The sequence below is a fragment of the Hordeum vulgare genome, chromosome 7H (genome assembly GCF_904849725.1).
Source record: "Hordeum vulgare subsp. vulgare chromosome 7H, MorexV3_pseudomolecules_assembly, whole genome shotgun sequence".
NCBI lineage: Eukaryota > Viridiplantae > Streptophyta > Magnoliopsida > Poales > Poaceae > Hordeum > Hordeum vulgare.
The window spans coordinates 43,273,894-43,345,646 of NC_058524.1; the positions used below are offsets into that span (position 1 = coordinate 43,273,894).

General features: G+C 43.4%; 4 protein-coding genes and 1 pseudogene across 5 annotated transcripts in view; all 5 read right to left on the reverse strand.

Moving 5' to 3' along the window:
- Window positions 1-13,253: 13,253 nt before the first annotated feature.
- On the reverse strand, window positions 13,254-16,923 carry LOC123412705 (subtilisin-like protease SBT3.9). The gene is made up of 10 exons (XM_045105644.1): window positions 16,813-16,923; window positions 16,611-16,702; window positions 16,417-16,514; window positions 16,098-16,262; window positions 15,390-16,003; window positions 14,864-14,931; window positions 14,510-14,776; window positions 14,302-14,419; window positions 14,018-14,189; window positions 13,254-13,931 (listed from the first exon to the last, which is right to left on the reverse strand). The coding sequence occupies exons 1-10, from the start codon at window positions 16,888-16,890 to the stop codon at window positions 13,393-13,395; spliced, it is 2,211 nt and encodes a 736-aa protein (XP_044961579.1). The 5' UTR covers window positions 16,891-16,923; the 3' UTR covers window positions 13,254-13,392.
- Window positions 16,924-20,865: 3,942 nt separating this feature from the next.
- Window positions 20,866-24,268, reverse strand: LOC123412706 (annotated as a pseudogene).
- An 11,600-nt stretch (window positions 24,269-35,868) lies between these two features.
- On the reverse strand, window positions 35,869-39,176 carry LOC123412707 (subtilisin-like protease SBT3.9). The gene is made up of 10 exons (XM_045105645.1): window positions 39,077-39,176; window positions 38,872-38,963; window positions 38,656-38,753; window positions 38,413-38,577; window positions 37,706-38,319; window positions 37,421-37,488; window positions 37,025-37,297; window positions 36,822-36,939; window positions 36,516-36,687; window positions 35,869-36,429 (listed from the first exon to the last, which is right to left on the reverse strand). Exons 1-10 carry the CDS (start codon window positions 39,155-39,157, stop codon window positions 35,891-35,893), a joined length of 2,220 nt encoding a protein of 739 aa, XP_044961580.1. The 5' UTR covers window positions 39,158-39,176; the 3' UTR covers window positions 35,869-35,890.
- Window positions 39,177-43,174: 3,998 nt separating this feature from the next.
- On the reverse strand, window positions 43,175-46,871 carry LOC123407178 (subtilisin-like protease SBT3.8). The gene is made up of 10 exons (XM_045100256.1): window positions 46,771-46,871; window positions 46,584-46,675; window positions 46,388-46,485; window positions 46,024-46,188; window positions 45,316-45,929; window positions 44,744-44,811; window positions 44,377-44,643; window positions 44,152-44,269; window positions 43,842-44,013; window positions 43,175-43,755 (listed from the first exon to the last, which is right to left on the reverse strand). The coding sequence occupies exons 1-10, from the start codon at window positions 46,852-46,854 to the stop codon at window positions 43,217-43,219; spliced, it is 2,217 nt and encodes a 738-aa protein (XP_044956191.1). The 5' UTR covers window positions 46,855-46,871; the 3' UTR covers window positions 43,175-43,216.
- Window positions 46,872-65,214: 18,343 nt separating this feature from the next.
- The window catches only part of LOC123407179 (ABC transporter C family member 10-like), a 6,779-nt gene continuing 240 nt past the window's right edge, over window positions 65,215-71,753 (reverse strand). Inside the window, exons 2-12 of one of the 2 annotated variants that reach the window (XM_045100257.1) lie at window positions 69,642-71,677; window positions 68,835-69,155; window positions 68,670-68,756; window positions 67,972-68,568; window positions 67,686-67,850; window positions 67,222-67,516; window positions 66,904-67,118; window positions 66,486-66,791; window positions 66,249-66,312; window positions 65,809-66,048; window positions 65,215-65,732 (exon numbers count right to left, since the gene is read on the reverse strand). In XM_045100257.1, coding sequence (XP_044956192.1) covers window positions 65,623-65,732; window positions 65,809-66,048; window positions 66,249-66,312; window positions 66,486-66,791; window positions 66,904-67,118; window positions 67,222-67,516; window positions 67,686-67,850; window positions 67,972-68,568; window positions 68,670-68,756; window positions 68,835-69,155; window positions 69,642-71,677 — 4,436 coding nt within the window. In that variant the 3' untranslated portion in view covers window positions 65,215-65,622. The remainder of the gene's footprint in view (window positions 65,733-65,808; window positions 66,049-66,248; window positions 66,313-66,485; window positions 66,792-66,903; window positions 67,119-67,221; window positions 67,517-67,685; window positions 67,851-67,971; window positions 68,569-68,669; window positions 68,757-68,834; window positions 69,156-69,641; window positions 71,678-71,753) is intronic. The other variant, XM_045100258.1, reaches the window with a different exon arrangement.

Sequence of the window (71,753 nt, forward strand, 5' to 3'; positions counted from 1 at the left end):
CCAGCCCAGCCCACCTAGTTTGGTTTCAAAATCATGACATTTGTTTCGGAACAGAGGCACTATAAATCAAATGACACTACGGGAAGCAAAAACTGAATATGGCAGCGAGTTTTCCAGATTGCATGCTCTGGAAAACTAGTTAACAAGACATGGGTGAAAGTCTACGGATGGCAGAATTTACTGATAACGATTGTACATGCCTACAGGTAATAATCTGTGCTCATCTATGGCTCATCTATGGCTCGGTCAAGCTTGAGCATTGGTGTATTCTGTGCTACTTCAAAGCTATCGCTATGCAACCTCGACTCTTTGGTAGCTCCAGCCAAGCTGAACATTTTTTGATAGTCTTACATGCATTTAACACTACACGTTAAGAACATTATTTAAGAGAGATAAGTAAATAATGTTGAATCAGTTTCTCTAACTGACATCTTGGGTTGGGTCAGTTTGACTTATCAATACTGTTGTATGGATTATCAAAACTACATTAGCATCCAAAAAACAACAGCCTACTGGTAATAATCATATAAACAAGGGTGGCCATACTTTCCTAAAGCAGAAGTAAAGGCTCACCTGCGCTTGGCGGGAGGGGAGGAGCCCGAGGACGGCGAGCCCGAGCGGCCGCGGCGGGGGGAGGAGCCCGAGGACGGCGAGCCCGAGCGGCCGCGGCGAGCGGAGGAGCCCGAAGACGGCGAGCCCGACCGGCCACGGCGGGACGAGGACGAGGACGCGGACGCGGAGCGGGAGGAGGAGCCCGAGGACGAGGACGCGGAGCGGCCGCGGTGAGGCTTCGCCATCGTGCGGGCGTCTCCTCGCGGTGGCGGCGGCGGCGGGCGTGCGTGCGTGCGGGCTAGGGTTTCTCTCCGGGCGAGGGCTAGGGTAACTGGCCACCGAACGCAGGCACCGAACGGTGAAGGAGCCCACCCGCAGGGACCCTATGCGCTGCGCCCGCGTGCACACGCTGACCTGTGGGACATGCCCGTGCCTCTGCTTCTCGGGGGCCCGCGTGTTAGCCGGACCAAGTGTCTGTGTGTGTGTGTGATCTTGCGTTGCTGCCTCTGGTTCTAAGGAGAGGAGCGACAAATAGTTTTGCCTAAATTTCCAAATTTGACTTGCTAAACGTGTGAAATTTCCACAAGAAAAATACGTTCAAACCAAGCTAGGGATGCAAATCACCGGTATTTTAAAGGCCATGCCAATGCAAAAAATGACCAAGCAGGCCTATATTTCTGGTGTGAAATATGCTCTAACAAGAACGTGAAGCACTATTATGAACACTAATGATAAAAACCAGTCTTTTAATCGGTGAAGAGTAGACCACACCATCACAACTTATCTCCTCCCAAATCGGTGACCATGGCGAAGACTGCAAGGACAGGAGCGATGCATCTGCACTACCATGGCGGTGGCCTTCCAGAGGAGATCATTGTTTGGGAGATCCTCGTCCGTCTATCCCCGAAATCCCTCCTCCGCTGCCGCACCGTCTGCCGCACCTGGCGACGCGTCACCACCTCCCGTGACTTCCTCCTTGCCCACCACGCCCACTGGCCCTCACTTCCAATTGTCAACAGCCATAAATACCCCAGGGGGGCATACGATCACATACACACCTTCGATCACCGGGCCGTCGCGGACGCCCAGATCCAACCCATTGCCCGGCTTGACAAGTCCTTCCGTCTCACGGCCTCTTGCGACGGCCTAGTCATCCAGGTAACAACGACAACGACAACAACAACAACAACAACAACAACAACCACCACCACAACCACAACAACAACCACCACAACAACCACAACCACCACCACCACAACAACAACAACAACCATAATAACAACAACCACAACCACAACCACGACCACGACCACGACCACGACCACCACCACAACCACAACCACAACCACGACAATGACAACGACAACGACAACGACAACGACAACGACAACGACAACAACAACCACAACAACAACAACAACAACAACAACAACAACAACAACAACAACAACAACAACTACCACAACAACAATCACAACCACAACCACGACCACGACAACGACAACAACAAAAACCACAACAACCAGAACCACCACCACCACCACAACAACAACAACAACAACCACAACCACGACCACGACCACGACCACAACCACAACCACACGACCACGACCACGACCACAACAACGACCACGACCACAACAATAACCACCACCACCACCACCACAGCAACAACCACAACCAGAACAACAACAACAATAACAACCACAACAACAACAACCACCACAACCACGACCACGACCACGACCACGACCACGACCACGACCACGACAACGACAACGACAACCAACAAAAACGACAACGACAACAACAACAACAACAACAACAACAACGACAACGACGACGACAACAACAACAACTACTTGTAGACGCAAAAATCATTGCTTCCAGCCCCTGTTTCAATATAATGTATGCACTCGAAGGCGATAATGGAATTACCAGAGATCAATCTTCAACTGTGGTGTCGAGTAGGCAACGAACCCCGCGAGCAACTTGCTCGTGAATCAGGATGTTTATTAGCACCTACGGGCAATGAGTCGTACGCTGAATGCCATGGTCTCTGGCGTCTAGCATGTGGCCCGCGTGACCGGCTGACGTGGCAAAGGGCCAGACGCCAGGCACCATGATATTTGATCTTGGTAAGTGACCAAATGCCAGTGAGTTTGGTGTCTGGCCCCAGCAGATCACACAAACATTGCATAATGAGATAGGTCGGAAATCCTTCAGGGAGGAGGGGTGCTGGACTTTGGGAATCAACACGATGGAGGTGTCATTAACCCCTTCCGGCATCAACCCCGTTGTAAAGAACAGTTGCACCACCTTCACGGGGGACTTCATCGGTCCAATTTGAAAAAGGGCATCCGAGATATCTTTCTCTGAGTAGGGAGCGAGCAGGCTATCATTGATAGCATTCGTAACCTTGGGCATTCATAGCAAACTGTGGATTTCTTAATACAATGGTTTCTTTGAATAAATACCACAATTTTAAAAATACCACGTCTAAAATTACTATGGATTTAAATTACTAAGGTTTTAAATTACTATGGATTTCAAAATACTACATTACCAAACTAGCACTAAACCTTTTTTCACAATATTTAAGATTGTAATATTTTACATAAAAATAACACGGAAAAATTCCCTCCAATTCTTGTCAAAAAGGGGAAAATTTCCCTTCCCACGCGCCAAACCCCATTCCATGCGCCAAACCCCTCCCGGCCAAACCCCGCACCCGAAAAAAACACCAAATCGGATCTTGGTCGGCTGTCTGCTTCTCCCCCCTCCCACCCCGTCTCCCCCAAATCGAAAGCCTAGGGTTTCCCCCGCCGACGAGGCCCTCACCGCCATCGGCCGCCTCCTCACCCTTCCTCCAAGCCCTCCCCCGTCGCCCGCCATATCAACCGCTCGCCCTCTCCCCTCCCCCGCCTCGGCAACCGGCCGACCGACCCCATCACCGCGGCCAAACCCGCGGCCAAACTCCATTCCCCTCTCCACCCGCGGCCAAACCCTTATCCACTTTCCCCAAACGGCTCGCGACGACGCCCGACGACGGCGACGACGCGCAGAGCGGCTACTGACGACGGCGACGGCTCGCGACTTTGCAGGGAGACGACGCGGGGCGGCTACTGACGACGGCGACGACGCGCGGAGTGGAGCGGCTCTCGTCTGGGATCGTCCTTCTCCTTCCTCGGTGGTGAGCATCCCGATCCGTTCCACCTTCCCTGCTTCGATTTGTTGTCCGTGGTCTCGAATAGCTACAGATCTGCGTGCTTGCTTGCGTGTAGTACCCATGCTCTGCTAGTAGATCGAGTTTTAGGCTCTTTTTGCGGTGATGCATGTCGATTCCGTCCGCGGTTTGAAGGATTTTCTCAGCTGAGCACCGCGTTCTATTTTGCGCGGGTGCCTCTGCTTAGTAGCGTTAAATCTGCGAGTAGATCTAGCCGCAGGTTCATATATGCGCGGATGCATGTCTTTTTTTCGTCTTTAATTTTGATTAGTAGAGGAGTTACCCTGATAGCAGTCCCTATTCAGTCAAGTGCTCGAGCAGTAGCACGGTGGTATGCTGTTGTGTGTAGTTTCCAGGGGGTCTTGGGATCGATTCCCCCCCCAAGCCTTTTATTTTTTTGCCTAATTCCTTTGCTGTTTGTATTTTATTGCTATGTTAGTTGATGTAGGTGATGCTAGTGTTTGTGTGAGCAAGCCACTAGGTGCATGTGTGCTCGTGTGGTGCAAACACCCCCAAGCCTTTTATTTTTTCCTAATTCCTTTGTTGTTTGTATTTTATTGCTATGTTAGTTGATGTAGGTGATGCTAGTGTTTGTGTGAGCAAGCCACTAGGTGCATGTGTGCTTGTGTGGTGCAAACACCCCAAGGCTTGAGTAGAGGTAGATCACCATGTGTGAGTGTGTGTGAGAGTGTGTGCAATGTGTGTGAATCACTCACACATGCTTGTGCAATTGCACAAGCACATGAGAGCCATGAGAGTGCTCATGCTAGTAGGCATGTTGGTGTGTGTGTGTGTGTGTGTGTGTTTAGTTAGCTATTAGCTATAGCATATAAGGGGTACTACTGCTGAACGTGAGAATCGTGTTACCAGAAGTAGTAAGTTGGCCTGGTTAGTGTCCTGCCCAGTGCTACCTTCAGGCCCTTTAGTAGTTTGCTGGAAAGCTGTTGTAATTATGCTTATGTGACGTGACATCATACATATCGTGTTCTTGCAAAATTTCGATTGTTTTGTGTCGTCAATATGGATGTTCGTTTGCTGGAAAGCTGTTGTAATTATGGCACGCATTCAACTTTGCCAAAAGTAATGCACCATCCATTCTGCATGCGTAAAACACTTTGATCAATTAGATTAAAAGGTCAACAATATTAGTTTTCGGTAACTCCACAAAATTACTTATTGATACTTACAAATGGTAGACACAGCTCTCTGATACAGTAATGTCAGTGGTTGCTATACTTCCAATTAAACCATAATCATTCCTCTGTTTCTGTATATACAACCTGAATGCAGTCATTCATCTTATCTGGATGTTTATCATATTTTTACTCTAAGTCTATGAGAGCAAAATATGGGCACACTAATTTTTACTCCCTCTGTCCCACAATATAAGAGCATTTTTGCAAGTTATGTTGGCTTGCAAAATGCTCTTATATTATGGGACGGAGGGAGTAGCATGTAAGCTATGGACCAGACTTGTTTCTTTTTTAATTTTCTACAGTACTATGATCCTGGTATGCTTATTTACTAGTTTAATGGTACTTATTGGCTCTTGCCATCAGAAAATGTGCGTAGATGCTGTAGGATCAAGGTGGTGATCAGGTCATGTGGAAACAGGGTGCAATTCGATGTATCTTAACACAGGAACGCGATCATTAAACATATAGCGCGATCTTCTTTCACATGCTTTTTTTCAGGTAGCTCATTGTATATGCTAAGTAATATTTCTTATTCCATTGTAGGTGCCAAGTTTTGGAGTCAAGCTGCTGTGACCGTGTGATATTGTGGTTATCTCGCTTCCCTAATTTCTGTTAGTTGTGATTCTGTAAAATTTATGGTGTGGAACACTTATGTAAAGTTGTGAACTTATATGGTAGTCTATGCTGTATACGGTAGTGCTCATTGCCAGTGCTCATCACCTTGTAAATAAAATCCTGGGAGTAATTTGTTTGTTGAAGGTTTTGATTTGTGCATCTACTAATTCTTGTCGATCTGAACACAATTGTGGATCTGAAGCAAGTGGTCATGTGGCTGGTAGGCTGGTAGTTTTAGTTAATCTAAAGAAAGTATATATGGTTGTTGGTTTGTTATTAACTATTAATGTAAATAGTCTATTGTTAGTAACTCATCTTTTACTTTAATCTATATTTTGTACGGCATCACTAGCCTGTTATTACATCAAGCTTGATTGGTCCTGTTGTATAAGCTTGTTATACAAGTGCTTCTTCCTAGATATTAATTGAATCTATTGAGTTCTTGGCCCTGTTTATGGTGGTTTTGTTCCTGAAATTGATTGATAAAATATTAGTTCATTGGAGGATCATTCTACTTTATCCCCATTGTATCTCATTCGTGTTCATTCTGTTTTGCAAGCTATTAGGGCAACTTGATACCATCAGCACAATCAGCACATATACAGCCCCTTGAGATCAGCCTACAGCCCCTCGAGATCAGCCATGACAAGGACGAAGCAGCCGTCGGCTGGTATAAAACTTGCTACTTATTGTACCGCTTGTTTTATCAGCCATGTTAAGCTACCAGGATGCATGGGACATTGGGTGCAATACTGTTTGTTTGTAAGTTTCACACAAAATATAGTATGTGGCGCCTGGGTGTGTCTATGTACTAACTATAGAAATGTGCCTAGCTCATGCTTGTAATCTGGTAATTGAAATGTATTGTTTTAGTCCAAACAATTGGTTTATATTTTGCTTGTGCCATTAATGTACTAGGATTAAATAAAACTAAGATCTTATAGGATACCTTAGTTGTTTGAGTTGTCTTGCTTCCCTATGCATTTCAACCATTCATCTAATGGCTATGTTTTCTTATTCATGTAAAGAAGAACCCCTGACTGAGATCGAGAAGATTAGGGCTAGAACTATGATGAGGAACAACTGCATGTTCCAATCGCTAGGTCTTGGTGCGATAGTATCAATGATTAGGAAGTCAAATGCACGTGAAGACGGTAGTGCACCTACTTGTGATGAATCGGCATCTGCCATAACACAAGATGGAAGCTCAGACTACAACCCTAAAGATGATGAAGTTATTGATGGAGAGGAAGTTGATGACAAATTAGTGAAGAAGAAAGGAAAGGTGCAAACTCTATCTTGTTTAGGGTGGGAGTTGTATGTTGTGTGCTTTCTTTTTTCGTACATTGCAGAATTTTCTTGTGATCTAATTCTGCCGTCCTTGCCTTTTATACGACACCCTGCAGGTTTCTAGGAAGAAGAAGTGTGCTAACAGAAACAGGAGGAAAGTTTCAGAAACATCTAGTCCAATGGCTCCAGGAAGGGTGTTAGCTCTATCTCCAGAAGGAGCAAAGAGGCTTCTGACACCTGATGATGAACCAGTTGTGGCTAAACTCACAGAAGGATCAAAGAGGCTTCTGACACCTGATGATGAACCAGTTGTGGCTAGACTCACTAGGCAGAAAGTAAGGGAGGATGTTGACAAGAGCCTGCTGCACAAGGGTAAAGGACCACTGCGAACTGATGATGAGTTGGCCTCCATGGAAGAAGGAAGCAGGATGTGCATGGACCTCAGCCCCGTTGCACCTTCTGTGGTCAGCAATCATGGCCATGAGTTGAACTTGACAGTCCTTTCTACACAACCTGAGCAGCCAATGGGTGATGAAGGCATGTTCATCTAGTTTTCTTTTCTTACTAGTTCATTTTCTAAATGTAAGCAATGCATGTATGGGTGACTACTAGTCTTAACTAATGTTTGAATGTATCCTTTTCAGGCGCTGTTGATGTGGTCAAGAGTTCTAGGAATGGCAAAGGGCTAGAAAAGTTGACACGTGCAATGGGAGCAAAGGTGAGAATTGAAATCGCTGAAGGGATGAGGCGTACGGAGAAGCCCGTGCAGGCTGCGAAGCTAGCATCTGAGGGTGGCCTCATTGCGAGAGCTCATATGCCGCCGCTTCCTCACTTCAAGGAGTATAAAAAGAACCCAAGTCTTGTGCAGAATTATATAGGAAAAGTATCTGTAAGCTAACTATCTTGTTGTTGATTGTGTTCTTTATTCCCTGTTATTATACATCTCATATGATGGTTAATCTTGGTACTCATCTTGTTTGCTGCCTTTGTAGGCAAATTTTGAGATGGACACGGAATCAAGTGTCATTGAGTATCCATGCACTGATATCTTGAAGAATTCGTTGAGGAACAGACGCCATCATGTCAAGAAGGAGTACTTTGACAATGTCGAAGCAAGCAAGGTTAGCATCAAGTCCCCTGTTTCTGACATAACGGATACTGAATGGCAAAGGATGGTCGAGCTGTGGTCAACTCCAAGACACAAGGTATGTAAATGCTTGACTGTTGCTTTACCTTGCCCATGCAAACTGTGTGATTTGCTTTATTGGATGGAAGTGATGATCTGATGTGCACATATGTAGGAGATATGTGCCAATAACAAGGTTAATCGAACAAAAGTCAAGTTTGCGCAGAAAACTGGTTCAAGATGCTATGTTGCTCATGTGCATGCAACTGTAAGATCCAACACTGTTGTTCCTTTAGTTGTTATCCTTTAGACATAAGCATCAATTTGTTGCAAAAGCTAATGGTTGGGTTGTTGTTGAAAAAAATTTCAGCAAGAGCAAAGAAAGGGTGAAGTGTTATCTGCATTGGACATTTTCAAGGCGACACACAATAGCACCAAACATGGATTCTCAGAGGATGTTCAAGTTGCTATAGTAAGTAATATTTCTTGGATTTGTTTCTGGCCTCATGTGCTATACCGTTGTATGCTCTAGGAGTGAAAAACATGGATTTGTTTCTGGATGAGCCACTATAAGTAGTATGGGCGTGTTTGGTTGCCTGGGTGCATTGCATGAAGGAGCTTGGGTGGGTCTGGCCTGGTTGAGGCGATGCAAAATAGAGATGAGAAGTGTGTTTGGTGTACTGCATGGTACGAGCCGGGTTCAGCTCAGATTTTGTTTGGTATGTTGCATCTTGGGTTGTATGAGAGATGCAACATACAACAAACTTGGTCACAGAATTTTAGAACAATGAACATAATTATTAAACCTGGTCACAGAATACATAATACATAGTACATCTTAGAACACATATTACTATTAAATCACTAATGGCAAACATAGTACATCATTTTCTATGTCAATAACACCATCAGAGGCTGGATTCCCAGTCCAAGTATGCTCCGGCGGTAAAAATATATGCACATATTATTAATACTATTTACACCATTTGCATAACTATTTTGTCTACCTACTGAGCATCTTCAGAAGCTAGCAAAGTGTTATAGTTCATGCCATGGCTGCTTGTTTGTCTACCTACTAACCAACAAAACAGCAGCCGACAGGGTGCGGTCTTTGGCCATGGATTGCCTGCACATAGCCATGCTAATGACCAGCCTGGCATAATACAAAACTACCCAGCCATCTCTAATCCATAGGGGAAGAGTAGAGGGCAGCCAAACATTGAGAGTATTGCACCGTGGATGCGAGCCAGGTGCGACGCAAGGAACCAAACACGCCCTATATGCATCAGCTCCTTTTGTGTCCAACATTTTATTGTAACAACCAGTAAAATGCCTGTTTGCCTTTGTATTATTATCCTGCTATGTGCTGATACATGCTTATACATGTAGTTTGCTGAGTCTAAAATAACAACCAGTAAAATAGTAGTTTCTGTATAAATTTCTGTATAAGTAGTTTCTGTATATAGTTTCTGTATAAGTAGTTTCTGTATTCTTCATTATTCTTCATTAATTTCTGTATAAGTAGTTTCTGTATGTAGTTTCATTATTTCATTAGTTTCTGGTTTTATGTAGTTTCTGGTTTCATTAGTTTCTGTATGTAATTTCTGTATAAGTAGTTTCCTCTCCCTGGTTCTATTAACATGAAACCAGAAACTTATTGCTATCTTATTGGGAGATGGTACTGCCAAACTCTACTGGTTCTATTAACATGAAACAGAAATCTGGTTTCATTATGTCTGCTTTCCTCATTATTGGGCGCTTATTTTGCTTTCTTTCTCATGGATTTAAACTGTTTCTCAATGCATTCATTATCTTTCAGTCTGAGATGGAAGAGAAGATGACTGCTCCTGTACAAGAAGGCGAAGAGCGAAAGTCTTCTGTTTCAGTTGTTGCGGAAGTTCTGACCAAGCATCGCCCATCAAGCAAATTTTTGAAGAATGTTGGTCTGCAGCCAAACTCTACTGACAAGTCCAACAAGTCAAATGCTACTGTCAATAATCGTGTGCTGGATCTACAAGAGCATCTCAAGATGTCGCGTCAAAGAAGTGAAGTTATGCGTGAAGAGATGGATGCTATGAAGAGGAAGGCAGCAGAAGCTGAAGCTGCACAAGCTGAACGCGACAAGTCCTATGAGTTGTTGCTCAAGAAGGCGGAAGAAAATGATGCGAAGTATGCTCAGCTGATGGTGTTGCTTGGAGCCAAAACAGGAAACTAGTTGGTTTTAGAATTAGATTTTGATAGCAGTTCTTGTGCACTTGATAACTATGGTCTGCGCTGAAATTTATTTTGGTTGTGCTCAGATTTTGGTAGCAGTTCTTGTGCTACAGATTTAGGATCTGTATGGGCTCAGATTTAGGATCTGTATGTGCTATGCTATTTTTGGTGTGGGCTGAAATTTTTGGTTCTGCTACATACTTTAGTGATGTGGGTTATATAATATCAGATTTTGGTTATGCTTCATACTTTGTGATGTGGGCTGACTTTGTGATGTGGGCTGAGATGTTTTAGAATCTGTGTATGGGATTCAAAGTTCCATGGGCTTAGATTTATGCGTATGGGCTTCGAATCTGTATGGGCTCAGATTTATTTGGACATAAAAGAAAAAAAAGGTTGCTGAATTCAAAAATGAAAAAAGGCCAAAACTGAAAATGGATCAAATGTATTTGGGCATGAAAAGGCCAAGGCCCAAAAGAAGCCCAAATTAGAATGATAAAAAAATTTGAAACAAAAACTAAAGTGGCTGAAAATAGGCCAATGCCCAAAAAGAAGCCCAATAAGAAAAGCCAAAAAAAATAAAACGAGCCCATGTGATCAATTGAAATGGGTTGGGCTGATTTCAGCCATGACGTTTTGATTTCGTCGTAATATTGCCACGTAGGACAGGCACGTAGGACTGGGTTGGATTGCCAACGACGATTTAGGATCGTCGTAAAGGTTACGACGATCCAGGAATCGTCGTAAAGGTTACGACGATTTTGGTCAAAACATCGCTGCTGTTCATTTGTGACGCTCCGTTTTCGACGCTTGGTTTTTCATCATGAGATCGGCGTAAACTAAAAATTGTGACGATGTAGCGACGAAAATATAGCGTCGTGTACTAGCATATTCCTTGTAGTGAGTATGATATGGTAGCTTAGGAGGGCTATAAGCGATGGTATATCAGATTTTTGCTTAGTTAGAGGAGAGATGATATGAGAGAGAGAAGAGAAGAGAAGTGAGATGTGGATTTACAATTGTTGTAGCACGGGCTTCAACATCTTCTGTGAGAGGAAAAGATGTACCACATATTAGTGGTGTACTCCCTCCTTCTCAAGATAACTGTCTCAAGCTTAATACAAATTTGTACTAGAGCTAGTACAAAGTTAAGACACTTATTTTGAAACGGAGGGAGTATAATATAAATATATAGTGAGCTATTATTTGGCTATAGGTGACCTGACAATTCCATATAGTCGATTGTTGGCAATACTATTAGCCTTGCTTTAGCAATTAAGGAAATTCTGCAAACTTAGATAACAATGTAAACACAATTTAAATTTTGTGTACCAACGTGAGCATTTTGGACATTAGAAGCCATCCATGAATTCCAATTTAGAAACCTTTTCATCAAGAAAGAAATAATTGAGAGCAGTGGCGGCGTCAGGAAATGAAGGCTGGGTATTCGACCTATTTTCTTTTGCTCTAAATGTAATATATGAACCAAACAACACGTGATGTAACTAGCAATTTTAATATATGAACAAAACAACAGTAGCATAATGGCAATAGTAATATTTCATTGTATCAGACTATAACGACATGAATATGTAAGTACCTTTTGATTGATAAAATGATGATATCCTTCTTACAATATAACTCCGCGGTCACTTTTTTGGAAAACGTTGATGACATCTTCATCCTTCACTTGATTGAAAAATTCTCTCTCAACAAGTGTAACCAAACAATTGTTCAAATATTCATTACCATTTTGTCCCTTAGCTTATTCTTCACATAGCTCATTGAAGAGAATACCCTTTCAACGCTAGAAGTAGCTACTGCCAAATCATAGGCTAACATCCCTCTTCTTCATCTACATCACATAAATGAAGTAAAAATTAATGGCTTCTACTCCTTATACCAATCATAGGCAATGGCATATATAAGAAATCTTCATATTTCTAAAATAAAAGGGCAAAAGAAGAAACCTTATTGAAAAATTCTGGACCTGGAGGCGGACTGGAGCAGTGGAGAGGTGCTCCGCCAGTCGATGTGCTGCACTGGTGCCTGGTGGAGCAGGGCCAGCTGGACATGGATCAGGTGACATGCACATTTGCATGTCACCGTGTGCCTTGCGGTCTAAATTTAAATTTAAACATTGCGGAAATTTTGGAAAAACAATTATGCATGTTCACAACACATATTAAGATAACCCCTAAAAAATTCAGATCAAAATTCAATACAGACATCGAGAAATAAAAAAGAGAAACTCAGATGTGAATAGTCTACAAAGAACCATTCGCGACTATTCATGACAGATTTCTCTTTTTTGTTTCTCGATGTATGTTTCGAATTTTGATATGAATTTTTTAGGGATTATCTTAATATGTGTTATGCATGATTTTTTTCAGATTTTTTCGTAATGTTTAAATTTGAATTTAGACCGCAAGGCACATGGTGACATGCAAATGTGCATGTCACCTGATCCGTGTCCGGGCCAACTGCCCAGGACCAGCCGACAGGCCATCGCCCAGCGGCAGCAGGCAGCAGGCATCACCGCAGCAGAGTGCAGAATTGGTAGGGGAGTGCCGGAGCGTGGGAGCGGCCGCCGGCCGGCCGGTGGTCACTGCCTCGCTGGACGATGGTCGCGGGGTCGTCGGAGGGGCGGGAAGGACAGCCGGAGATGGTCGGGCGCCGGCCGTCCGGCTGGATTGAGGAGAGGGTGAGGGCCGTCAGCAGCGGCGGGCAGGTTAGGGATAGAGGGGAGGGGAGCAATGAGCAGGGGAGATGGGATCGAGGGGAGGAGAGCAGGGGCGGGCTGTCGGGCTGGCTAGTTTAGAGTTAGTCTGTTAGTGGCTTGATTAGGATGCCTATTAAAAAAATTACCCCAAATCTTGGGTATTCCATGGAAGTCCCATGAATACCCCCGCGCCGCCGATGCTTGGAGCTTTAGATCATTTGTTCTGCCCTAGTCTAGCCCGTGTTAATAATCTATATGACCCAAGATTTTTTCATTAATTGCAATTCTTGTACATGTTTGAGAAGGAGCCACTTCACAAAGAATTGTATTATTCCAGTATAAAATTTCCTGTGATGATGTACAAATTTTGATATTCAGTGTTTCTCCTACATTTTCGTATGGAAACTATACATGGATACATCAAGAAGGTGTACAATAACTTGATTCGACTTTAAGCTGTATCAGCAACAAAGTCTTGTATCACTGTGCGTATCGCAACAGGAATTCTTACTGAGTGGGTACTTCCATCTGACCAAGTCAAGCTCCCAAAAGTGTATCCGCCTTGAACTCTCTGCCTTGTCTTAAATGTCACTGTAAATGTCGCTCTTCTACTGCCGCCTTGAGTGAAATTGATCACTGATGGTTCCACAGACACATCTATCCCCGCCGGAGCTTCAGTCACTAAATGATAAGTTGCTTCCGCTGGCCCAACGTTAGTTACAGTGCGTTGAAGAATGACATGGTCCATGAGGTCTGGCACAGTGATCGACGGGAGGTTGAGGTTCAGGTTGTACGACTTGCAACCATCTGATAATTCAAGTGTGCAGTTGAAGAGCTTGTTGTACTCCCTTGCATCCAGGTCGTAAACAAGGCCAGGGTCAACAGCTCTCTCCGGGTCCATGTGGCCACCACCAAAGTCAAATGGGTCGGCTAGTTTCCTCGGTACTCCGTTTGCTTGGATGGGCATACCAAACCGATCGGTTACGTATGCTGCAACCAATGCCAAAGAAAAATAAGTTAGTCATATATCATGACGAGTTGTTGTATAGGAGTATTTGGTATTTCTATGTTCGTACCCGTGGTGACGATGGCAGACTTGATCATGGCAGGTGACCAGTCACGGTGAACTGACTTGAGCATTGCGGTCACCGCAGAGACATGTGGGCATGCCATGGATGTCCCAGATTTGAAAACATAGGAGTCGCGCTCCGCTGCCAAAATGCTGACGCCGGGTGCAGTAACGTCGGGCTGTTGTAACATGTACATTGAAATTAGGTATGCAAGTCTTGAGTTCAAAATGAAGGGAGGCTAGGTAAAAATTTAACTACTTGTCCCAACTAAGTAGCCGATAATGATATACCTTGAGTATGCCGGGGAAAGCAGGGCTTGGGCCTCTCGACGAGAACATGGCAACAATTGGTGACAACACCCCATTTCCAACAATGCTTTCGGCTGGCGATATCTTCACCACCGGATTCCTAGTATAGCACACATGATGGCGGGACTTGAATTAGCCATTGGACAAGGGGAAGGCACATATATTTTCAAACAATAAGACAAATTCTCACTCAGTCATTTCCCAGTAGGAGGCGATTCTTTGCGCGATCTCGAAATCCACCACCGCGCAAGGCATAAATCCTTCACAGCTGGTCAGGATTTCAAGAAGGTTGACGGTGTACTGTGCGAAGATGAGGCCCTTCGCACCGGCCTCGATGGTCCGGTTGATGAAACGAGAGAGTACTGCTCTTGGTGGTGTGGTGGCCGCCTGGGCTGGTGCATAACAGAGGACAGTTTTGCCGGTGACGTTGCTCAATGCTAGTGATTCTGTGTCGCATCTGCGTAAAAGGTTTAAAATTGAACTTCGTTGTATAAAGCGTGCCACATGAATCAAATGTCGTCAAACCACTAGTTTCTTTCTTTACCTCCCCGCATGAACGAGGTCCTGAAAGCCGCTGTTGTTCATGGCTGCATTGTAGTTTAGAGATTGCCCCTGCGTTTGAACTTTGAAGTCAGTCACAGATTACAGAGCAAGTTAATTTAGGAGATACAGAATACACGATAGCTGGTGGAGCTATACTATATTGAATGAATCAAGGAAAGCTTCAATGAGCAGCCAAACATTTTTCTTTTGTTAGTTTGGACGTCCCTTTCATGTGCTTATGGATCAGAGTCAAACGTTAATTTATCATACTATATGGGCTTGTAAGTTTGAGCACGCTAGAGGGCAACACCAACAGGGCCAGTCATATTGATGCTACTATTTCGGTTTTGGAGTACGTCTATTATATCTAACAATAACAATTTTCATTTGTATTTTCCACAGGGTCTTTCTATCCCTTGAGAATGGGCATGCCGATAATACTTTGCTATAACATTTTTAGGATATGGCACAATATGGAAAAATAGTGATTCACATATACTTTTCAGAAAGGAGAGAGCTGTACGTACCACCAGTTTTTCTTTGTTCCCGAGTGATATCAAGGTCGGGAAAGACCGGTCAATTGTGCTAGCGGCCACCGTCGTAACCCATGGCACGGCGTTCGTCACCGTCTGTGGCACAGGACCATCGTTACCTCCAGCAAAGACGACAGAGATCCCTCTTTGCACAGCATGCAACGACCCGGAGAACTCATGACCAGCGAGTCCAACAGAGAGCGACAAGACGTCCACCCCATCATGTATGGCGTCGTCTATGGCAGCTAGGACCGCCGCGTCAGGGCAACCCTGATCCACCCAGCACACTTTGTAGATACCGAGCCGCGCACGTGGTGCCCCGCCGCGTGCCACACCCTTGCCTAGGCCTCGGTAGCTCACGCCCTGCACTTCCCCGCCGGCTATAGTTGAGGCGACGTGTGTGCCATGGCCGTCCATGTCCCTTGGCGACTTATAGTCTCTCTTTAGCGACTCAGCACTGATGCCACGACCATACCAACGCGCACCGATGATCTTTCTGTTGCAACCAGTGGCGTTGTACTTCTGGCCACTCTGACATTTTCCTTTCCACCGTGCCGGCACGGGTCCATAGCCATTGTCATCAAAACTTCGTGACTCAGGCCATATTCCTATAAATAAGCAAGCGAATGCATTGAGTTAACTCATTACCTGTCTTAGGATTTCTCATGTTTTGGATTTAAGCTTATAGGTGGGATGGCGAACCTGAATCGATCACTCCAACGATGATATCTTCACCGTACTTTGCTTTTTTTAGTAGTCCAAGTTGATGTGCTGGCTGATTATGGTCAAGGCCAAGGAAGTCCCAGCTCCGAGTTGTGTGTGTTTGGTGAAAAGTGTTAGGCTTTACAGAGACAACTTCAGGAAATTCTGCATTTAAAATCTATTAATTAGCTTATGTCGATCATACAAGTAGATATAAGATAGCACCTTTTTTTTCAAAAAGGAGGATAGCGCCCCAGCCTATGCATCAATCGATTTGCAGTCATATGTATAAAGATAGCTAAGACTAACAATTACTTACTTGCTATTGCCTCGGCTTGAGATTTGGTGAGCATAGCCGCGAACCCAGAAAATCCATGCTTGTAACTGTAAACTATGGACATCAAGGCTTCATCCTTGCTGTTGCAAGTAAGACAAAAGGTGAGCACAAATCACGACAGTTTCCTGCTAATAATACGTCTAGTATGATGCAACATGAACAGATGCAGCGAGTACCTCCCAAAAACAGATGTTAGCATATCATGGTGAGACGCCATGACCACGGACGGATCATCATGCTTCTTCTCCCCCATATACACGATATAGAGCTGAAATTCATTTTGTCGCAAAGTTTTCAGCAAACGTTAATATATATCAATCAGGCAGAGCTGATCCGGAAAGAAAATAAAATGAAAGAGGGCTCGGGTATGCATCTTACTTTGCTCGACGCGTTAGCTGAAAGAGGCAGCAGCGTCGCCAGTAGCAGAGCAGCGCAGAATGCTGTTCTGGAATCCATGTCTGATTTTGAGAATGTCGTTGTGTTCCCTCGTTTGGTTTCCACGTATATATAGCACATCCAGGAGAAATTATTCTTGGGTGCAAGAACAGTTCAAACCAATATGCTTGCGTACGTGTTCCCTTTTTCCATTAAGACCAGATCAAAACAATTATTTTTCCGCGTTGTTAGGTGACATAAACACGTGAGAAAGAAAGACCATATCCTCGCCTATATAGGAAGCACCCGTGCTGTTGCTAATGAGGAAGGTGCGAAACCAGATACAAACAACTAGTAGTACCAAACCGGATATAGATAGATATAGATATTAATTATATATATGCTCTCTCTCTCTCTGTGTGTGATCTAATGATCTGATCAACTTTGAAATATTTTCTTTCTTAGTCCTGAAAACGCGGCGGTAGGTACGTAACAAAGTTTGAGAAACGTGAGGGGATTGGTAGACTTGGGACACATCCAAATATCCCATGGGTAAAGAAAAGTTTTGTTGATTCGTTTCTCTAGCTGCTAAAATTATATAAACTAGCGGTGCTACACACGGCTAGATATCGTAAAACATGAAAAAGATTACAATTTCATATGTTAGAGGCCATATTTTACCAGTATATATATTTTTGCATTTTCAAATAAACATCATATATTATAATAAATTACTCAATTATTTATTGAGCTAATTTAGGTTAGAAATTATATAGCACTGCCGTATTGTCTTTTCATTCCCTTCACTAGGAAGAAGAACGCCTTCCCGTATATGGAACCCTTCCACGGGTGTCCCTGTGCTAGGTCTTTCCGGGCGTCAAGGACCAGGTGAGGGCAATTCGTCGCCACTGTCAAGCTTTTACTTACTTGGTCCTGGGCACCCTGGTTCCGTTGGACCGACACTTTTAATCTCCTAAAGTAAACATAGCATGGTGGAGAAAAATCCATGAACATGTATGCTAGCTACTGATGTGCATAATTAGTTTTATTCAATACTAGTGACATTACCCTTGAGATAAATAAGTAGAGAAGCTTAAAACTTGCTGAAATTTCAAATCTTCCTTTGTGTCCGGTTGAAACATATTTTTTCTCAAAAGTTTATCCCGAGTGCTAGCTAATTATGCAAAGAATATAATATAGTTGAGCACGTGATATTTGTTGATTAAAAACACTAACATGGACCCTTCTGAAAAAATAACTGGAATGCAATTTTTAAATGGCTCAGAACATGGTTTTATATAATCAAGAAACTTTTATATGTTCAACTTTTGCATGTAAATGGTATCATGACCTCCTCATAAGAGGTTCTATAAGAAAGGATTGTTGTTTAGTATGTTAGATAATGAAAGTAAATAATGATGCTGTTATTTCGGTATTATTTTGTACCGACTCCTCACTCAATAAACTTGTGGTCATATTTACCAAGCTCGGTTTTCGTGTCGGGAGAAGCGATGGATAAGCTTTGGGGAATTGATACATCCAATTTGTATCACTATTTTTTTAATTATAATTTCCTATTTCTTATTATAATTTGCTTTTTTCATTTATATTTTGCACAATAAAACTCAATTATAATGTCTTTTCTCTTCAATTTGCATGAAACACATGGAGACGAAATTTATCGAAACACTAGCAAACATGAAGACCAATACGGATGTGAAGAAAGCAATTTTCCGTATCTCAATAAATCAGCAAAAAATTCAAAAAACCATTACGAGAAAAAACCCATGGAGGTAGAAGATGGGGTCGGAAGATCCCAGTGGGGCCCATGCACAACCCTTTGCCACGTGGTGGACCAACGTGGGGCCATATGGACCGCCTCCCAATGCCCTTTGTCCTATATTTTTTCCTTCGGTTTCAAACACGTAAAGGGTTTCCACAAGATTTTTTCGCCGCCGTCTATGAGGGGAAGAGAGGTGGAGCACCTTTGCCCTCTGGTAGTTTGTTTCTGTCAGAGATCCATCCCACTAGGAGGGGTAATTCAAAGCAATCATCGTCACCAAGACACCAACTAACATTGGGGTCGCCATCTACATCAACATCTTCATCTCCATTAATCCCCTCCACCCTAAATTTTTGATATCTATGAACATTAAGCTCGTATCCTCTACTAAGTATAGTTTCTAGTGTTTATACTCTAAATTTTTCATGCTTAGAAGTTTTATAGGTGAAAAATCATATATGTAGATTGTTATTCATATATTCATCTACATTTATCATTATCCATATGATGTGTTTTAAGTAGTCCTTTACGTTCTTGAGGACATGCGATAAACTTTGTTGTTTTTATTCTTGTGAGGTTGAATATTGTTCAGTGTTTTGATAATATGTTATGATGTGCGAACATCGACTCCATAACACTCCACCTTCATTGGCCTAAATGAGAGCATTGTGTGACCTGGTTGTTCGTGATGAGTGGTTGGAATGGCATATATAAATTACCAAACCCTAAGTTTATGAACTATTGCATGAGGGGTAGTTGGAACCCCAAAGTTTATGGCTGTGGTTAGATGTTATCTTAATTATTCTCTTGTATTTGCGGATGTTTGGATAGAGGGTATAATCACAAGTATGTTGTTGTCCAAGTAAGATCAACACATTATCATAGGCATCACCAAACAACAAATTATAAAAGCAATGAATATTAACTCAATGAACCTTAATGAAAGCAACTTGGTGAAATCCATCGTGTCCTCGAGAGTGCGTTGATCCCTATAAGTAAAACAACGGCCTTGTTCTTAGCACAATTAAGATTAATCTACTTGTTGCACCCTTACACTTATGTTACTTCCTACGTTCTTGAAATTTAGCTTATGATCAGACAAACTGCCAAACAATCTTTGCAACTTTTAAGTGATTTCATACTAGTTTTCATCAACCAATTTCTTCTGCTCCTCATTGGATACGACACTCTTAATTATCAAAAATATTACGATAGTTCCCTTGCACTTGTAGGTTATCATGGCACCGTCTCAGTCGATGAAGTGGTGTGCCTCATTCCAGCCAACCCCTCTCTCACCTTCTAGCTCCTCCCATCCCCGCCTGACCCAAAACCTTCCGCCTAACAATTCAAGCAAGCCCTCTATCGCCTTTAAGCCTCAACTTATCTATCTCACCCTGCACAAAATGATCCATCCGCTAGTGCCTCATGTTACAGCCCCACCGTATAATGCCAATGGGTGTTGTTTTCACTGCATCCATCTATAGCCGAGTGGAGGAGATGGTTCTCGGTAGGAATGGGGAAAGGTACGAGGTATATATGAATGGAGATGGTCAATTATCTACTATGTTGATTCGTAGCATACGTGTGCTATTGGATGGATGCCAGGATCACACACAGGAATGACTGGGTGTGCACACTAAAATGTTGCTTTTCCCAACATAGTTTTATTGTAGTAAATGTCATGTGTTTCATTTTCTCACCCGGCTAAGAACCATGTGTGCAACAGTACAATCATAAAAGAACTTTGGTTCTCGGAACTGAAACAATGAACGACAACTGCGAAAATAAGGATCTGGAAGTCTGGACCAAACATCAAGGAATAAGGGCACAAGGACAATTCAACAAACTTTGATAACGAGGAAAACATGAATGTACTATCACGAGTATTTTGGACATTAAGAGGCGTCCATGAATCCAATTGTATTTGCCCACTTAAAAATCGATTGTGTTGGTTCATTTTCATTTCCACGTTAGAACATTTTCGTCAAGAAAGAAAGGGTTGGGGGTTGGGGCCCTTAGATAGCTTGTTGTCACTTAGTCTATTTCATGTCGATGAACTCTATTATATGATATTTTTCTCAGCAGTGTTCTCATAAAATGCATTTTTTTGTACAATCTTGTGAATAGAACTATCCCATTTGCAAAGAAAAATCATTATGTATCCGTATAAAATTTTCAGTTATGACGTACAAATTTGACATGCATGTTTGTACTATATTTTTATGTGGCGTGCATGAATACACAAAGGAGGTGTACACAAACTAGTTATGAGCTTAAGATGTATCCGCAAGGAAGTCTTGTATCACAGTCCATATGGCGAGAGGAATTCTCACTGAGTGGGTACTTTCGTCTGACCATGTCAAGCCCCCAAAAGTGTATCCTCCCTGCACTCTCTGCCTTGTTGTGAACTTCACCACAAACGTCATGCTGCTACTGCTGCTTTGGGTGAAACTAATCACAGATGGTTCCACAGTCACATCTACCACTGCCGGAGATTTAAAAACTAAGTGATATGTCGCATCCGCTGGCCCAACGTTAGTCACTGTGCGGCAAAGAATGACATGGTCCTTGAGGTTTGGCACAGTGATTGACGGGAGGTTGAGATTGAGCTTGTAGGACTCACAACCAAGGGTGCAGTTAAAAAACTTGTTGTATTCCCTTGCATCCACATTGTAAACTAAGCCAGGGTTAACGGCTCTATATGGGTCCATGTGGCCACCACCAAAGTCGAACGGGCCGGCTAGTTTCCTTGGGACCCCTTCTGCTTGGATCGGCATGCCAAAATGATCAGTCACAGAGGCTCTAAGCAGTGCGGAGGAACAATATTCAAGTTAGTCATATATTCTGATGAGTTATTTTGATGTATATTTTGTATTTCAACGTTCATACCTGTGTTGACAATGGCAGACTTGATCATGACAGGTGACCAATCAGGATGAACCGACTTGAGTATCGTAGTCACCGCAGAGACATGCGGGCACACCATGGATGTCCCAGAACAGAATGCATAGGAGCTACCCGATACTGACGTCGGGTGCAGTAATGTCGGGCTGTTGAAGCATGTGTATCAAGAATTATATATGAATGCCTTTAGTTCTAAAACACTAGAGGGGCTACGTAACAAATCAACAATGACACAAATTTAATTATTTGTCCGAAGTTTATATGATAATGATATATACCTTAAGTATGCTAGGGAATAATAGGCTTGAACCTCTTGACGAGAAGGAGGTGGCCCTCGGTGACAACACGCCGACAACGCTTACTGCCGGCGACACCTTCACCACCGTATTCATAAACACATGACGCATACATGAATTAGTTCTTGGATAAGAAAAAGGTACATATGTTCACACTTTAGTTTGAAGTTCTGTTACAAACTCTCACTCCGTCATTTCCCAGTAGGGGAAAATTCGATGTGCGATCTCAAAATCCATGAGAGCGCAAGGCATAATTCCCTTGCACGTGGCCAGGTGGTGCAGATTGTTGGCGGTGTACTGTGCGAAAATGAGGCCCTTGGCCCCTGCTTTGACGGTACTCTTGATTGCCGAAGGGACTGATTGCTTGGGCGGCGTGGTGGCTGCCCGGGCTGGTGCATAACATAGGATTGCCGGTGACATTGCTCAACGCCAGTGATTCCGCGTCGCAGCTGCACAGAAGTTTTAAAATTGAACATGGTTCCGTAAAGCGTGGAATTTTACAGTCAATCAAATGTCATCAAACGACTGGTTTCTTTCATTACCTCTCCGCATATACAAGGTCCTAAAAGCCGCTGTAGTTCGTAGCCGCATTGTAGTTTATAGACTGCCCCTACATTGAAAAAGAGTCACAGATTAAAGAGCAAGTTAATCTAGGAAAGCTTTAAGGGCGAGTTATACATTTTTTTTGTTAGTTTTACAGTCCCTCTCATATGCAAATGATATGAACCAGAGCTAAAATTTTATTTAGACACTCTATATGTAATTAAGGTTTTCAAATGCTATAATAGTTGATCGCATCATGATGATCCGTGCAAAGTTTGTGCACTCTAGAGGGCGACACCAACTTGACTAAACATATTGATGCTACTATTTTGGTTTTGGAATACACTTTATCTGATACTAATATTTTTATCACTTGTTTTTTTCATTAATATATTCCGTGGGATACTGCACTACATAGGATGTGGCACAAAATGGAAAACAGTTTACATATTTTCTGAAATAAAAGAGAGAAACGGTTTGGTACGTACCACAAACTTTTCTTTGTTTCCAAGGGATATCATCGTCGGGAAAGAACGGTCAGTCGTGCTAGTGGCCACCGTCGTAACCCATGGTACATCATTACTTACAGTCTATAGCACAGGACCATCATTCCCTCCAACGAACACGACGGATATCCCTCGTTGGACAGCATGCGGTGTCCCAAGGAGTTTATGACCAACCCATGCAATCGATAGCGACAAGACATCCACGCTACCATATATGGCGTTGTCGATGGCCACAAAGACCGCTGCGTGAGGGCAACCCCCACCCACCCAACACGCTTTGTAGATACCGAGCTGCCCACGTGGAGCCCCACCGCATGCCACGCCCCGTCGTTCACACCCTGCACTTCCGTGCCTGCGAATGTTGATGCGACATGTGTGACATGGCCCTGGATGTCCCTAGGAGACTTGTAGTCATTCTTTAGCACCTTGGCACTGATACCATGACTGTACCACCTCGCACCAATGATCTTTCGGTTGCATCTTGTGGCGTTGAACTTCTGGCAAGTCTGGCATTTCCCTTTCCACCGTGCCGGAACATGACCATACCCGTTGTCATCAAAGTTTCATGATACAGGTCATATGCCTATGAATAAGCATGCATATGCATGGAGTTAACATATTCCTGGTCCAGGGATTTATCATGTGTTGCATTTAAGTTTAAGGATGGGTACGAACCTGAATCGATCACACCAACAATGACATCTTCACCATACTTTGCTTGTTTGAGGAGTCCTGCTTGTTGTGGTGCTTGGTTATGTTCAAGGCTAAGGAAGTCCCAGCTGCGAGTTGTCTGTGTTTCGTGAAAAGCATTGGGCTTCACGGTGACAACTTCAGGAAATTCTACATTCAAAATATGTTGATTAGCTTATATCGATCTTGAAAGTAGATATAAACAGCTAGGGTTCAAAATTACTTACTTGCAATTGCCTCGGCTTGAGACTATGTGAGCATCGTTGCGAACCTAGAAAATCCATTCTTGTAACTGTAAACTATGGAGCTCGAGGCTTCATCCTTGGTTGCAAGTAAAATAAAATGTGAGCACAAATCATGTTTGCTTCCTGCTGATTAGGCTATGATGCAACATGAAATGGTAGCTAGTACCTCTTGAAAACATATGTTAGTATGTCATGGTGCGATGTGATGACCATGGACGGGTCATCATGCTTATTGTCCCCCATACACACAATGTAGAGCTGAAATTCATTTTGTTTGCATAAGTTTTCATCAAACAATACCAGAGCTGAAATTTTGACGCAGGGTATTTACAAGAGTTGGTATGAAAACAGTTGGAATGTAAGCTAATTAAGTTAAATGTTGTCAAAGGAGGACCATGATATGCATCTTACTTTGCTCGACGCGCTCGTTGAAAGAGGCAACAGTCTCACCAGTAGCTGGAGAGGACCACAAAATTATGTTCTGGAATCCATGTCTGCAATAGTAGAAAACAATGCTTTAGTCCAGGTTCGTAAGCGCCTTTAGTACCGGTTGTGCAACCAGGACAAAACAATCTAGAATAAAGCCCCCCATTTTTAGTCCCGGACGTGTTATGAACCGGGAATAATGGGGCTCCACGTGGCCGCTGCGTAGCGCTGAGGCCGGGGAACCTTTAGTCTCGGTTGGTAACACCAACCGAGACTAAAAGGAGCGCTAGGGTTTAGGTTTTTTTTCTTTTGAGAGGAGGGGTTTCATTTTGTGTTTCCCCTTTCTTTCTGTGTTTATCATTCAATTCTGTTTCATTTAGGGTTTTCATTTTCATTTTATGTTTTCCATTCAACTCGACGCTAGCTACTAATACCAATGAAGGAACTCCTCATTGTAGGTAAAATAGTATAAAAATATGAACTCCTCGTCATTATAGTTGTTATCATACTAGAAAGTGACCAAGTTATCACAAGTTATACACTAACTACTGCTCTCTCCTAGGTAAAATAGCATAAAAAGGTAAACTCCTGGATCTCCCCTTTGAAGAATATAGATCAACCTATCTCCAAGTCGTGGCTTGTGCAAAAGGTATTGATATCGCCTCAAAGTGGTTGCGTTGATGCTTTCATTGCCGTGCTCCATCCTTCTATTTTCAAGGTATCTTCACTTCGAGATATTCTATATTTACTAGGGTAACCCATCCAAAGTGGGGTAAGCTAACCATTATCAAATCAGCATTCATAAGGTCTCTAGGGGGAGTAACTATTGAAGAATATAAGTAATAATAACATATTTAGCAAACTAGTTTTTCTTAAGAACAATGTATGAAAAAGATGGACTAGTGACATAATGGTAAAAAAATTCTTACGAAATTATCTGAAGTGATGTTATAAGGATTCAACTGGTGCACTAGTGTCACATATCCACGATAAATATTGCCAGTCATGTTATATTTAGCATGATACTGAACATCGAGAATAAATGAGACCAGATGATTTTTTTTCCAACCAAGTAAGCTCGGAGCCATAACTGTAGTAGGTCCGATCTACTATATGTCGTTCTTGTAGAAGAGAAATAAGCGGATAATTTAAAATAAAGAAGTTTAATCAGGATGAGTACCAAATAATTTTCACTAATTAATATACATTACCGAACAAATCTGTTGACAAACTCACCCTGTAGGTACAACTGGAATCAAGACATCTGAATGCACCCAAATTTCTATATTATTACCACGAACATCGTCATTACCAAGTTCGAAGGTAATGTGCATGTCCTCATCCAACCCATATGCCTAGAAAAATGCTCTAAATTAGAACAACCAAAATATGTGTGATCTTCTTATTTTTTACCTTAAAGACAAAAGTGTAATGCTTCATTCTTAGGTGAGCTATCTTAGACTCTGTACCATCCTTCTCTTTAAAAAGGAGCTTGTCCAAGACATCGAATCATGCATGGCAGGGAACTCACTGGTCGAGTTCTAGAACAAAATTTTAAAGGTTAATTAAAGAAAAAAAGCACATGGCATACTTCATTAATAAGAAATATACATGTCCTATTTACATACCATAATAATCTCGAAGTCATCCTATAGCTTCATAGTGAAGGACATACCATTGTCTAGGTGAGGATAACGGTCGCATATACCCCTATCATCCCAACACAAATGGCACTCAGGGACCTATCATCGTCAAACGACGACATTTCCTCTGTTCATGATTCTATGATTAAAAATCAACGGCAATTATACAAGGAACTATTCAGCATGGCATAAACCGGCTCCGGTAGGGCAACGGGGAGGACGCGTGCCGGACGAAGGGCTCCTCCGGTGATTGCCGGGTACTCCTCAGCGGTGATCACTCGGGACTCCTCGGCGATCACTGGGGAGTCTCCTCACCGATGATTGTCGGGGATGACTCCTTCGGCGGTCGTGGGGCCTCCTCCGGCAATCATCGGGGACGATGACTCCTTCGGCAATCGTCGAGGACGACTCCGACGATTGTCGACGAGTCCTGTTATTAAATTGGCCATGTTGCATGGTATATTCAGGCAACAAAAGTAATTAGGCAGAAATTAGTGCCTAATGACGATCGTCAGCATCGCCGGAGCTCGACGCCGACGACCTGAAAACGCAGCGTTGTCCGTTCGGAGGGCCACAAAAGCCACAACCGAGGTTACTGGGGTGCAGCCCGTGCTGGCCCACATAATATTTATTGCCCTGTAAGAGTCCTTACTATTTACGTAAATATTAAAAACTATTCATAACAAGATCATCATTGATACTTCAAATGCTATCATCAGGATGAAGTAACCACTAAAGCATCTAAACAAAATTCATCGCAATGTTCTATATTTTAGTTTATCCATATATGTATCTATCTATATAATTAATGAGAAAAGAGAGTATACAAAACATATATATATATAGAAATTCATCAATGATGCATCCATCCATTTAACAAACATATATACATCAATTTACACACACACACACACACACACACACACACACACATATATATATATATGCTCGCCTACATCGAGGAAGACATGCAGCTGGGTGCATGGTGGCCAGAGCTCACGACGCAGTGAAACCGGAGGTGGCAGCCGGAGGTCATACATGTTAGACGGATGAGATGCTACAGGGCAATGGAGTGCGAGGGAAGGCATGCTACGACATCCTGGGGACCCCACGAGGATGTCGGTGCCAAGGATGCAAGCAGGGGAGCTCGGGAGCGCAAGGTGCATCGGCCATGGCAGTGGTGGAGCTAGGGACTCGCGGCATGAGCTAAACAACAAGGAAATGGAGAGGAAGAGGGGCTCACGATGACTCGGACTAGCAGGCCGTAGGGGTCGGGGGAGCTCTGTTGGCGACGATGACAGGCAGCCTGGCTATGTGGTTGTGGTTCGGCGTCGTCGCTTGAGGGAGAAAATGGAGAGGAAGATTGGGGGAGGAAGAAGACGCGATTAAATACCGCGGGCATTTAGTCCTGGTTTGTGGCTACAAGCGGGACTAAAGGTGAGCCTTTCGTCCTGCTCACACCCACCAACAGGGACTAAAGCTAAATTTCAGCAGCCCAAACGGCACGAAAGCTTAGGCCTATAGTCCCGGTTGGTGGCTACAACCAGGACAATAGGTTCACCTTTAGTCCCGGTTATAGCCACCAGCCGGGACTAAATCTATTATTCATCTAGCTTTAGTATTAGTCCTTTTCAGGATATTTTAAATAGGTAGTGTTTTAATCAAAAACATATTTTGTTTAGCTATTTTAGTTTTATACCTTTTCCTTTGTTTTAATTATTTTTAGTTTATATTTTATTGTTATTCTTTTGCCAAATTATAGTATGTTTTTATTAGTCAACATGAGGAGTTTAAATTTTCATTTTGAAATACTTACAAAGGAAATATTGACCATAAATTATAGAATATCACAAATGCCATATTTGATAATCTTGCGAAGTCTCATGTGTTGGAGAACAAGATAACATCATCAAATTCCCTCAAAACCATCTCTCTCAATTTTCTAGTTTGAGAAACTTTAAATTGCTAAACATGACCAAATGAGCTCAAACTTGGTACGCCTGCTAAAATGGTCTAAATATTCATCTAGGCTAAGGGGTTCATCAAGGAGAATAAATTAGCTTGGTCAAAGTATGCAAAACCAATTCTGCCCATCTCTAGGGTTTGACAAAGTAACATTGGCAACTTTATTCCACTGACCTCAAATTTGTAGCACATTGCCAGCTGGTCATGAGCATCACCCCATAAAGTGTCACAAGTTGGAGAACAAGTTACATTGGCAACTTTCTACCATTGATCTCAAATACTAAAAGGATAGGAATATATAATCGAAAATTCGAAACTTAATAAAGATTCATAACACCCAAAACACATACATACCCTAACTCTTACAAAGATTCCCTCCAGTTTGTCTGAATCGGTACTTTCCAGTTATAAGCCCGAAAACTCGCTAGAGAGAAAGTGATGATGGTGAAGCCGCCGGTCACATCCCAGGGTGGGATCTTGGGGTATAAAACTTTTTCTTCGCGTGTGTACCTTTCTTATTGCACCGTAACCATGAATAACCTTCATCATTTACCAGGATACTTGGGTCAGTCTTCACTATGAAGGGAGGAATTTCATCAAACTTCTCATAATCTTTGGACATGTTTGACTTGTCCTCCATTCCCACGATGGTTCTTTTACCTCAAAGAACTATGGGGCGCTTTGGCTCATTGCATGATGTATTTGCTTCCTTATATTTTCTTTTTCTCGGTTTGGTAGACATGTCCTTCACATAGAAAACCTGCACCACATTATTGGCTAGGACGAATGGTTCATCTGTGTATCCAAGATTGTTGAGATCCACTATTGTCATTCTATACTGCGAGTCTACCTTTACACCGCCTCATGTCAGATTGACCCATTCGCACCGAAACAAAGGGAACTTAAAATCACGTCCATAGTCAAGTTTCCATATCTCTTTTATGTAACCATAATATGTGTCATTTTCCCTATTGGTGTTTGTTGCATCATAGCGGATACCACTGTTTTGGTTGGTGCTCTTTTTATCTTGGGCGGTCATGTAAAATGTATTCTCATTTATTTCGTACCCTTGGAAAGTCATTACAGTTGAAGATAGTGTCATGTCCAACAATTACAGTTGATGTTCAACAGATTTGTTAATGATGAGATGTGTTTGCAACCAACCGCCAAAATTCGTCATGTTTGCACGTTTAATCCAGGGGCCGGACTGCTTCGGGTTCTTAGAGCATACAATATCCATGTGTTCCTCGATATACAGAGCCACCAACATGGAATTGTGTAGAACGTACTTTGTAGTTTAATTGAGTGAAAGAATGCACATCCATACTTATCACTATTTTCTTTCCTTGCATGCCTTTTCCACTAAGTCTTCCCTCATGCCTCGATTGAGATACACCAATCGGCTTACGGTCAGAAAAAAAGTCAACACAAAACTCAACAACCTCCTCTATTTCATAGCCCTTGCAGATAGAGTCATTAGGGCATGCATGTATCTTCTGCACCTCTAATTCTAGAGGGCGGAGAACCTTGTTTGCTTCATACATACTATCAGGCAATTCATTATCCTTTGGAAGCTTCTTCTTTATTATTTGTAGTAACTTCTCAAATCCCTTGTCAGATAAACCATTCTTTGTCTTCCATTGCAACAATTTTAGTGTGGTACCGAGATTTGTGTTGCCACCTTTGTAATTTGGGTACAACAATTTTTTGTGATCCTCTAACATGCGGTCGAACTTTAACTTCTTCTTTTTCACTTTCCTATTCTCTGTGTGCATCAACAATGACCCGACGAAGATCATTAGCGGGCACATCTGGTGCCTCTTGATCTTCAGCTTCCTCGATTGTAGTATCTCCGTATTCAGGGAACATATCATAGTTGTCATCATCCTCTTCTTCTTCATTGTCTTTCATCATAACCCCTCTTTCTTCGTGCTTGGTCCAAACATTATAGCTGGGTATGACACGGGACTGGAGTAGGTGGGTGTGAAGGATTCTCGAGGAAGATAATCCTTTTTATTCTCACAATTAACACATGGAAAAGACATAAAACCATTCAGATGTTTGCCTGAGCAACACCGATAAAATTATGCCACACCGATAAAATTATGCAGGCCTGTATTATACTCTTAAGTGTGTCGATCGTCGTACATCCATTGTCGACTCATCTGCATTATATAATTAAGTATATCAAAAATCATTATAGAACATCATGAATAGAGAAATGACCAAATTAATACAAATCCATATCACATTAAAACCAAAGTACAGTAGTGATCAAATGTTATTAATGCAAAAATAAATATATAAATTTCATGCATAGTTCTCATACAAGTAAGAATATTGTTATTAAAAAAAGAGATGAGAACAAGAGGCTTACAACGGTGGTGCCGGCGACAAGATCGACGCAGGCGATCAACGACAGTGATGACGGGGACGAGAGCTAGGAGGAAGAACCGAGGAGAAGAAAGAGGAGAAATCGTAAGTGTGGCTCGGGTACCTCATATCAATGGCATCATGCTTTTAGGCATTTCATCGAACACCTCTTATGCATAGTAAAGGAAAACAAATTAGCACACACCTCCCACCTTCTCACAGGAAAAAACAGAGGAAGGGGGGCAGGGTATATATATATATATATATATATATATATATATATATATATATATATATATATATATATATATATATATATGTCTCTGTGTGTGTGGACATTTTTTGCTACAACCAGGTGTAGTTACCCCCTACTTAACTGACTGCCACCTGTCCTACGATTCTATCCAAGCCGACCGGATTTTTTTTTTGATCGGGTTAATAGATATGGCTAGACAAATTAGCGCTCCACTTAGTTTCCTAATTTTCTGACCGCATGGACGGCATCAGCGCATCTGATGGAATGGATAAGTGCTAGCTAGCTAGCTGTACACGTCCGGTGCACCAAAATCCTGATATACATATACTTGGGGATCTCAGAGTCAAAGGTACCATACTACCTATACTTTATACTTCCGAAGAAATGACATTATAGTACTATGATTTCTATGACAAATCATAGTATATAGTACTGTTACATTACAACATTTCAACTATCTTGTATATAAATTTTGGGAATCTTATATAAATCGTTCATACCACTTACTAGAAAATCACACAATATGCATACTTAGTCATAGAGTATGCAGTATGGAGTGAGTAGGAAGTATTAAGTGCTTAGGGTATGGAGTATGGCCGAAAAAAGAGTATGAAGCCATACATACTGCCGAGGATAAACTAATGTGTGATGATGGGCTTCATCCATTAGCCAACAACGTGCATGATAACTAGGGAGTATATTCATCTGACGAGGGAGAGTATATTAAAAAAAAGGTAGTATGGAGGGAATCCTGTTATGATAAACTAATGGATCGGGTTTTATTTTCACTATCCTGTTATGGCCTGGCGAGGGCTAATTTTAGCGGGGATGGGGATAGGACACGTGGTGAAGACATAGCTAGGCGGTAACTACACCTGGTTGTAAGATGTATTTTTTGTTTAGGGCACCTAGGTGCCCGGGCACCTTGATCGGGTCCAACCCGTTAATGCTTCCTCTTGTAAATGACATGCATGACAATGATTTCAAGGAGTATATATATGTAAATGATAGGGTATGTAAATGACATGCATGACAATGATTGCAACTTTCTAGTCCCGTTTGGTGTCCAAAATCAACATTGAAGACGGGTCTTTAGTCCAGGTTGAAGACATGAAACGGGACCAAAGGGTATCGCTCCTGTTGCAATCACTTTAGTCTTGGTTGGTGTCTCCATCCAGGACTAAATGTTACATTCGAACTGAGACTGATGTCTGTCAAGCTCTGTCCGCCGTCCTAACCGTTCGAATCTCGACTAATGCTCACATTAGTCCCGAATTCGAGGATTTTTGGCTAGAACGAAAGGATTGTTTTCTACTGGTGTTAACTTCAAGAGAAGTGCTATGTTTCTTGTGTGTCTTCCCTTGTTTCCCGTTTCAATGTATATATAGCATCCAGCAAGAACAATAATCCTGCTGGGTGCAACTCTGCAAGAACACTTCAAACCTACTTCCTTCGTTTTTAAATATAAGTCTTCCTAGAGGTTTCACTATTGGACTATATACGGATGTATATAGACATATTATAAAGTATAAATTCATTTATTTTGCTTGGTATGTAGACCTCTAATAAAAAAAATTAAAAGACTTATATTTAGAAACGGAGGGAGTATTTGTTTACGTGACGTTAGGTGCACACGTGAGAAAGAAAGACTAGTAAATCCCCTTGCCTGTCCGTTTTCTAGGGAAGAAGCACCGTGCTTTGATCAGGTCTACCAGGATTAAACAACTAGCACCAAACCGTATATAATTACAGAAATGACATCACTGATGTAATGACCTTATCGAGTTTCAAAGATGCCAGGACCTACTAATTAATATGATCGACCATCGGGCAAGCTTCCGCCGCTCGTCAGACATACAATAATAGAGGCGGCTTAGATGCCAGACCATCTCTATTTGGACCTTCTAAATACGGGGCGGCTGGTAGTACGTAGTAATACACACGGCCGGGAAAGCAACCTTGTTGACTTGTGATAGTTATGCCACGTTCAAATATTCCTAGGTAAATATTAGTTTTGGTGATCTTATATAGATCCAGTAACAATCAATTAATTCGGGCCAACGTAGTATGGTGTGGTGTCAATTCTATGATATCATCTCTCGTCTTTCTTTTATTTTGTTTGGAAATTTCATGTTCTTGACAAGAAAATGACATCAGTGTCAATTATAGGTCTGAAGACCCTACAGGCAAGCCTGCCTCCCAGGAGTCACCGTGATGATTCAAGGAAAACAACTGGTGGAAAGTAGCGGTAAGGGTAGGGATGACAATGGGTATCCATTATCCAAGTATCCAAGGGTAAAAATCTCACTAGTGTAAGCATATACGTGCATGCATTCATCAATAGCTATTGTAGTACGTAGAAGCGGCTACGACCATCGGACAAGCTTCCGCCGCTTGTCAGGCATAAAATAATAGAGGCGGCTTAGGGGGTGTTTGTTTTCAGGGATTTTTTGGTGTAGGGACTAAAAAAGTCTCAAAAAGTCTCATGTGAAACAAACAGGAGGGACTTTTAGGGACTAAAAGGGGGTATTTGAGACTATTTGGAGAAGTCCCTGTGGGAGGGTCTTTTGGGACTTTTTTAACACTTTTCCCAACAATGCCCCTACTTTTAGCATGTCATTTAATAACTTCTACTACATTATTAAGGATAACATGGTCTTTTTGCATATCATTTAAAGACCTCTAGTCCTTGTTTAGTCCCTGGAAACAAACGGGTAGGGACTAGGGACTTTTAAGTTGGGACTAAAAAAAGTCCCGGGACTTCTGAAACAAACAGGGCCTTAGATGCCAGGACCATCTCTATTTGGACCTTCTAAATACGGGGCGGCTGGCAGTACGTAGTAATACACACGGCCGGGAAAGCGACCTTGTTGACTTGTGATAGTTATGCCACATTCAAACATTCCTTGGTAAATATTAGTTTTGGTGATCTTATATAGATCCAGTAACAATCAATTAATTCGGGCCAACATAGTATGGTGTGGTGTCAATTCTATGATATCATCTCTCGTCTTTCTTTTATTTTGTTTGGAAATTTCATGTTCTTGGCAAGAAAATGACGTCAGTGTCAATTATAGGTCTGAAGACCCTACAGGAAAACAACTAGTGGAAAGTAGCGGTAAGGGTAGGGATGACAATGGGTATCCATTATTCAAGTACCTGCGGGTAAAAACCTTATTAAAGTAAACATACCCGTGCATGCATTTATCAATAACATGTAACGTGTCCTCTTTTTATTTATTCCATGAGAATTGAAATGAGCTAATCTGGATTCGCTGCGGTGGAGTTTTGAACGTGGGAATTATTTGTTTATTTTGCAGGGATGGGGATTATTTCTTCTGGTTCTCGTTCCTGGCTCTTTTTTGCTTGGACAATGCTATAGTAAACTCCTCGTCTGTGTGCACATCTATTTTTAACTCTTATTTCAGAATCGCACAAAACTCACATTTTTTCGTCGGGTTCTCGTTAAATTTTATGTGGCACTGTATTGTATATTCTCATGAATTTATCATTGTCTCTACAATCTACACTATGTCTTTATTTATAAGTACACATTGTTGTTATAATCTATTTTTTTAAAACTATGATTATATGTTGTTGTCTATGACTATAAGTTGTTCAAATTATTGATTTGCAAACATGCATAATTTTACCTGCGAGTACCCATCTACCCTGTCGGGTAATGGGAATGGGAAAAAAATTACCCGTTGATGGGTATGGGTAAGGATGTTGGGTTAGCTCAGGAGGGACGGATAAAGGTATGAGATGGCTCCACCCATACCCATACCCTGCGGGTGTCATCCCTAGGTAAGGGTGTACAAGAATGATGGACAAGCCCGAGGTTTCACCCTCCTTTCTGGAAAAAAAAAAAAGATGGCCCATCGACCTGCAGGGGTGAGGGTTGACTGTGGTAGATAATCCATCATTAGAAAATGGTGTGTAACATAAATATATTACCATAATTGTAATGTGTTTCAATTTTCCTTTACCCGGCTAAGAACCATATCTAGAGCAGTAGAATCGAAGGATCTTGAAATCAGCAACGACAAAAATAAGGATCTTGATGTGTGGACCTCGAGAGCAACGATGAATAAAGATCATGATAGTTTAACGGAAATTGTGCAAAATCTGATAACAATGTAAACATAAGTTAACTTCATAATAGGAATTTGTGCCATGCTTTGGGCTATATGAAACTGCAGAAATGACATGATTTTTTACAGGAAGAACTTCACCAATTTTCTGCAGGTCATTTACAGAGCTACAACTTGCATCCGTATGTGCCCGTTACTCACGCCGACGGAGTCCAGGAAGCTTTTGGTTATTGGGTCCAGCCGGTGGGAGACGGTAATGCGGGGTAGCTTCAAACTGATATGGACGGTGTTTAGTCATCATTGCCTAGCTTTAACGTGGGAAACGCGGGCTAGCTTCAACGGTGGAGGCACACTAATAAGCTAGGTGTTTAGTCATCATTGCCTATTTTTATCTGTACCTTGCCAGATGCGGCATTTGGTTTTGTTTTCTTTTGTGAGCTATTTGTGCTCTTTTTTGAATATAGAACCTGTTTGGAACCTTATTAGCTTAAGAAAATGGCAACATGTATCATCATGAGGCAGAGGTCAGGGGTGATCCTCGTTTTCTAAAAAAAAATCAGTGTACTAACACGAGCATTTTACACATTTGCAGCCGTCCATGAATTGAGTGATATTTTCTAAGCAAAGAAAATTCGATTGTGTTAATTTCCTTTCAGTTTCAGTTAAACAACCTTTTCAATCGGGAAAGAAAGGTTTGGAAGCTTTACATTAGTGGTTGTGACTTATTTGAGTTTTTTTTGACGTGAAGAGCAGGAGCTCTGCCTTTGCATTATAGGGAAAGGAAATCACGAGTCATACAGGGATGACAGGATAAAACTTGGATAGCCCTGGTCCGATCCCCATGCATCCAAACAGAAAACAAGAAGAGAAAGAAGGGGACAAACACGTTATAGGAACACCATGAACCACTACATCATTCTCCCAAGGTGGTTGCCCCTCTCATTGCCTGTGCTAACATTCGGACGTCCTGTTTGATTAGTCCAACCAGCGCAAGTGGTGTCTTCTCCTTGCATTCGAACACTCTCTGGTTCCTTTCTTTCCATAGGTCTATACGACATAGGCGCCCAATGTGATCTCCTCTTTGGCTTTGTTTCTCGGTCCCCTGAGAGTGCAAAGTTGTCCCCACCATCTGCTTATTGGAGTTCATGCCAATGATATATATATGATCCGACATTCTCTTATTAATTGCCACTTTTGTACTAGTTCGTGAAGAAACCACAGCTTTGCAAACAAGAATCATACTATTTCTGTATAAAATAATTATGATGTACGAATTCAATACTAAAATTTTCTCCTATGGTTTTTATGCGATCTAAATGAATACACAAAGAATCGTGTACAATAACAAGATATGAGTTTAAGCGGTATCCGCAACGAAGTCTTGTATCACAGTCCGTACAGCAACAGGAATTTTCACTGAGTGGGTACTTCCGTTTGACCATGTCAAGCTTCCGAAAGTGTATCCCCCTTGCACTCTCTGCCTTGTTGTGAATGTCACCATAAAGGTCACGCTTCTACTGCTTCCTTTGGTGAAACTAATCACAGATGGTTCCACGGACACATCTATCCCTGCTGGAGCTTCCACGAGTAAATGATATGTTGCTTCCGTAGGCCCAACATTAGTCACAGTGCGCCGAAGCATGACATGGTCCTTGAGGTCTGGCACGGCAATTGACGGGAGGTTGAGATTGAGGTAGTAGGACTCACAACCGTCTAAATATCCAAGAGTGCAGTTGAAAAACTTGTTGTATTCCCTTGCGTCCATGTCATATACCAAGCCAGGGTCAACTGCTCTATCTGGGTTAATGTGTCCACCACCAAAGTCGAAGGGGTCGGCTAGTTTCCTTGGGACCGCTTCTGCTTGGATTGGCATGCCAAAACGATCAGTCACAGATGCTGCAGCCAAGACAAGAAGCAATCAAGGTCAGTTATGTATTTTGACGAGTTGTTTTCATGTATTTTCTGTATTTCAATGTTCGTACCCGTGGTTACAATGGCAGACTTGATCATGGCAGGTGACCAGTCAGGGTGAACCGACTTGAGCAATGCGGTCACCGCAGAGACATGTGGGCACGCCATGGATGTTCCCGAACCGAACTGGTAGGAGCCATCCCATGCCGCCAAGATGCCGACGCCAGGTGCAGCAATGTCTGGCTGTTCAAAGTTCAAACATGTGTATTGATAATTAGATAAGAAGTCTTTAAGTTTAGAAAATCTTGGGAGGATAGGTCACAACCAATACAGTGGCAACAATTGTCTCAAGTTAGGAAGTTGAGAATAATATATACCTTGAGTATGTTAGGAAACAACATGCTTGGACCTCTCGATGAGAATGAGGCGACCCTCGGCGACAACACCCCTTTTCCAACAACGGTCATGGCAGGTGACACCTTCACCACCGCATTTCTAGCATGACGCATGATTGGCATGAGTTTCCGGACAAGAATAAAACGCATTCAACTCTATTTCAGACAACGCGGCATGCACTCACCCTTTGTCCCAACTCCAATAGGAGGCAATTCGTTGTGCGATCTCAAAATCAACGACTACACAGGGCATAACGCCCTTACACAAAGTCAGGATGTCGGGGAGGTTTGTAGTGTACTGTGCAAATATGAGGCCCTTGGCGCCAGCCATGGCGGTGAGTTTGATGGCTATGGGGAGTGCTTGTCGAGGCGGCATGCTTCTCCCCGCCATAGGTTGATAACACAAGACAATTTTGCCGGTGACGTTGCTCAATGCTAGTGATGACTCCGTGTCACAGCTGTGCAAAAGTTTTAATTCAGTATAGTTGATAAATCCCTAAATCGTGGTTACAAAAGTGGACAACTACATAAAACGCGTTAAGTAATCACAGATGCATAACTATATATTTTTATTTCATTACCTCCCGGCATAAACAAGACCTTTAAAGTCGCCGCTGATCAAAGATGCATTGTTGTGAAGAGATTGCCCCTGTATTACGAATCAACCATACATTAAGAATTAACTAAAGGAATCAGGAAATCTAGCTTCAGGGATGAGCTAAAAGGTTTTTTTTGTTTGTTTCCACGAACGGACATGGATCAAGTCAATTGACAAAAATATAAAACCTATTTTATCGCCCCGGATCTATCAATTACGCAAATTAAATGTAAAACTTGAAGAATGTCTGTTTGTAGCATGCACATACCACCAGCTTTTCTTTGTTTCCGAGCGATATCAAGGTTGGAAAAGACCGGTCAATCGTGCTGGCGGCCACCGTCGTAACCCACGGCAGCGCATTAGCCACCGTCTGTGGCACAGGGCCATCATTCCCTCCGGCGAACACGACGGAGATCCCTCTTTGCACAGCATGGAGTGTCCCAGGAAACTCGGTACCAGCCCCACCAAGCGAGAGCGACAAGACATCCACACCGTCATGTATGGCGTCATCGATAGCCGCAAGGACCGCTGCTACCGGGCAACCCCCGCCCAACCAACATGCCTTGTAGATACTTAGTCGTGCACGTGGCGCTCCACCACGTGCCACACCCATGCCTAGGCCTCCGTAGCTCACTCCCTGCACTTCGCCACCAGCGATGGTCGAGGCGACGTGCGTGCCATGGCCTTCAATGTCCCTAGGCGACTTGTAGTTTTTCTTTAGCACCTCGTCACTGATTCCACGACCATACCAGCGTGCGCCGATGATCTTTCTATTGCAGCTTGTGGCGTTGAAGTCGTCACCAGTTTGGCATTTCCCTTTCCAGCGTGCCGGTACAGGGCTATACCCGTTGTCATCAAAGCTTCGTGATTCAGGCCATATGCCTATAAATAAGATGCATATTCATGGAATTAATTTATTCGGCATTGTAATTTCTCATATTCAGGATTTAAGCTTTGAGGGGTGGGATTGCAAACCTGTATCGATCACACCCACGATGACATCTTCACCGTACTTTGCTTTTTTGAGAAGTCCCGGTTGTTGTCCTGGTTGGTTATGGTCAAGGCCGAGAAAGTCCCAGCTCCGAGTTGTGTGCGTTTCGTGAAAAGTGTTAGGTTTCACAGTGACGACTTCAGGGAATTCTACATTCAAAATTTGCCATTAGTTCATGTCAGCCATGCAATTAGTTACAATGATGACTAGGACTGACAATTACTTACTTGCGATTGTCTCAGCCTGAGACTTGGTGAGCATCGCCGCAAAACCAGAAAATCCATGCTTGTAACTGTAAACTATTGACCTCAAGGCTTCATCCTTGCTGTTGCCAAGGAAAATGAGGGTGAGAAAATCACCAGTAATTAATACGTCTAGGAAGCAACATGAACTCCTCGTTTTTCTTTTTGAACAAAATGAACTTGTGGCTAGTTATATAGTACCTCCCAAAAACAGAGGTTAGCATGTCATGGTGAGACGCGGTGACCACGGACGGGTCATCATGCTTCTTGTCCCCCATGTAAACGATGTAGAGCTGAAATTCATTTTGTCGCATAAGTTTTCAACGAAATATTTATATCTGAGCAACCAGACCTAATTAATCCGGCAAGAAAACAAATTGGAAGAGGACCGCAGAATGGATCTAACCTTGCTTGAGGCACTGGCCGAAAGAGGAAGCAGTGTCACCAGCAGTAGCAGAGCGCCGCGGAATGCTGTTCTAGAATCCATGTCCGATTTCGAGAAGAGAGCTATGTTGTCGTGTTTGCGTTCGCTGGTTTGGTTTGTGTGTTTATATAGCAGCCATGAGCAATAACCATGGATCCGTGCAAGAACAGTTCAAACCAGTTTGTTTGCGTGTTCTTCTCTTTTCAGAGGGAATGTTCCTGTGTTGTTAGCTGACGGCGACACGCGCGCATGAGAAACAAAGACCAGATCCTTTGTCTATATAGGAATCCCCCTGCTTCTTCTAATGAGGAAGAAGCGCCGTCGCCACCGTGCTTTTGATCAGGTCCTGGTGGATTAAATAACTAGCTAGTGGAGTACACCACAAACCGGATATGGGTTTTGCTCTCTACACCTGGTGCAAGTGCAAGTGCAAGTGCAATGACCTGATCGACTTTCAAAACAAAGCTTACGCGGCTTTGCACGTGCGTCTTAATCGTTCTACAAACGCGGTGGTAGGTAGTACGTATAATAACAAAGTTGACAAACGTGACACGGTCAAATATTCCATGGGTACGTAAGAGATAATGACCCGCCAACTTTCCTCTTATCGCATGCATGTACTGAAAGATGTAACTTTGCCTGTTTCCAAATAAAGTGCCAAGAGAATTTTTCTTCAGAATATATATATATCTATAGTCCATGGGCAAAGATTGGTTTTGCTGATCCATTTATCCAGTTGTTAAAGTTATATAAATCCGGTAATTCGAGCCGACATAGTGCCATGTGGTCACCTCTCTAGGCTACTGTCTTATTTTTCTTTTCTTCCGACGGGATATGCCCCATTTTTAGTTCTACATGAGCATATGTATGTGGTTAATTGGGATAAAAATAATCACCGAGCATGATATAGGCTTGCGGTGCCTAGTGTTTATTGAAAGGAGAAATTTGTCCTCGACAATAGACGGTTCAAGTGGTTCTTCATCTGAATATTGGTTCTCCTCGTCAATGCGGGTGCGAGGGTTTGACCGGGACAAGCTCTGGTCTATAGGGGTTGTCCTCACACATGATTTGATGACCGTTTATGCACTCTTCGTCCATATCAGGACCAAAGAGTAGTTCTTCGACCAGGTCAGGAACGAAGAGTATTTTTTGGTCCATACAAGGATGAAAAGGGCCTCTTCAATATCCTTGCTATCAGCATACCTATGTGTGAGTATTCTTCTTTGGACTATGGGTTCATAACAATAGCTAGATGGCAATCTCTCTCTCCCTAGTTCCGCAATACAATTATCACATGAGCTGCACTACATAATTGTGATCCATGTGATATAATTTGTGGTGTATTTGTCGGAGTGTGATGAATTATACCTTTATGATCAAATATATACATGATTCGTTTTTAGATCCATATAAGTCCTTTCTTGCATAATGTATATACATATATGCTCTTCGATCTATTAGTTCTACACAAGCCATGTTTAGAGCAACTTCAGTGGGAGGACCCATTTCGTTTGCCCATGTCTATTTGGGTACGCGCGGACAAAAATTATGGCCCAACGCAGAGACACATTTTCATTTTGTGTCTATTTTGTGTCTGCGCGGACCCATTTTGTCGCAAATTTGGATCATATTTGGCTCGCACACGGACAAAAGCACCATCCGTTTGGGTCGTCGCGTTGGAGTTGCTCTTAAATCTTGCAAACAATATACCACGGTGACAAAAAAATGGAAAATGCTCATACTATATTATTTCCAATAAGGACAAAAAGATAATGTGTAGTTGTCCCGGTGATGAACTAAGGATAAAGAAAATATATTATCAACATTATGTCATCATGCTTAATGTAATGATTTATTTTGCTTAATACTTTTGTGATGCATGTTGGATAGCAGTCTTGAGATAGAGTATTAGCTATAGATACAATTGGATAACAATTTATATATGTAAGGACGTGATGCTTATATGATTATGTCATGTGTAATCACAATTATGAAAACTCTAATTTAGTCGATACGAATTTGTTCGTCACACCTGCTATGTTATTATTTATGAAAAGATGCCACTAGTCAAGTTATGGATCCCAATTCATTCATTTTAATTGCTTAAACCTCGATCGCTCTTTTTATTTATTGTTTACAATCTAAACCATTATTTAATATTTTTGCATCCATCAATTCTTTCTACAAATTATATTAATCTTTGTAACTAGCAAGGATAGTGAGATTGAGAATCTCAATAGCTTCATTGGGACCAAGACAATTACTCTAATTGTGTGCACGTATTGGTCATTAGCTGCCATTCAAGTACTTACAACCCTAATTTATATTTGACACTGTGTGAACACAACAATATTGTTAAGAGTTTGGCATATGAGGCTTTCGCACTCAGCCATATCTGTGGAAACATTTGCTTGAGGGAATTAAATCAGTATTAATGACAACTAAGTGATTTCATTGTTGTAGGTTAAAGAAAATTAATGAGAGGAGAACCTACCTAGCAACTACCAAGTTAAAAGTATTTAAAGAGAACAAACAGTTATGGAGAACATAGACCGGAGAATGGATATTGAGACATTGCATAGACATCATCAATCATATTATCGATTCATAGTTCATATAACAAAGTATATAAACCAAGCTCATGTTCTCTTACTTTTTGTAGGCATGTATTAGGATGTAGCTGAACTTGCTTATTTATAAGAACAATAACTTGCCTAACATCTATAGTCCTACCCTTCCATGTCACCATGGTCAAAGTTTAAATGAAGGGTAATGAAGGTGTCATTTTGAGAGACAACCATACCAACGCACTAACACTTCGCGAATACATGGAAATATCAAATTACAACTCGCCCCGTTGATATCTCGGTATGTCACCCTCATGTCACTTTTCCGGATATAATAGGTGCATACCACTTGCAGGTACAATCCAAACACATTGGCACCATGAAAACATATATGGTTCAGATATGAGACCATATTACTCGGGCCCTAGTAATAGACATTAAGCATAACAAAATTGTAGTAACAATAGATAAAAACCAATCATCATCCTAGCTATCAAAACCTTGTAATCTTAGCACTATTATATGATTTGCGTTGTCAAATTCTTGTCCACTTGCCGACAACAGATTACTTGCATATGGATGGGATAAATTAACATGATGGAGATGAGGGGGAAAGAGTTGATGGAGGTGGAACCCCCTCTTAGGATGCATAATGAACCTCTAGCAACCCTCCTAGACAAGTAATAGTGATGGTGCCAAGTGTCAACCGTCAGGATAATATGGCATACATTTCATGGAACTTGGAATGCCGAGGGAAACTGGTAGCCAGAAGGAGATGATGGGAGGCAAAATTTGGACCCTACACGGGTGGCTCACACAGCCTCCTCCATAACCCGCGTGAGGAGTGGAACATTATGGTCAATGATACGCAAATAAGATGAAACATTCCGGGGACGGGGTAAGGGTGGGGATAATCTATCATTACAAGAGGAATGTTAAACAAAATTTTATTAAACTGATTTTCATGTGTCTTAGATTATTTTCTTCAGCTGCCTAAGAACCCTATCTGGAGCAATAGAATCGAAAATAGAAATGGGTGCTCAGAAGAATTAACTGACAAGCGCGGAAATATGGATCTTGAAGTTTGGACCCAAGAAACATGAGGCATAAAGATCGTGATATCACAAAGGAAATCGGGCAAACTTCGATAACAACGTAAACCTAAATTAACTTCAGCGTACTAACATGAGCATTTTGGACATTAGCAGCCATTCATGAATTCAGTGTATTTGCCCAGGTAAGAAAATTTGGTCGTGTTTATTTCTTTTCATTTCGAGTTTAGAAACATTTTCATCTAGAAAGAAAGGTTCGGGAGATTTGAACCCTCGTTGTCCTTTAGTCTCTTTCATGTCGATGATTGATATGATCCGAGATTTTCTCATTAATTCATTTTTTTGTAAAAGTTTGTGAATAAACCTTCCCATACCAAAGAATCTTATTTTATTCCAGTATAACATTTACCGTGATAATGTAAAATTTTGACGTGTTTCTTCTACATTTTCTTATGCCAACCACATGAATACATAAAGAATGTGTATAATACCTAGATCTGATCTTAAGATGTATCTGCAACAAAGTCTTGTATCACAGTCCGTACCGCAATAGGAATTCTCACTGAGTGGGTACTTCCATCTGACCATGTCAAGCTCCCGAAAGTGTATCCTCCTTGTACTCTCTGCCTTGTTGTGAATGTCACCATAAACGTTGCACTTTTACTACTGCTTTCGGTGAAATTGAGCACATATGGCTCTACGAACACATCTATCCCCGCTGGAGATTCAACCACTAAATGATATGTTGCTTCTGTCGGCCCAACGTTAGTCACGGTGCGCCGAAGCATGACATGGTCCTTGAGGTCTGGCACGGCAATTGACGGGAGGTTGAGATTGAGGTAGTAGGACCCACAACCGCCTAAATATCCAAGGGTGCAGTTGAAAAACTTGTTGTACTCCCTTGCATCAACGTCGTAAACCAAGCCAGGGTCAACAGCTCTATCAGGGTCAATGTGTCCACCACCAAAGTCGAAGGGGTCGGCTGGTTTCCTTGGGACCGCTTCTGCTTGGATTGGCATGCCAAAACGATCGGTCACGGATGCTTCAACCAATGCCAAGTAACAATCAAGTTAATCATATATTCAAATGAGTTATTTTGACATATTTTTGGTATTTCTACTTTACTACCTGTGGTGACGATGGCCGACTTGATCATGGCAGGTGACCATTGAGGGTGAACCGACTTGAGCATCGCGGTCACTGCTGAGACATGTGGGCACGCCATTGATGTCCCAGAATAGAACACGTAGGAGCCGCGCACCGCCGCCAAGATATTGACACCAGGAGCAGTAATGTCGGGCTGTTAAAACATTAATTTGTATCATGAATTAGGTGTGCAAGTCTTTAATTCTGAAAAAATACATAGGCCTGATAGCAAACAAAAAGTGAAGCAAATAAACTGTTTTTATTGAGTTAATAAGTTGATAATGATATACACCTTGAGTATGCCGGGGTACAATAGGCTTGGACCTCTCGACGAGAAGGAGGCGACCCTCGGCGACAAAACCCCATTTCCAACAACGCTTACAGCCGGAGACACCTTCACCACCGGTTTGCTAGACACATGAGATAAACATGAATTATTTCTTGGATAAGGAGATGGCACACTGACTGTTAAAATATGTTCACACTAATAGTTTCAAACAATTCCATAAATTCTTACTCGGCCATGTCCCAATAGGAGTAAATTCGATTTGCGATCTCGAAATCCACCAGTGCGCAAGGCATAAATCCCTCACACCCGACCAGGCTGTCGAGATTGTTGGAGGTGTACTGTGCAAAGATGAGACCCTTTGCACCGGCCTGGATAGTATAATTGATGGCATAAGGGAGTATTAGCTGGGGCGACCACCGGGACGCCTCTTCTGGTGCATAACAGAGGACAGTTTTGCCCGTGACATTGCCCAAGGCGAGTGATTCCGGGTTGCAGCTGCTCAAAAAGTTTTGAAATTGAACATGGTTTCCTCCTAAAGCACGGCATTTACTATAATGGATCAAATGTCAACAAGAGACTGGTTTTCTTTCATTACCTCCCCACGTAAGCAAGGGCCTGGAAGCCTCTTCTTTTCATAGCTGCATTGTAGTTTAGAGATTGCCCCTGCATTTGAAATCAGTCACAAATTAAATGACAAGTTCATTAAGGGAAGCCACATGATACTCTATACGTTTGGTGGAGAACCAGTAATGCATCGTATATAGTATATATTGAATTAATTGTTAAGGTAAGCTTCAAGGAAAAGCTGACCATTTGGTATTTCTACTTTGGATAAAGATTTAGTATTTTTTTTCTATGGGTTGGTTTGAACGTCCTTTCCGTGGTCAGATTGTCAAAAGTTTATTACTCAGAAAAACTATATGTGTAAGTTCATGCACACTATAAGGCAAAGCTAACTTGAGCAATCATATCCATGCCACCTTATTTTAACTATAGATTTTGCACCTGTTTTCCTTTTGTCCATTAATATTTTTCATGGGATTTGAGCTGAGCTTGAGAATAGGCAAGGAGATAATGCTTTCCTATTATATGTTTCCTAAAAAGTGGCAAAAATTAGAAAATAGTTTACATACTTATAAACAAAAGAGGAAAATAGTTTGTACGTACCACCAGCTTTTCATTGTTCCCAAGTGATATCAAGGTCGGGAAAGACCGGTCAATCGTGCTAGCAGCCACCGTGGTAACCCATGGCACGGTGTTTATCACCGTCTGCGGCACAGGGCCATCATTCCCTCCGGCGAACACGACAGAGATCCCTCTTTGCACAGCATGCAATGTCCCGGAGTACTCTGGTCCAAACCCTCCAAGCGAGAGCGACAAGACATCAACTCCGTCATGTATGGCATCGTCAATGGCAGCAAGGACCGCCGCATCAGGGCAACCTTCATCAATCCAGCACACCTTGTAGATACCGAGCCGCGCACGTGGTGCCCCACCACGCGCCACACCCATGCCTAGGCCTCCGTAGCTCACGCCCTGCACTTCTCCTCCGGCGATAGTTGAGGCGACGTGTGTGCCATGGCCGTTGAGGTCTCTAGGCGACTTATAGTCTCTCTTTAGTGACTTGGCACTGATGCCACGGCCATACCACCTCGCACCAATGATCTTTCTATTGCAGTTAGTGGCATTGAACTTCTCGCCACTATGGCATTTTCCTTTCCACCGTGCCGGCACGGGGCCATAGCCGTTGTCATCAAAACTTCGTGATTCTGGCCATATGCCTATAAAGAAGCATGCACATCCATAGGGTTAGTTGGTTCCTGGTCTTGGGATTTCTCATGTTTTCGATTTAAGCTTAAGGATGGGATTACGAACCTGAATCGATCACACCGACAATGACATCTTCACCATACTTTGCTCTTTTGAGCAGCCCCGTTTGTTGTGGCGGTTGATTATAGTCAAGGCCAAGGAAATCCCAGCTCCGAGTTGTGTGCATTTTGTGAAAAATATTGGGCTTCACAGTGACAACTTCAGGAAGTTCTACATTCAGAGTATGTCCATTAGTTTATGTCGATCAGGCAAGTTAATATAAAGATAGGAAGCTGATGCAACCTCAGGATTATTGACAATTGCTATTCATACTTTAAACAAATATGAATATGGATGTGTGCACTGCAATGCTGCGGTCAGAGGTTTATCCCTGTTTTTTCTAAAAGAAAAAGGATTGACGATTACTTACTTGCGATTGCCATGGCTTGAGATTTAGTGAGCATCGCCGCGAACCCAGAAAATCCATGCTTGTAACTGTAAACTACCGACCTCATGGCTTCATCCTTGCTGTTGTAAGTAAAACAAAAAAGAGAGGTGAGCAAATCAGGACCGTTTCGTGCTAATAATACACCCGCTATGCGGCATGAACTCTTATCCAGTAGTACCTCCCAAAAACAGATGTTAGCACGTCAAGGTGGGACGCGATGACCACCGACGGGTCGTCGTGCTTCTTCTCCCCCATATACACAATGTAGAGCTGAAATTCCAACAAAAAATGTTCTTAGTAAAAAAGATTGGAAAGAACCTAAGCTAAATGTTGCGAGAAGAGGAACCGAGGGGCGTGGATCTCACCTTGCTCGACGCGCTAGCTGAAAGAGGCAGCAGCGTCGCCAGCAGCAGCAGAGCGGCACTGCAGATCGCTGTTCTGGAATCCATGTCTGGCGCCGAGAAGAGTAGTGTTCCCTCGATCGTTTCTCCCTGCATGTATATATAGCAGCAAGGAACAAGAACAAGCCGAAAGAGGTACAACAAGAACAGTTCAGACGAATTTGTCTGCGTGTTGCCGTTTCTCTTCCTTTTATCAAGGGATTATTTGTGTTGCTACTTGCTAGGTGACACACACGTCCGCAAGAGAAGACCATACATGGATCCGTGTCTGTATATATACATTGCACCGTGCCTTTTCAATGAGAGAAAAAGCACCATGCTTTGATCAGGTCCACCAGGGTTACACAGCTGGTACCAAACCGGATATAAATATTCTGGTCTCTGATGCAATGACCTGATCATTCCACTTTCAAACAATCTTCCGCGGTGCTAGGACATTCATGTCCTTAATCGGTTCCCACTACTCATGTTGCCCTTTTTTTGGATTCCAAACCTACACGGTTATACACTTGTTTCATTAGTTAAACCGTTATATCTTCCGATTATCTTTTTTAACTCTGAAGTGGTGAAATAGAGTAACTAAATCATAACTCAATTTCATCATTTCTGAAGATTGCCACCCACATGCATGTGTCGTGTCCTCCATTAAACCATCTCAAACACGGACCCCCACTACTCCAACCTCAAATGTCCGGGCCGGATGGTTCAGACACTCTTTAGGCCTCCATCGCGGAACCAACTCTACTTTGGACTAGGCGAAGTCCAAACATCCTGAATCACTCAGCACGGCGGCAAAGCAAGAGACGGGTTGGGGAGTGTCTGGACGGACATCCGACTCCAACAGCCCGAAATCACCAAAACCCGGCCATGAGCACACCCCACCCAGGCATCCGCCGCTCGCTCCACCCAACCGACTAAGAAGGCACCCCAACAAAATCGACATCCGCATCAACCCACATGTAAACATACGGACAGAGGAGGCGGCAGGGAAGGACTACCCTCTCGTTTAGGGTTTAGCGACGCCTCGGGCGATTCTCAAGATCACCGTCGGGGACTACCGTAGCTGATCTTTACCAAGCCGTCTACTCGCAAGAGGTGACGCGGGGTTGTTCTTCGCCCTCGCTGGGGAAAGTTCTGCTATGGAAGCCCCGGGAGGTTCTTCCTCGGGCAAGGGTAATGAGAAAGAAATCAATCTGGAGGGTATGCTGAAGAATATGGAACTCATAGAGGAGAAACTGGATGAGGTAGTCATCGAGGAAAAGGACGCGCAAGCCTTCGCAGCAGAAGCTAGATGGATGGCCATTGCGAGAGTTACCACGGATCCATACTTCAGCCGTACAGCGTTCTTGGAAAACATGAAGTTCATGTGGAGCTTGGCTCGCACGCCAAATTTTAGGGAGGCTAGAGAAAACTTGTTCATCTTTCAATTTTTCTGCCTAGGGGATTGGAAGAAGGAAGTGCATGGAGGTCCATGGCTCTTCAAAGGTCTCGAGGTCATAATGGAGGACTACAATTGCAAAACTGACCCTAGAACAATCGCTCTCGATGGTCTCTACGTGTGGGCTCAGATTCATAAGATACCAGACCTGTATCGCCGGGAGACAGTTGTTTATCAGCTAGCTCGTAGGATTGGCAAAGTGCGAGAGGTTCAAATGCATCCTAGCCTCTTCAATGAGGGAGATTATGTGAGGGTGCGTGCGAAAGTTCTTACGACCAAGCCCCTTACCCGTTTCATACCGCTAACAGTGGTAGGGGAGGGCACCCGGATTCTTGTTGTCAAGTACAAGAAGATTCCTTTCTTCTATAAGGTTTGTGGGCTGATGGGACACGGTTTTGAGGAATGCGGCAATGGGGTCTGCAAGGAGGAGGATAAAAAGTGGGGAGTATGGATGATTGCTCAGAGGCAAGAGATGCAGTTTTCTTCAAAATCTGGAGGCAGATTCCCATCCCGTGGTGGCAGGGGTGGAGGTCGAGGCGCTAACTCAGGTCGAGCATCAGCTAGAGGCCGAGGACATGCCGATGAGCCTAAGGCACCTGCAGCTGAGGACATGGATTTCGGTCCTGACCATGGTGACGAGGAGGCCAGAGGCAAGGAAGGCGTGGCGAGAGGGGGTGCAGCTTAAGGGGATGCTTCGAAAGGTTCGGGGCATGCCTCTGCTGTTGATCAAACAGCTGAAACCACCCATGATTTGGATGCTAAAAGTAGCAGCAAAATAGGATTGCAGGATAGATACAAAATGGGTTCGTCCAGCACCGCCACTCCTATAACCAGTGGGGGGGAGTTGGGTGCTGCAGACAGAGAATCGATAGGAGTCCCACCTCTTCCACCGGTCTATGTTTCACCTCGCAAGGACAAGAAACGGCCGAAGAAAGGTCTGAATGTTGGAGACACATCAGCTCGACAAAATATTGCGCTATCGGCGGGCTCCTCCGAGGAGTACCGCCGGGCACAATGAATTACCTGTGTTGGAACTGCTAAGCCGCAGGCAAGGCCTCGACAGTTCGCGAACTTCGCGATCTAGCGAAGATTTATGCCCCTACTATGCTTTGTATTTTAGAAACACACATTGACAAGGCTAGAGTAGAAAGTTTAGCGAGTTCTATTGGTTTTGATAAAGCTTTTGCTATTGATAGTGTGGGAAGACGCGGTGGCATTGGTTTGTTTTGGAAAAATTCAATAATTATAAATATTATGGGGTATTCAGTCTACCACATTGACGTGAAAGTTCTTGATCCGGGATGGGATCCATGGAGAATGACTGTGGTCTATGGGGAAGCCCAAACTCATCTTCGACACTTGGGATACGTTGAAGAACATAAGTGGGTCAAGTAATCTCCCTTGGCTTTGTATTGGTGATTTTAATGAAGTTCTTCATCCAGAAGAACATGAGGGTGTTGGACAACTAAGCAACGCTCAAGTTCAAGCCTTTCTAGAGGCCGTCGACGTCTGTATGCTCATGGACATGGGTTTAACAGGAAGGTTCTGGACTTTCGAGAAGAAAGTGGTGGGAGGATCTTATACCAGAGTTCGGCTAGATCGCGCGCTTGCATCGGCGGAATGGATGACCCTATTTCCTAATGTGGGTGTGAAACATTTGGAGGCGGCTACGCCTCACCACTCTCCTCTTCTCCTTGAGCTGAATGGAGTTGTAAATGTTATGAGACCTACAACCAAGATCCTCCGATACGAGGTGGCTTGGGAGTCACATGAAGACCTGAAGAATGAGATTAAGGAGGCCTGGGCATCTGCACAATCCAGCCTGTGTTTGGAGGAAACCAAACAGAAGCTTCATGCTCTGGTCCAAAACCTCCAATTCTAGGACAAAACCACTTTCGGGTCAGTTAGGGTTGAAATAAAAAAGCTAAAATCTCAGCTGACGTTGATGAGGGCAGATCCGTCGCGCTCGGGCCCTAGTCGTACCGATCAGAAGATACATGAGAAACTGATTGAGATGTATCAATGTGAAAAGGTTCTATGGCGCCAACGATCCAGGATTGACTGGTTGTCGGCGGGGGATAAAACACTAAATTCTTCCATATGTGGGCAAGCATGAGGAGGAAGAAAAACATGATTAAATCACTCTCCAATGCGGTGGGCATTTCGGTGGAGGACCCGGTTGGTTGGAAGGTTTTGGTCTCAGATTTTTACCAAAATTCGTACACCTCTGAGGGGGTAACAAACATGGAGGTTGTGCTCCAACATGTGCTCCTTATTCTAGTGATGAGGTAAAAGTGGCGTTGTTTCAAATATTTCCTACAAAATCTCCTAGTCCGAATGGATTTCCCGCACACTTTTATCGGTGGCATTGGGATGTGTGTGGGGAAGAAATTAAAAATTCAGTTTTGCAGATCATCAAGGGGGAAGACAACGCAGAGTGCATCAATGACACCTTTTTGGTGCTAATCCCAAAGGTAATGAACCAAACCTTACTCTCTCAGTTCATACCAATCAGTCTTTGCAATGATTTGTACAAAATTGCTTCAAAGGTGGTGGCGAATAGGCTGAAGCTTATATTGCATGAGATTATTTCGGAGGAACAATCTTCTTTTGTTCCGAGAAGGCTGATTACAGACCATATCATTAGTGCCTATGAATGTCTACATTTTATGAAGAAGAACAGAGCAAAGTCGAATAGTCATTCTGCGCTAAAACTGGATATGATGAAAGCTTATGACAGGGTTGAATGGGCATATCTTGAGGCAATTATGCTCAAGTTGGGTTTTGCTAAACCTTGGGTTCATATTGTGATGGGCATGATAAAGTGTGTATCATTCTCAATTTTATTCAATGGAGAGAAAGTGGACCAATTCAAACCAACCAGGGGTATTAGACAGGGAAATCCAATCACCCCTTATGTCTTTTTGATTGCAGCAGAGGGCCTCTCGTGCCTCTTGAAATATAAACCTCAATCATCGCACTTTGTGGGAGTGAAGGTGGCGCCGACAGCTCTGGTTGTTAACGACCAACTCTTTGCAGATGATAGCATGCTGCTTTTGAAAGTGAGTGTTGAAGGGACGAAGGTGGTATCAAAGCTGTTGACTACCTATTGCAATGCTTCTGGCCAGAAAGTTAACAATGCAAAGTCCTCAATCATTTTCAGTAAAGGGTGCCCTCAAACTGTTAGAGAATCCATTAAAATGCCGTTGGATGTGCACAAGGAAGAACTATGTGAGAGGTATTTAGGTTTGCCAACCGATGTGGGACAGGAAAGCAAGGGGACTTTTAAGTACCCGCGGGACAGAGTTTGGAAGAAGATTAAAGGATGGATGGAGAAGATGCTTTCGTATGGTGGGAAAGAGGTTCTGATAAAGGTTGTTTCTCAAGCAATACCAGTTTTTCGATGGCATACTTCAGGTTACCTCGTGGCATTTGTGAGAACATAACTTCGATGATTCGTCAATTTTGGTGAGGGAGCAAGAGGGGAAAAAGGAAGCCATGTTGGGTCTCATGGGACGTTTGCACTTACCCAGAATCCCTTGGTGGTCTTGGTTTCAAGGACATTGAGTTGTTCAACTTATCACTCTTGGCAAGACAAGCATGGAGGTTGTTAGAGGGGCCTGCGACACTAAGTGCTAGGATTCTAAAGGCAGTGTATTATCCCACGGTGAAAGTGCATGCTATGCCCCTAATCGACTTTTGGTGTTAATGACAACACATACATAGGAAACTAATCCTATTTGTTGAGTGTATCTCAGGATGGCAAGTACTTTAGTAGATTGAGAATTATGTGCCAAAGGTGGTCTGAGAAGATCGGGATTTATATTTCAAGAAGGCTCGGGATTGAGAAAAGATGATGTAGACTATCCTTTTGAGTTTACTATTATTGAGTATAGGGATGCCGCACTATTAAGAGGGGATCAGAGGTTTTGCGATGAACTTGTTCATACCACATCTTCACTATCCTACCCAATACCACATATTCTCTACTCTGTTCATATCTCAAAACAGGTCTATTGCCTCGAACTTCCGGCTCCCTCCGGACGTCCGAGGGCCAGACGACCGGCAGGCTTCGGAAATCCGGAGCCCTCCACCAGAAGTATTTGAGTCATATAACTCGGAATTCCGGCTCCCTCCAGACATCCGAGGGCCGGACGTCCGACCAGCTTCGGAAATCCGGAGCCCTGCACCAGAAGAACATCAGCTCTATAACTCGGATTGCCGGCTCCCTCCGGACGTCCGAGGGCCGAACGTCCGTCCTCGTTCGGAAATCCGGAACCTCCCACCAGAAGAAGTTGAGTCGAATAACTCGGATTTCCGGCCTTCTCCGGACGTCCGGTCGTTGTTCAAATTCACAGTGTTTCCAGTCATAGCTACAGCCTCGGACAACCGACCCCTGTCGGACGTCCGACCCCTTGCGGACGCCCGGACTTCCGAGAACTGCCGGACGTCCGGACCGTGTGTGACTTAAAGTGTCCCCAACGGCTGTTTTACACTCCCCACTATATATACCCCTCACCCACTTGGTGAGTGGGTGTTCAACACAGCTAGAATACATCCAAGAACACATTTCTTCTCACTCACTCTTGTCTACACCAAACCTTAGATCCCAAGAGCATTTGTGAGTCCCTTTGAGTGTTGTTCCAATCAAAAGATAGATCGTCTCCCTCTCCTCCTTCCCACCAAAGTGATTTGTGATTTGAGCAAGTTTTGAGCAATCCCCGTGATCTCATTACTCTTGGAGGTTGGAGACTCCTAGGCGGTAGGAGTCTTCGGAGAGGAATCAAACCATTGTGATTTCCCCCCGGAAAGTTTGTGAAGGTTTGGAAGCCACCTCAAGGCTTACCACTAGTGGTTGAGAAACGCCTTCGTGGAGTTATCTCAAAGGGAGAATAGGGTGAGCCTTCATGGCGTTGGTGTGCCTTCGTGGTAACATCCGCCCCTCTAACGGTGACGTAGCTTCCCTCCAAGGAAGTGAACATCGGGATACATCCTTGTCTCTCTTGGAGTTTCGGTTATTCCTAACCCTAACTCTCTACTTGTGTTAATCCTTATTACGTACTTGTATTTGATTATTGTTTACCGCTTGTCTTACTTCACTCTAAATAGCTTACTCCTTGTCATAGCAATTATTAGGCCTACACTCATATTCCGCACTTTTGCCTAAAATTGCTAAGTAATTATTAAAATTTGGAATTGTACCTATTCACCCCCCCCCCCTCTAGGTCCATCTCGATCCTTTTCAATTGGTATCAGATCCTCGTGCTCTATTCTTGTGGCTTAACCGCCCTAGAGCGAGATGGACGGGGTTCCAGCTACGGTAGCTCTAGTGCAGAGGGACGGGACTTCCACGGAAGTCAAGTCTTTCACCTCTGAGGACCTGGAACGGGCCCTTGCCAAGCAAAAGGAGGAGCATGATGCTTATCTTGAGGCCATGGTCCAAATGAGACTGGCATCACTAACCACGGGGACAACCACGTCCCCGAGGACCTCAGGGCCACATGTGCACGGTACTTCATTTAGCCAACAACCTCCGGAAAGGAACCAAACCAGTGTTCCATGGCTTTATGCTAGATCTCAAATTGAGAAACCTAAGTACAATCCTGGAGGAAAACCTCCCTTGCTTGATGACAATTCCGATTTTGCTTTCTGGAGAGTTGGTATGCAGGATCATCTTAGGTACGCCAATGATGAGATGTTGGACATCCTCGAGCATGGGTACAATCCTGTAGATCCAAGGTGCCTCACTCCCAGAGAAACTTATGACAAGCATCTCAATGACACTGCGATCATGTGCATAAGAAAAGGAATGAATGACAAACAACGGAGACCTTACATTCACATCACAAGTGCCAAGGAACTGTGGAATAGCATTATAAGGACCAAGACTGGTATCTCCACTCTTCGGCTTGCTCAATATGAAATTGCCAAGGGGAAATTACAGAATTTCTGTATGGAAAAGGGTGAATCTCCCAAGCAACTACTAGAACGGCTCATGACTCTCGCCGCAGACATTGAGTCATGTGACTGTGACAAGACGCAAGATGGTTTCAATCTGACCAAGAGATTTCTCGTGGACAAGTTACTTCATGCTCTTGCTCCATATCACCATCAAATGGTATGGTACATGAGGCAGCACCATGGGTTCAAAGAAATGACTCCCGATGACATCATATCCACTTTCCAATTATTTGAAGAGTCAAAGGCGAATGCAACAAAGAACCTTGCCATGCATGGCACTTCAACATCAAAGATCAATCTTGCTTTGAAAGCCAAGCATGAATGTGACGAAGAAGAAAGTGAAGAAGAAGAGGGTGATGATGACTGCGAAGATGGTGATGATGTTGACTCTGATGAAAGCCCATCTTATGAGGACATTTCTCTCTTTGTAAAGAAGTTCAGTGCAGGAAAATTCAAGGGAAGATTCCCAAAGAAGAAGGTAAGGAAATGCTACAACTGTGAGGAAACCAACCACTTCTCCAATGACTGCCCTTATGAGAAGAGAGAAGACAAACCAAGGTTTCCAAAGACCTTTGTAAAGAAGAAGTTGCCAAACCCTATGAACTCCAAGCTCAAGAGGACAGATGGAAGAGCAATGGTTGCACAAGAAGAATCAGATCCAGAAGATGTTGGTGGGGTTGCCGGAGTAGCTCAGGATACACAAAACACCTTGAGGCTAGTCAATAAAAGTGGTGATGTTGTTCACTACAACTATATGAAGGACTACAAGGGCAACGCTCACAAGTGTTTGATGGCAAAGACTGCCATGGGAGATGAGGAAGACCAAAGCTCCCATGATAAGGTTAAGGTAACTCCACGGTTAAACTCTTTCAGTCTAGATTCTACCCCATCTGATGAGTATCTTGATGCGGAAGATCACTATGAGGATAATGATTTAGATCATCCCATGTTTGCTAAAATAAACAAATTTATGTGCTCTCTTAAAGGAAATAAGCTCACTATGTTTCGCATACTTATGGAAATGGTGAGTAAGCACACCAATACCATCAAGGAACTCGAAACCCTCATCACTGAGGAGAAGGAAAGAAATGAGATCCTTGAGCAGAAAGTCCTGTATGAGGAAGCACAAAATGATGCATTATGCTCAAAAGTAGGTGAAAACCTTGATAAACATACTAATGATCTTGCCTCCTTGAAAAAGGCTGAATCTGTGTGCAAAGAGTTACTAAATGATAAAAACCGACTAGTGAACTCTCATGCTTCCCTTTCTAAGGACTGTGAGCGTCTATCCTTGTCTCTCAAAGACAAGGAAGAGAAACTCACTGTTCTTACAAAGAGCTTTGAGGCACTCAAGGTTACTTATCTTGACATTTTAGCTAAGGCCTACTCCTCACCTATTATTAATGTTGATACCTGCACTACTAACTCTAGTAGTGAACTGACATCTATCCTTGAGGAAAACTGTTCGCTAAAGACACAGCTAGACAGAGGTCTCATGACATGTGCACAAGGACAAAAGACTCTCAATGAGATCTTAAGTCGGCACAATGGAGGTCTTGCCAAGGAAGGGCTTGGGTTCAACCCAAGCACCGCCAAGAAAAGTGCATCTCCTCTCAAGTGTACCACTCCGCTTAAAGAAATATTTGTACGAGAGGGACACAAGGAGAAAGGTAAGGTTGTGAGTGGGTCGGCCACTAGGGGCTCGCCTACTCACAACAAGACAACCTAATTCATGCCTCCATCCTATGTACTACACAAATCAAAGAAAGGAGAGGTTTATGCTAAATTCGTTGGTCCCCGTAATGCATTCCGATTCTATGCTATTTGGGTCCCTAAGACTCTTGTAACTAATGTGAAAGGCCCCATGACGAAATGGGTACCTCAAACCAAGTCTTAATTCGTTACAGGCTATTTTATCCGGAGGAGCCAAATGGGTGATCGACAGTGGATGCACCAATCATATGACCGGAGATAGTAACTTGCTCTATGACTTTATGCAAGCCATTCGACCATACATGAGCATTGTATTTGGTGGAGGGTCGAAAGGGCAGGTAATTGGGTTGGGCAAGGTGGCAATCACTAATGACATGTCTATTGCAAATGTCATGCTTGTCCAATCTCTTCAATATCATTTACTTTCAGTTTGCCAATTGGCTTCCGTCGATTATGACACATTATTTGGACTAACGGATGTGAAAGTCTTTAAGAGAGACACTCTCGAAGTGGCCTTTGTTGGAGAGTTGGATGGCAACCTTTACACGGTTGATTTCTCGAAAGAGAGCACCTTCCATACAACTTGTCTAATGGCCAAGACCGACATGGGATGGCTGTGGCATCGCCGGCTCGCCCATGTTGGCATGAAAAATCTTCAAAATCTCTTAAACGGCAATCACATCCTTGGACTAACAAATGTATCTTTTAAGAAAGATCTTGTGTGCAGTGCATGCATAGCTGGAAAACAACATCAATCAAAGCATCCACCCAAGAACATTGTATCCACTTCGAGGCCATTAGAGCTCCTTCATGTGGATCTATTTGGGCCTCCTTCATGGGCAAGTCTCGGAGGTAAAAAGTATGGCCTAGTCATTGTTGATGATTACTCAAGATATACATGGGTGTTCTTTCTCAAGTCCAAGGACGAGACGAAGATCACCTTCATTGATTTTGCCAAACAAGCCCAGCGGAAGTTTGACAAGGACATCAAGGCAGTAAGAAGTGATAATGGCTCTGAGTTCAAGAACTACACCCTAGAAGAATTTATTGGTGATGAGGGAATTGAACATCAGTACTCCGCACCTTACACCCCTCAGCAAAATGGTGTGGCAGAGAGGAAGAACCGGACACTTGTGGAAATGGCAAGGTCCATGTTAGACGAATACAAGTCACCACATAGTTTTTGGGCTGAGGCCGTCAACACAGCATGCCATGCATCAAACCGGCTCTTCCTTCGATCAATATTGGAGAAGACTCCATATGAGCTCCTAACTGGTAACAAGCCCAATGTTAAGTACTTTCGTGTGTTTGGATGCAAGTGTTTCATCCTCAACAAACGGGAACAGTTAGGAAAATTTCAATCCAAAACAACTGAAGGGATTTTTGTTGGCTATGGGTCAAACTCTCACGCCTACAGAGTCTACAACAAATCCACTGGATGTGTTATAGAAACCTGTGACGTGACGTTTGATGAATTTAACCGCTTCCATGGGGAGCAAGTTGATCTAAATGATGCAGGTGAAGAAGACTCCCCACAAGATATCTTAAACATGGGTGTAGGTGCACTTATTCCCATGGAACAAAGACCCCATGATGATGATGAAGATGATGAGAGTATTTCTCATCCTCAAGACAGTTCACTGCCCGTACCTCCACAAGATACTAGCACACACATCATGCCAGTTGTTGAGGATCAAGTGGGAGAACATGTCTCTCACCCTAATCACACTCAAGAACAAGTTGATCTTCAAGAGCTAGACCAAAGTATGGGTATGTTTGATGATGAACCTCAACAGGTGCAACGCGAAGAGGAATATCTTCCTCCGCACATAAATGATCCATATGTTGAGGACGTTGATGATGGAAACAAAGTCGAACCTCATGAAACCCTGACCTCCATCATTCCACGTGTGGCCGGTCGTGTTGATATTGATCAAATCCTCACGGCGTGTCGGAAGGTAGAGTGACTCGTAAACAATTAACAAACTTTTGTGCTCACTTTTCGTTTGTCTCTAGTACCGTGCCACACAGGGTTCAGGATGCATTGTGTGACAATGACTGGCTCCTTGCTACGCAAGAGGAGTTAAACAGTTTTACATGCAACGAAGTATGGTCATTGGTAGAACGACCAACTGAGGAACATAATGTCATTGGAACTAAATGGATTTTCAAGAACAAGGAAGATGAGAATGGGACTGTCCTACGCAACAAGGCAAGGTTAGTAGCACAGGGGTACTCCCAAGTTGAAGGTTTGGACTTTGGTGAAACTTTCGTCCCTGTTGCTCGTCTTCAGTCCATTCGCATTTTATTGGCCTATGTTGCTTTCAATGGTTTTACTTTGCATCAAATGGATGTGAAAAGTGATTTTCTTAACGGTCCTCTACAAGAAGAGGTATATGTATCACAACTACCTGGGTTTGTTGACCCTCACCACAAAGACCATGTATACAAACTTCACAAGGCTCTGTATGGCCTCAAACAAGCACCATGTGCTTGGTACGATCATCTTAAGAAGTTCCTACTCGATGATGGCTTTGTGGTGGGGGTGATCGATCCCTCTCTTTTTACTAAGAGGGGAAATGGTGATTTGATCTTATGCCAAATCTATGTAGATGACATCATTTTTGATTCTCCTAACATCCATCTATGCAAGAAGTTTGCGGCCTCCATGACCAAGACCTTTGAGATGTCACTCAACACGGACTTGAAGTTCTTTCTTGGGTTTCAAATACAACAATTTCAAGACGGGATTTTCTTGTCTCAAACTAAGTATCTCAAGGACATTCCTGAAAAATTTGATATGACAAATGCTAAACCTATGAAGACACCCATGGCCACAGACGTAGTTCTAAATGAAGACACCAACGGTATTCCTTTTGACCCATCTACTTACCGCTCCATGATTGGTTCGCTACTTTATCTTTGCGCATCTAGACCGGACATCATGTTAAGTGTAGTCATATGTGCTAGATTTCAAGCTTCCCCTAGGGAAAGCCATCATACGGCGGTTAAGCATATTCTTAGATACCTTGTTCACACCCCAAAGTTAGGCTTATGGTACCCTAAGGATGCAAAGTTCGATCTTATTGGGTACTCTGATGCGGATTGGGCCGGTGACAAAGTGGGACGGAAATCCACTTCCGGTGCATGTCAGTTTCTTGGATGCTCCTTGGTAAGTTGGTCCTCGAAAAAGCAGAACTGTGTTTCTCTCTCCACGGCCGAGGCCGAATATATTGCAGCCGTAAGCTGTGCAACCCAACTGCTATGGATGAGGCAAACACTAAAGGATTATGGTATCACGTATCGACACGTTCCTCTTCTCTGTGATAATGAAAGTGCCATAAAGATCTTTGAGAACCCCATTGATCACCCTCGCACAAAACATATTGATATTAGGTATCATTTCTTGGGAGACCATGTGCAAAAGGATGACATTGATATTACCCATGTGGGTACCGACATGCAGCTAGCCGACATTTTCACCAAGCCACTTAGCGTAGCTAGGTTCTGTCAACTTAGGCGTGAACATGGTATCTTGGAGCTTGACAACATAACTTGAAACCTTGCACACATACACAGACTCACATTATGTTTGTGTCTTGATGTGGGCATGCATTTAGGGGGAGTGAGTCTTAATTTTCTGTTTTTGAGCTTACAAAGTACGCATAAATCAATTTCTGTCCACAAGTAGTATATGTAATGCTTGTAGGCAACTATGTTCGTACTTTTTGTGAGAAACCATGAAAAATCATCATCTCATCAGCAAAAATTTCAGAACCATCCTCTGCCTCCTCCTCTCTCTCTCGGTCGTCCGACGTGTCTCGGACGTCCGGCAACAAATCTCATTCCGGTCGTCCGACCAGTGTCGGTCGTCCGATGGCACAATCCTCTCCGGACGTCCGACTCTTCGGGGCATATAAATAGCTGGGCGCGGGGCTGGGATTTTCCATAGCCCTCACGCGCCCCCTTTTTCCCCTACCGCCGCCGCCACCATCTCCAGGAGCACTCGCCAGCGCCGCCCTTCCCGAGATCTGCCCGATCTCCTCCGCGGATCCTTCTCTCCTTCCTCTTCTTCCTCCGCGGGATCCGTCTACAGGTATCTCCTCTGTTTCCCCTCGCGTTCAGTTCCCTCTCTCCCAAGTCTCCATGTTCGTTCCTATGGTTTGACCATGTTCGTTCCTCATTTGGGGTTTCCATCCATATATGTTATTGTGCACCATGCCCAAGACCAAGCACGCCGCACGGAAGAACTTTGCTGGGTCATCCTCTCGCGCCCCTACTAGCACGGGGTCGGACTCCGACGGGCCACGTCGTCCCTTCAAACGGACTGCCCGGCGTTCTCCGCCTCCACAGCTCCCCTCGTCGTCTGATGGTGATGACTCCGACTTCGAGGATGAGCTTGCCGCCGAGGACCTTGCTGACCAGCCCGCCGATCGGAGGTCCAAGCCAAAGCCCGGGACTCGCAGGGCGTCCTACATGCCACCACCTCCTCCTGCTCAGCCCGCAGGTGAAGCTCGTCGCATCTCACTAGAACCCCCTGCTACCTTAGGTCGTGCAATCACGAACTTCACCACACTTGCCAAGTCGTCATACCTCACTTTCCGCCGCGACATTGATCAATACACTGTCGTACGTGACTCTACGGACTCACGTTTCCGCACACACGTCCATGCGGACATTTTTACTACAGTCATAGTTCCTAAGGGTTTATCTGTTCATCCCTATATAGATCTTGAGCATATTCGCATGCACCCGGCGAAATACTCGGGTGCCATTGAGCTTGTTGAGGCATCGGGGCTTGCCGCCCCGTTTGCCTTTCATTGCGACTTTAATGCTGCTGCCATTCACCAGTTCTATGCCACATGCTTCTTTGCTCCAAACCACATTGTTAGCTGGATCACCTCTGATGTTCGCTTCACAGCTTCTTATGATACTTTTGTTGCCGCACTTGGTTTCCCCAACTCCGGCTTCAAAATACATAGGGATGATCCTAACCATGCGCCTAAGTCCATTGAGGCGTGTGGGTATCTTCTCAAACCACTAAGTGAGCTTGATGCGGATGAACGCATGAAGGACCTTAACCAGGTATCCATCTGGCGCTCACCTTACTTCATCATTTTTCAGTGTCTCATCCGCACCATCTATCCCAAGATGGGTGATAAGGGTTCTTGCAGTGGCTATTGTATTGACATTATGTCTCACTTGTACGAGCACCCCAAGAGCAAAATTAATGTGCCTCATTTTCTATGGCATGAGATTCGGCTTGCTAGCTTTCAGTACAAGCGAGCCTTTCCTCATGCCCCCTTCATCCAGGCTCTTATTAATCATGTTGCTGATTTCTCTGTGGCTGTCACTCACACACATCGCAAGTGGGTCATTCCCGCTCACATGGCGGATAACTATGCTCCCAAGAAAACCCCATCCTCCACATCCACTCGCCGCACTGCTGCCCGGTCAGCCACCCCCTCATCTAGCTCCGCTCCTCTCGGTCGCATTGCCAAATTCCTTGGCAAGGCACATTCTGCTATGATGAAGGCCGTCTCTTTCCAGTGTGGTCAAACCCATGATGTGGTTTCTCGCTTAGTCTCCTCCAAGAATGCCCTCAAGGCTCGTCTGAGAGCCTCGGGCGCTCTTGATGTGAGTGATGATGAGGCCCCTCCTGGTGCTCCTCCTACTAACTTTGGCTTCCCATCTGGTCCTGAGTGGGCTGATTTCCTTGACGAGGCTGGTGGCAGTGGCTTGCCTGACGATGGTGATGATGCTGATGATGATGCTGATGAGCTCTGAGCGTGGTTGGTGCTGTTGGTGCCTCCCTTTTTGGTACTTGGTGCCAAAGGGCGAGTAATGTATCGTAGTTTTTAGTCTTTGGAGATTTAATGTAATGGATAAACTCATGTATGGCTACTTATGAATGATTGTGATTGCTATGGATTGCTATGATATCATCATAGATTATTATGTTTTGCTCCACTACTTCTATGATGATCTATTGTCTTTCTATGATGATCCATTATCTTTACATGTTGATCCATTATATGTTCGATAAACACATTAAAGGGGAGCTCCAATATTTTATCATGCACATACTAAGGGGGAGCTCCGTACTAAATATCTCCTAGGCTATAATGTATGTTAAATCTTTTTGAGACCTATGTATATGTTGTCATCAACTACCAAAAAGGGGGAGATTGAAAGTGCATCCTATGCCCCTAATCGACTTTTGGTGTTAATGACAACACATACATAGGAAACTAATCCTATTTGTTGAGTGTATCTCAGGATGGCAAGTAATTTAGTAGATTGAGAATTATGTGCCAAAGGTGGTCTGAGAAGATCGGGATTTGTATTTCAAGAAGGCTCGGGATTGAGAAAAGATGATGTAGACTATCCTTTTGAGTTTACTATTATTGAGTATAGGGATCCCGCACTATTAAGAGGGGATCACAGGTTTTGCGATGAACTTGCTCATACCACATCTTCACTATCCTACCCAATACCACATATTCTCTACTCTGTTCCTATCTCAAAACAGGTCTATTGCCTCGGACTTCCGGCTCCCTCCGGACGTCCGAGGGCCGGACGACCGGCAGGCTTCAGAAATCCGGAGCCCTCCACCAGAACTATTTGAGTCATATAACTCGGAATTCCGGCTCCCTCCGGACATCCGAGGGCCGAACGTCCGACCAGCTTCGGAAATCCGGAGCCCTGCACCAGAAGAACATCAGCTCTATAACTCGGATTGCCGGCTCCCTCCGGACGTCCGAGGGTTGAACGTCCGTCCTCGTTTGGAAATCCGGAACCTCCCACCAGAAGAAGTTGAGTCAAATAACTCGGATTTCCGGCCTTCTCCGGACGTCCGGTCGCTGTTCAAATTCACAGTGTTTCCAGTCATAGCTACAGCCTCGGACGACCGACCCCTGTCGGACGTCCGACCCCTTGCGGACGCCCGGACTTCCGAGAACTGCCGGACGTCCGGACCCTGTGTGACTTAAAGTGCCCCCAACGGCTGTTTTACACTCCCCACTATATATACCCCTCACCCACTTGGTGAGTGGGTGTTCAACACAGCTAGAATACATCCAAGAACACATTTCTTCTCACTCACTCTTGTCTACACCAAATCTTAGATCCCAAGAGCATTTGTGAGTCCCTTTGAGTGTTGTTCCAATCAAAAGATAGATCGTCTCCCTCTCCTCCTTCCCACCAAAGTGATTTGTGATTTGAGCAAGTTTTGAGCAATCCCCGTGATCTCGTTACTCTTGGAGGTTGGAGACTCCTAGGCGGTAGGAGTCTTCGGAGAGGAATCAAACCATTGTGATTTCCCCCGGAAAGTTTGTGAAGGTTTGGAAGCCACCTCAAGGCTTACCACTAGTGGTTGAGAAACGCCTTCGTGGAGTTATCTCAAAGGGAGAATAGGGTGAGCCTTCATGGCGTTGGTGTGCCTTCGTGGTAACATCCGCCCCTCTAACGGTGACGTAGCTTCCCTCCAAGGAAGTGAACATCGGGATACATCCTTGTCTCTCTTGGAGTTTCGGTTATTCCTAACCCTAACTCTCTACTTGTGTTAATCCTTATTACGTACTTGTATTTGATTATTGTTTACCGCTTGTCTTACTTCACTCTAAATAGCTTACTCCTTGTCATAGCAATTATTAGGCCTACACTCATATTCCGCACTTTTGCCTAAAATTGCTAAGTAATTATTAAAATTTGGAATTGTACCTATTCACCCCCCTCTAGGTCCATCTCGATCCTTTTCACACGGTCTCATTACTAGAGGTTGAGCTTGGTGGGCATCCTTCTCAAATTTGGAGGGCAATCTTGAATGGGAGAGATGTTGTTGCACAAGGGATTATCAAGCGGATTGGAACTGGAGAGAACACCAATATTTGGTATCAAAGTTGGATGCCTAGGCCGGGTATGATGCGACCGATCGCCTCACTGGTGATTAACCCTCCCCAAAGTGTGTCGGACCTCATTGATGCCTCGGCTAGTGCATGGCGAGAGGATGAACTTCGCAGAGTTTTTACTCCGATCGATGTTGAGGTAATCTTATCTATTCTATTATGCACGAGGAGGATGGCAGATTTTTGGGCAAGATCACCGCGAATTGTTTTCGGTAAGTTCATCTTACAAGATGCTTCTAAAATCAAAAAGGGATGGAGAGAACCTACTAGATGGCAGTGGTGGGGCTTCGGCTATGGATCGAGAGAAGCGGGCATGGGTTTCCTTATGGAACATTAAGGTTCCCTCCAAGCTGAAGAACTTTGTGTGGCGGTTTTGCAGGGACATGGTTCCAACTGCGGATGTCCTTTGTCATCGACATATGGCTACCAGCTCTATTTTCCACTTCCGTGTGTAGGAAGATAGCTGGAAGCATGCTCTGATAGACTGCATCTCGGCTAGATGCGTGTGGTCTTTGTCATCCGAAGAAGTGGTGGAAAAGATGAATGCGAACCTAAACCTTAATGCCAGAAGTTGGATCTTCACTATGCAGGAAATTCTATCACAGCAAATGTCCAACCGTATGGTGGTTACTCTATGGGCTCTAGAGATCTAGGCGATGAGCAATTCATGAAGAGATATATGATAGTCCGCTACACACCGACCGTTTCATCGAGGCATTTCTGCGAGATATTGATATAGCTTCTAAACCGGTACATTGTAGTCCTTCGTTAAGGGCTCTCAGAACCAATGGGTGGATTCCCCCGCCACTAGGCTTCGTCAAGATGAATGAAGATGCCGCTACTGCTCTATCTCTTAGGTATGGTCGTCATGTTTGGTTAGGCCTGTCTGGAGATTAACATTTCCTATCTATAAGGGTTGTCTCTGTTTAATAAAGCCTGGCGAGTTTGTTTAAAAAAAAGTCAACATCCAGAGCTCACAACCACCAACCATCATTGGTTGACCGTGCAGCCATTGTCTTCGCCTCGCTGCCCAACCTTGTCCGTCAGTTTAGCTGTGTTACCATCCCTGCCTCCGATCGACTACCGTCACCGTTAGGTGCCAGCACCCTTCTGCGTGTCTTACTAAAAAAAGCTTTCCCCTCACTTTATATATAGAACAACGACCAACAACAAACGGATTCGGATACAAACATACGTACGTACACGCCCAAGGCAGGATACACAGGCACTGAACGCCCAAGGCAGGATACACAGGCACTGAACGTAGCAACACCATCCCTAACACGAAGAGATGCAGCCGCATACGACGCACCGTCTTAGCAATCGTTAGGAGCTTCCAAACTCAGTGCTACAAAATAATGCATACAAACTACTAGTACACAACTTAGCTATGAACAATATACAGCATCCCTTACTTTGTTCTCCTAACCAGTTCCAACAATGTATCGATGGTGACATACATCAGGGTTTACACATTTGAAGCTCCTCCCATCTAGCCCTCTATATCCAATTGCTTGAGCAAAGCAAAGCAATGTTCATGGATTTGTTCTGCACGGACTCAGTGTTTCTCAAGTATTTATGGTAGCATAGATAGCAAAAGAATTTTCCAGGCAATGACTGAACTATGGCAACGTGTTATCTTCAGATCTCGCATAGATGAATCATTGTGAGGTGTGACAACAGATTAGTGTATCCGTTGTATTCTCCTTTCGGGGTAGGCATATCCTTTTCTGAAACAGATTCTAGTATATGTCTTCAGAAACTGCAGCAGTGAACACACATCATCAAGAATTGTTTCTAAATGTTTCCGTACGATGTGTATGACCAGTACTCGTTGACCAACTCGCGGAAAAGAGATCCCTCAGTTTCCATGAGCTTCGTGGGTTTGTCATACTCCACTACTCTCCCTGGAAACGTATGCAGCTCATCAGTACGGAATTATATGTTGCCGAAACAATAAGTTGGCAATTAAGAGGAACGTACCATCACTCATCGCAAGTACCATGTCGCAGTCCATAACCGTCGGTATACGGTGAGCGACCGTAATAACCGTGCAATGTTTGAATTCTGTCCGGATAGTTTTCTGAAGGATGGCATCTGTTGCGTTGTCTATAGAGGCTGTGGCTTCATCGAGAACTAAGATACGACACCTTTTCAAAAGTGTGCGGCCCAAACAAAAGAGCTGCCTTTGGCCCATGCTCCAGTTCGACCCGTCTTCAGCTACTGTATGACAAAGATGTTGATTAGTACGATGAAGAACACAATTCCAGACATCATGCTAGCAAACTGATCCGACTCATATGCCTATGACTACAAGCAGTTTGACAGATTTATTGGCGCATGTATTTTGAATCATGAAATGACTGGAGCAGAATTGTATGTTATCCTAATTGCTAAATTATAGGTACACTGAGGTTTCCTACCAAGTGAATCCAATCCTTGTTCCTTCTCCTGGACAACTTCAAGAAGTTGGCATTTGTCAAGAACCTGCAACACAATAGCATAGGAATGAACCAATTTAGTGGTTTTTTCCAAGATGCATGTATGGCATAAACAGAGAGTGGTAACTTGTCATTTGACAGGCCCATTAATCATATTATTCATCACAATATGGTAAGGTGCTTAGTTTTCTGAAATTGTACATATATCACGCATCTTACCTCCCATATTTGTTGATCCGTGAACTGCCCAAGAGGATCTAGATTATATCTTACTGTACCCTGAAAAAGTGTTGGGTCTTGTGGAATGATGCCTAAACGCGAACGCAGGTCATGCAAGCCAAGCGTGGTGATATCCACAGAGTCAATATTTATTGTCCCTCCAGTAGGTTCAACAAGACGAAACAATGCACCAATTAAAGTTGTCTTGCCACTTCCTGTTCGACCAACTATACCAATTTTCGATCTACCTTCAAACTTGCAAGTGATACCATGTAGTACCAGGGGAGTATCTTCCCTATACCTAATCTGTCAGATGAAAATCAATCACATACATTTGTTAGTATGTTTTAAAGGTTATACCTAGTAAGGCATACATGTAACCTAGTCAGGCATACATGCATATTTCTATATTGATTACCTTCAAATCTTTAAGCTCCACACTGCCAACCTGGGGCCAATCTGGTGCTGGCCGGTTTTCTTCAATAACTTCTGCTGCTTCACTTGGAATGTCCATGTACTGGTTCACCCGTTCGACAGAAATTATTTTATTTGCAAGGTCACATTGCTTTTGAATAGAGCTAACAAAAGAATTATTTAGGGAAAGGCCATATGACAATGCCATTCCAACAAAACCTGCGCCAAGCATGGTAAAAAAGTAATTAGTTTTCTGAGGGTAATGTTGATTCCTTTATAATCTCGTGCATATTAAATGTATATTTATGAATAACCTACATACCAGGGCTAAAAGTTCCTGCAGGAAGAAGAGCCATGACAAAGGCAGAAGAAGAAAGAACCGCAGCACTCATTATTTCCAGTCGTTGAATCAACCATTCAGTTGCTGCAAAGTTATAGAAGTATGGACCGGCATTCTTGTCAACTAGCTCCAGATTTTTGGCAAAGAAACGATCTTCTTCCTCAAAGGCACGTATGGTTATAGCCCCCGCGATTGATTCACCTAAGTGATTTGCTAGAGCAGACTTGGTAGTGCCATTGATTCGCATCAATTCCTTCGCCGAAGCTAAATAGTACCTCTGCATGAATAAACATAACAGATCTCAGTCAACGGGACTTGTGAAACAAAAAGAGTAGACTAATTTCACCTCTTGGATGAAAATAGCTGCATAAAAGATCATTCGGTGAATAAAATAACCAAAGGGAGTTTAGGCATTTAGCTATACAGAAAAAGGCCACACGAATTACCTGTAACCGAATTGCCAAAACTATCATTGGCAATGATACAAACAGAACTTGCCATGTAACAACAGCCAATACCCCCAGATTGCTATACGCATTTAAGCTGGAACTAAAGCCAAACATCAATGCAAATGGAACATCAAGGTCAATGATACTTAAATCTGAAGAGACCTGCAGGTTGGGGGAGGGTTAATCATTATTATAAAAACCTGGTAATGTTAAACTAAACTGTAGTCTATATGATCTAAAAAAACTGTAGTTTATATAGTTGTGTTTGTTTCAGAATTTTTACCCGGCTAAGAACCCTGCCTAGGGGAGTAGAATCAAAAAAGGACATGGGTGCACGGAACAATGAATTAAGCAACTGGGAAAATAAGGATCTTGAAGTCTGCATCCCAAGAATAACGAAGAATATAGATCTTGATAGCACAAAGAACACTGTGCAAACTCCAATACCAATGTACACAGAAATTAACTTGAGTGTAGTAACATCAGGATTCTGGACATTAGCGGCCATCCATGAATTCTGTGATATTTGCCCAGCTATGAAAATTATGTGAGACATAACAGAGAGGGAGGCATACAGGAAGCCTTTGTTCTGGCGCAGGTATAGGATATAAGGCTTAAGACCTGCGTCCCCTGATTCTCTTTCCTCTGTTTTGATCAGTTGATCTATTGGTGATGGCTTCACAGACTCTATGTATCTGTTTCCATGAACACCATCTGTCTCCTTTATTGGTAAATCCTTTGCTCTGTGACGGGCCATATTGCTAATGTCTGAAACACCAGTAGTATCTTTATGGGCATTTACAAGGTATTTAAATTCTTGACAATCTGACAATAAATCTTGATAAGGTGCAGACCGAATAACCTCCCCGTCTGACATTAACTGCCAAAAATTATCACTAGTTTTAGATGAATTCGACAAATATATACAGCTCACTACAAACAAAATAAATTACAGTAGCACATATATCACGAGAGAGAGACCAGAATGGAGTCAAATACAGGGAGAAAATCCACTTGGTGGGTCACCAAAAGAACAGTCTTGTCTGATAAAATACCCATGACATAATCCTGTAAGACAAGTAAGAGCATTATTGAACAATTCATAGAAAATAGGAATGCAATCTACTCCGCTGATACGATGCTTACATTAAAGAGACTTGTTGCTGTATGGGCATCGACAGCACTGAAAGGGTCATCAAGAAGATAGATGTCTGCATTCTGGTATAGTGCACGAGCAAGCTGAACACGCTGCTTCTGACCACCACTAAGATTTACTCCTCTCTCCCCAATTTGAGTAAGGTCACCGAATGGCAGCATTTCAAGGTCCTTGACCAACGAGCACCTTGCAAGTGTTTCTTGGTACATTTGTTTGTCCATCAAAGATCCAAAGAGGATATTATCTTGTACTGTTCCTGTTTGGATCCATGCAGTCTGAGAAACATATGCTATTCTCCCACAGACTTGAATCTGAAATATGTAATCTGATATTAATTTCTATTTTCTAACAGAAAAGGAAATAACTAGCCTACTTTATGTTGGCAACTATTATCAAGCAAAATTATCATAACAACTTGGCAAAATCAAACAAGATGCAGTAGTTAACAGGTGGTACTTTGATAAAGAAATTGGAAACTACCGACTAAGGTTCTTAACCACACAGAGCAATATTGTGTTGCCCGACACCCGACGAATATAGCGCTTGTACTTGCAGTGCAACGGCAACATTTATCATGATACAAAATATGGAATCTGATAAAAATAAGAAGCCTAATGAATGTACCAATAACAATAAATTACAAGAGAAACAGTTATTTTCCTGCATGAGAAAACCCAAAAGGGATAACAGAAGTACATAACGTGCTCGAGATAACAAAAGTGTGTCATAACCTCACAAATCGACAGCCATTTCAGCTTCTACTTCACAAAAAGGAAGAAGGTAATAGAAAAGCATACCGTGCCTTCGGTTTTGGGGACCTCTCCGAGTACAGCAGCCAAAAGAGTTGATTTTCCTGATCCTACCTCTCCACAAATTGCAATCTTTTCTCCAGCTTTGACCACCAGATTTATATTGTTTAGAGTTGGTTTTGATGGATTTACATCCCAGGAGAAACTGCATGAATTCATCGCTATTGGGTAATCGATGCCCACACGGTATTTCGTCCTAACTTGCCCATTCAGCTCAGGTGCATCAAGAAACTTTGATACCCGAGTGAAAGCAACCTTAGCTTGTATTGCAACTGCGATAACAATTGGTATTGACCTAACTGGCTCTTGCACAAGACGCAGAGTTGCTACAGTAGTGAAGACGTTGCTAGCGTCAAGAGGGATTTTCAAAAGATAGCATGTTAGAAAGGTTGCCGCCGAAACTAAAACAGGTGATGACCAGAAAACAATACTATTGTATGCCCTCCTAAGCAAGAATGCTGACAACCACTTATACTCAACCTCCCTCAATCCCTCAATGACCTTCTTGAAGTGAACTTCCCATGCATAAAGTTTCAGGATCTTCATATGAACTAATGACTCAGACATCGCCTTCAATCTCACATCTTGTGCTTCCATAAGCTTACTCTGAAATTTGTGCTGTAGCTTGGCCAATGGAGCATTACCGACTACAGTGATAACGATAACAACCAACGATGAAACTGCTGCAACACCAACTGCATTGTACAGGATTGCTAGAGCAATGCAAAGTTGAACACTTGTTGTCCATGTTTGGTGGAACCAGTATGGGAATTCACCAACCCGGTAAGCATCAACTGTGACATAGTTCATAATTTGTCCAGAAGAGTGCCTCATTTTTGCGGAGTTTGATAACTTCTGTTGCTTCTTATAAATAGCTGCTGACAGGAATGACCTCACCTGAAGTCCTAATCTCCGAGTGCGAAAAAACCACTGCCTCTGCGACAAAGATTCGCAACATTTGCAAACAAACATCATCGCAGCCAGCACAAAGCCTTCATATTTAAAGGCCCCTTTTCCAACTGACACATTGATGAATGCCTTGAGAAGCAATGGGCCTATAGATAAGGTGAGCACCTTGAGCAAAGCAAAGAAACCTGAGACCATGATCCCACGCTTGTGACAAGAAACAATGGTCCAGAAGAGTGATGGTGTGGCGTTTGACTGGGACTGCTTGCGGTTCAGCTTCTCCATGAATATCAAGTACTGGTTATGTGCTAGGTCAGTGTTTTGTAAAAGTGGCACATCTTTGTCCTCGAGAGGCTTCTCATAACCCATCTTCATCAAATCATTTAACCACCAAAATGACATCTTGCTGAAAAAACCAGCCTTAGCAAAAAGAGTCACCTGACTGTCAGAATCAGCCATCTGACCACCCCCCTCGGTGTTCAGGGGCTTGTATAAAGCATTCCCATTTCCTTCGTAACCCTGTTCGTCATGGCTGCACCGAATGCCATAAAGTAGGAAGAGAAATGCACCCGGTAGGGACAGAACATCTAAGCAAGCCTTAATGGTAATTGTCTTCTCTGCAGCCATGCCAACAACTGAGGAACAACATATGAATGCTGCATACGTGGTCAACAAAAGCGACAATAATTTAACAAATGAGGCTCCAACGAACCGAGGCCTGATGCTGAATGCAAAGCTGGAACAGATCAAACTGGATCCTTGAGATAATGCCACAAGCCACCAGTGTGGCAGGTAAACAGAAGCATCCTGATTGAAGATATTGCCCAGCATCGGCAGTCCTAGGCCAAGATAAACCAAGCCCAAGCAGCCACTGAACAACACTGCAGCCAACTGTAGCGGCGAGCTGAGCGTGAAGAGTTGCCGCGTAGATGCTCTGCTCTTCGGAATTTTGACAAGTAAATGGAGTGTGAGCACGAGTATGAGCAGCACGCCGATGCCAATCGCCACCAGATGATTGGTGCAAGTGGAAGAGTCGAAAATTTCGTGCAACGCACATGAAAGTACTACATCTTGGTTGGAGCATACTGGGCTCCCGCAAAAGTTCATAATCCAAGAACCTGAAGTAATTAATGGCCGAGTGTCGGAGTGAGATTCGGATTCACAGCTTGTTTCAATCCCCAACTAGGTTTTGTT

What these genes read in the sequence shown, in the direction of transcription:
- LOC123412705 (XM_045105644.1), bottom strand. Translation starts at nt 16,890, where the DNA reads ATGGATTCCAGAACAGCATTCTGCGCTGCTCTGCTACTGGCGACGCTG. An exon ending in CGTTGGAGTGATCGATTCAG is followed by an intron (nt 16,004 to 16,097) that starts GTTCGCCATCCC and finishes GCTTATTTATAG; the next exon opens with GAATATGGCCTGAGTCACGA. An exon ending in TCCTACTGGGAAATGACTGA is followed by an intron (nt 14,420 to 14,509) that starts GTGAGAATTTGT and finishes GTGCTATACTAG; the next exon opens with GAATCCGGTGGTGAAGATAT.
- LOC123412707 (XM_045105645.1), bottom strand. Translation starts at nt 39,157, where the DNA reads ATGGATTCTAGAACAGCATTCCGCGGCGCTCTGCTACTGCTGGTGACA. An exon ending in CTAACCTCTGTTTTTGGGAG is followed by an intron (nt 38,754 to 38,871) that starts GTACTATATAAC and finishes CCTTGGCAACAG; the next exon opens with CAAGGATGAAGCCTTGAGGT. An exon ending in TGTTTCCTAACATACTCAAG is followed by an intron (nt 36,688 to 36,821) that starts GTATATATTATT and finishes AACTTTGAACAG; the next exon opens with CCAGACATTGCTGCACCTGG.
- LOC123407178 (XM_045100256.1), bottom strand. Translation starts at nt 46,854, where the DNA reads ATGGATTCCAGAACAGCGATCTGCAGTGCCGCTCTGCTGCTGCTGGCG. An exon ending in CTAACATCTGTTTTTGGGAG is followed by an intron (nt 46,486 to 46,583) that starts GTACTACTGGAT and finishes TACTTACAACAG; the next exon opens with CAAGGATGAAGCCATGAGGT. An exon ending in TCCTATTGGGACATGGCCGA is followed by an intron (nt 44,270 to 44,376) that starts GTAAGAATTTAT and finishes TCATGTGTCTAG; the next exon opens with CAAACCGGTGGTGAAGGTGT.